We start from the raw sequence: 72,089 nt of genomic DNA, 5'->3' as shown, positions 1-72,089 counted from the left end.
TTTCTGCATTGCTGCTGTTTAAGTGCTTGGGACAAAGAGAGAAATGTTGAGCTCTCTCTTATTTTAAACTATGTTTTGCAAATTAAAGCTGCAGTAGAGAATCTTCAGGATGAGATCCTGTTTTGCTCCAGTTTCTTGAGTTTGACTTCACACCAAGTCAGAAGTCCAAGCATTTGAGTGGGAAAGCATCAGTAAAAAGTGACTCTGGCATAAAAAATAAAGTACAAATGGCCTCCCTATTTAGCATCACCAGAAAAATTTCTGCACAACGCCTGTGGCTACATGATTTCTCTGATTGAAAAGGTAGATGTTAAAATCTCTTCCTTGTCCAAACAAAACAATATCTCTCATTAAAACTTGCCTGCCTATTTCACTGTGATTGTAACTTAAATAAAATCTAAAATACAGCATAAATTACATCTTTGGGTTATTTTTACCTGTTCTTCTAAAATTCTAGAAACATTTCCTACAGTATTTCCATTTTGCATGGACATCTTTAAACTTTTTTTGTGCTTATATGCCAGACTATAGAGCCGGATTTTAGGAGAGCAGTTCACAGCTGTGGTTTGGACTTGGGATTTTCTTTTCTTCGGTTGACTTTGTAGCATCAGAGAACCTGGACCTGAGAGAGGTCAGCTTATCTCCATGTGCATCAGTGGATGAAGATGAATCACTACAGCAAGATCTTGAGGGCTGCAAGCAACAAGGGAGGGAGGCTGCTGGCAGAGGCGACCTGCTCACCCATCCTGTTTTACAGCTTTTCTCTCTGCTCACTACAAAAACTCATTAGTGACAGGCTCACTACACAAGTGTGATGGTCTTGTCAGCACAGCATCTACAGGAATGAGTGCCTGGTTAGGGGCTGCAGCCAGTGCATATGTTTCTTTGTATTTTAAGAGCAGGGAAAAGGGCAGTGTTTGTGAGCCTCACCATCCCTGGTATCAGCTTGACACTCCAAACTGCTGGGTTGGGAATCGGAATAAATGATGACAATTGCATAAGCAGAACAAGGGAAACTATTAGTGTACAAACCAAAAGTTCTTCTCCTGAATGTTCAGACATTTTTAGTTTCACTGTCCCAGAAATGTCAGTGAATTAAAGGAATGACTTCAGCCGTAGCTCAGCTCCATTGTCATTTACATGTCAGGTTCTCACACTTTGCTAACTGAAGGCGATGGAGGTGGGAGTGAAACAGATTCTTGGAAAAAGCTTTCAGAAAATGGGTGTCTAAAAAGTTAGACACTCCCCCCCTCCCCAACTCTGTGGAAGCTGCTGGATGTTCAAAACCTGGAAAAATCCAGTCATTCATTCATATCCCACTGTAGGCATGAGGGACCTTTCAAAAAGAAATCATCTTGTTCTCCAAGACCAATTCATCCAGTACCACTTTTAGGTCACTACAGTTGATGGTGCCCTGTTCTGCTGATTCTTCAAAAGCAAAGACAGGTTGCTCAGTGGCTGAATTTTTATCCAAAGACCAAAATGCTTTGCCTTGGCTCAAGAGCTAGTGAGAACAAGCACTACCTTTTTTGCCAGCTGTCTGGTCCATCTGCACTAAGGTAGCACCAATAATCTTAGAAGAGAGAACAACATTTAAGAAAGCTGGAAAATTGAGTTACTTCTGTCTGAGGCATTGTTACTTCAAGTCAGATCAAAGGCATGTTGAGAGGAGTCGATAAATAGATCCTGCAAAGCTAAAGCCAGCATTTAATTACTTCTGAGTTTTGTTCCAGGCTCTTTCAGTTCAACACTTTTTGTGAGAGTTATATTAATTTTAAAATAAAATTATAAATACAGGGCTTGAAAAGTGAGCAGAAGCTTATGCTCATTTCTGAGTTGATTGCCTCACCAAGGGTTGTTTCTGTGAGCACAGAAGTTGCATTGCTCCTGATTTACTTGGCTGAAGTGGAAAGTTCCTCTGCAATTTTAATGGCTTGCAAAACTTGAGATTAAGATTTAATGGATGGTTAGCAAAACATATTTTTGGCCTTGTAACATGATTTCATGCTATGATGACTACATTGACTGGTGAGTTGCAAACCTGCTCCAATTATCGTCTACCAATAGGTTTCTAATTTATGCAAGTATGGTTGAAATATTGAAAATCTCCTCCTTTATCAAAGAGATGCAGGACCTGTAATTATTCTTCCTGTTTTTTACCTTCCCCTTACACCCCCCACCTTCCCCCCCTGCATTTCCAGAGAGGGATTTTGTGCTCAGTCTCTCTGCAACCTGCAAACCTCCCTCCAGTTCCTGAGCACTGCACTCACCCTGTACGTGGGTGATTTATTGGAGTGCTGAGTCCACAGAATTGCTCACGCAGAGCACTAACGCAATCATTCATTTTTTATTTAAAATGCTTTCCAGGCTGTTTGTGGCAGGTTGACAACCAGGCACTGCTGCTTACAAGAGCTCAGGGATCAGCTCGATCCAACCCCCACTGTGACTGACAAACCACAGTGGCATTGGGGGAGGGACCCCCTTGGCTTCCCAGGGGCCAGGTGTGGACTTGGGCTTATGGATGAGAGGAGTGAGCAGCTCAGACTGCCAGACTCTGGAGTAAAGGAGAGAGGTAGCTTTGCATTGACAGAGAGATATGCTTAATTTCTCTGTGACCCTGAATAGCAAAACTACTTCAGGCAGCCCTGAGAAGTGGGACTGAACGGCTCTATGAAGCTTTGAACATTGACACCATGACAAGTTTCCAGAAAACAGCTGTAAAATCTTTTTGTCGTGGTGCATTCTGATCAGGGGATGAAGGAATGGCTTTGTGAAATGGTAAATTGCATGCTTCATGGACTCCATTTGTCCTGTGAACTCTTAGGCTGCTGAGGTGGGGAAATACTATTTATAAGGCAGTAGCATGACCTGAGCTTGAGTGTGCTGCCCTGAGAGACAGGAGGACTGGGTCCTTGTCCCAGCCACATTACTAAAGGGCTGACAGTATTTGTAATGGAGAAAGAAGCACTGAAGATTCAAATAGAAATGTACAGTGCTTGTGTTCTGTGATAAGGGGAAAACAACTGAGGGAGAGTCAGCACAGAGGACTTCAAAACATCCTAAATCCCAGTGAGGTTAGAGAGGAGGCAAAGAACAGAGAACAGCACTGTGCCATTGGCATAAGCCCATGATTCCCTTGTCTTTAGTGCTCTATGCTGTTCTGATCCCTCTGGCTCAGAGAGGTGCAGTGGGGACTGGAAGGTGTTGAGAGGAGGGTGATCTACACAGTCTCAGTGTGAAGAGCAGGTGAGTGAGCCAGGACTTCTCAGCCTGGGAGACAGCTGAAGGATAATTATGATAGAGGACTGTAAAAGTGCAAGAGATTAGTGGAGGATGTATGGATAGGTGTGGAGTGGTTGTTTTCTGTCCCTGTAGGGAATGAGAAAGCATCAAATGAAGCTGTAGGAGATAGCAACATGACATACTAATGAGTCAGTTCTCTGTTAATCAAGCAGTAGAAGAAATATTAGGAAATTATACTCAAAGTGAGACAAGATCCCAGAACAGATACACCAAATACAATTGGTCTGGAACTCCTGGAGCTTCAATCAATTGGAGGCTGGGCATGGCTGAGTTGACATCTTACATGTTTCTATTTTTCAGTACTCATATTCCAGACATTTGCTTTTACCCACTTCTTAGACAGAAGACACTGAATCTGGTGGGCTTTTTCTGACTAAATAAAGCTGTTCCTATAGTCTATGTTAATGAGAGAATCTTAGTGCTCATCAGAAATCTGATCCACAGACACAGAATTAAAATGCAGGGACTGTCACCATGTATTCAGCTGAAGCTTGTGTGTCCCCATTGGGATGGGCTGAAGCAGCACTGGTTGCTGATATACATGCAGGATTACTGAGTGGAAGCATCATTTCTGTGCTGTGTGTCACATATACTTCACTGTATGTGACAATGACTGTTGTTTGCTACCAGTCCTGTTTCTAACTTGACATTTTGAGTTCACTAGGAGATGATAAAGAAAAAAAACCCTTTGGCTATTGTTACTTTTTAATGTTAAGAATGTGCAGCTGTTGCATGGGATGTGTTTTGTCAAGTTTATAACTGTTAATAGAAAGCTAAAATAAACAGTGTGTGTAGGTCCAATATTTTTGAGCCAATGCTCAAACTAATTCACCTTTGCAAATGAGATATAAGAACAACAGGAATCTTGAACTTTGTTTTTCCATTCTGCTTCATGCAAAAGACCAGCATTTTTTGGCTTCTAGTGTGTATTCTGGCTTTGCACTATAGTGCTACAGTGCATGCAAACAGAACTGTCAACTTTACAATTAAATGAATATGGATTGGGGAATGTTTGGTGCCATTACTCAATAGGACCATTTTGCTGGGTGTTCAGGATTGTAAAAAACTTCCAGTGAATCAACACTCCATCATTCTGTTATCCATCTTTGTCACTCTACATCCTGGCAGAGGTAGCATTAGCTCTGCATTTAAATTACTGCACACAGATATGAATTGTGTAAAAAAAAATGGAAGGGTAAAAATCCTGCTGTTCTACTTACCAACCAAATAGAACTGATTCGGGGCTATGTATTCCTAATCTCTCGTTTTGACAGCCAGTGCTTTCATATTTTCATTTGTAAAACTTCAGTGGGAGTTACTTGACTTGTAAAGCAAAAATCACAGCTCCAGTAAAAGTTTCTTAAAAGACCTTCATTTGGACTAGCCTAATGATTTCCTGTTCAAGAAAATCACCACTCTCCTGAGTGTCTCAGATTCGAGCATCTTTTTCTTTTAAGGTATATTAGTTTTTAGCTGCCTGTCAGTTTAGATTTGAAAACTACTGATCTTTGAAAAGAAACAAGTTTTGAAAGAGTTGTGAGCATATGAATAAATGGCACTGAAACTTAAATCTCATGTATGAGTGATGTTGTGGTCCTCTGCATTTGGGTCTAGTGCAGTCACATTTACTTACTCATTGGCACTGAGGAGTAGTGGCAATGATCTTACACCTCCTGGCTGTACAAAACCTGACGTTCTGGTCACCACTCTTCTGTGGCCATTTTGGTCACTACAGCAAGTCTGAGAGACAGACAAAAACTGCAACATTGGTTGCAATATCTTGAGGGTGACCAGAATATGCAGAACAAGGTTGCAGCTCTAGTTCCTTAGATGTTTGTGTTGTGAAAGACAGTATTATTTCCAAGTGTTAAAAATCAGTGGGAATACTAATATTCCTTGGACTGTTTTCTTTGCCCCCTGCCATCAAATCTGTGTGTTTTTCTCACAATCCCACCTACCAATGAGCTCCTGTTCACTCTATTTCTGAGGCAGAGCTGCTGGCATGAGTGTCAATTCAGTGTTTTCCAGCCTGCCTACAAAATGTGTAAGTTCTGCTCCTACTGATTTGCAAAGCCCTTCTGATGATGGCAGGCCAGGACAAGAAGCTCTGCACACAGCCCTCACTTCATGGTGCAGGGCAGAGACTGACAAACCCATTCCCTGACAGGTATCTGAGCTGCAAATACATCAACAGGAAAAGGGAAGTGAATAATGGGATTGAAACAAAAGTACTCCATGGGAGATGTTGCATTTCTGGAAATGTTTCATAGGAATCAAGTGCTTGGGTTACCTGCTACTGGTGGAGAGTTCTTGCTCAAGAAAAAGACTGAAAAAAAGTAAAATGCTGCCAAAAAGTCCAAGAGATCTTGCAGAGGAATTTCAACACATCCCTTGCAAGGGGCTCTGTCATCATGGGAGACATGCATGAAGTCTTAAGCCTCAGAGGCAAGTCCCTCCCATTTGCAAACCTGCCATGGTAGCAGTGCTGATGCAATCACGGCTCTGTTCAGCCTGCTGTCAGAAAGCAGCCACACAGCAGTTTGCTTCCTTGAAATTCTCACCAAGGAGACAGAGAGGAAGAAAGACTATATCTTTACTAGTGTTTTCCTTTCCTTTGCAAAGGAAAGTTCAGTGTTACAGAATGTAGTTATCAGAAAGAAATGTTTCCCTGCACCTCCCTTCTCATATTCTGCTTAAAGTCATAGTCTTACAGGATGGCAGAAATGGCCTTAGGATAGCTCCTTGTTTTTCCTTTCTTTTGGTGTGTGCCTACTCTTTGTTCTACTCAAATTGACTAATCATGCAAATAATCTTGTGGCCTTTTGAAAGTGGAAACAAAGTAAAGATTAAAAAGGTTAAAATCTGCATCCACACAAATATCACCTGCACCTCGGGGAATGGAGCTGCTCAAGCGTCACAGCAGTAACTCACACCAAATTAGGAAATTGTGGCTGCTGTTTCCTATATCAAATGAGGCTCTGCTCCTCCCATGGGCTTCCCTGAAAACTCTCTAGGATATCTTCATTTTGGAGAATCGGTTCCATAGTGACAATTAGGACAGAGTATGAAAGAAGTAAACGTTCTTTACTTTCCCTTCTCTTTAGTCTATCTGCCCAAGGATGCTACTTAGGGGACTGACCATGAGTCTCCTGGTTTTGAGCCTCAGATGGAGTTATCCATGGCTGATTGTGAGAAAAACACACAATTATGGCATTGCACTCAGTGGGAATGATTGTCTCCAGCCTGCATAACTGTAGCAGAGCCTTGGTTATGCTGTTTAAGGTTCTGGTTCCATCATAAAGCAAGCTTTTCATCTTCTAGTAGCTTTGGAAAATTTTTATCCAGGCTGAAACTCCGCACACCGTATCTGTGGTCTTTAAGCTGAATACTCTCAGCAAATTGTGTCATTTTTTACTAATAATAAGCCAGGGGAATAAAGGAGAAGTACTATTATTAGTAAGAGTTACTGGAGCTGGTGGATTCACTTGGCATGCTTCATTTAAAATAAAGTTAACTAATTCACTAAGCTCATTTGTGAGAGCAAGTGGCTGAATCACCACAGACTCTAATGCACAAAAATGTGTCTGCAGGAGCAGTCTCTGTGCAGTTGTGGCCATCTCCTGTGGTAAGGGAACAGATGCTGTGCAAGCTGAGCAGCCAGTCACGATACAGCTTCTTCAGCTGCTCCTGAAAATCTGTGTTTGGTCATCTCTGCCCAGACAAAGGCAAATGGGAGACTGTAGGAATTTCTGACCGTCTGGAAGGAAAGCTCATTTTGAGACAGCAGTGCTGGAAGCTCGAGCAGCTTTGATTCTGCAAGCAAAGAACATCAAAGGTGGTGCCAAGGCTGATCCAAGATGGGTGCTGGCCCTGGGAGGAGTCCACAACGTCACAATCAATTAAAAAATATGGTTGAAAGTTTACAAAATCAGAGTGCACGAGGTATCCTGCACACTAAAACAGGCAGGGAAAAAGCTGGGTGGATAAAGCTGCAGTGATTGAAGAGCATGTGCTTAATAGAAGGAATCAATGTTACCCAGTTAAGAAACTGAATATTTGACTGCAGACTTGTCTTCCTTCTAGACCCTTTATCTGGAATGTTAATTGATATTATCCAAACTGCAGATAGTGTCCACTACCTCCTAGCTTCTTAGAAAGTGCCTCCAATATACTTAAGTAGAATAATCTTTATTTTCCCTGGGGTGTTTCTTCTTTCCCAGAAGAGGGGACAGAGGATATTATACGGGTGTTCCTGGAAGATGTTTGCCTCATTTTTCTGTTTTAAGAACTGTCCATCCTGTAGATCAGATTTTCTGTATTTTTTCTTTCTTATATTTAAACATGCCCTGTAGGCCACTCCTACAGGGCTGCTGCTTTGTCCCTTCATAGCTTTTTTTGGCCTTTGCAGAGGACTCTTGCCAAATCCCACCAGTAAAAGGATGCACTTCACAACATAAAGAAGAATATTATTCTCTACTTTGCCAGTTCTGCTGTGAGCCAGGCCTGGGGAATACCCTGGTGCCTGTCAGGCAGATATGCCACCAGCAAATTTCAGTGATTCCCTTTAAGCACAACAGAGAAGCCCTCCTAGTGCAGCAGGGCTCATATTGCCCTCTCCCATAAACTGCTCCTCCCCTGTCACAGGTAAAACTGCCATAGCTTATCATCAGGGACCAGGGAATGTGCTGCTTTCACTTGTATCCCATACCAACAGTTTTCTCTCCCATTCTGGTGCTGGATCACGTCTACAGGAAAATAAGACGCGACACACATTTTCAGTGTGTGTATCCTGCTTTCCCAGCAGCATTTGAGATTACCACTATTTTTTTCTCATCAGAAGTGACAGGGTGCAATAATGCTTGTAACTCTTCACCTCAGGTTTTTTCCCTACTTGTGTCAGAAGCTGTTATTCAATCACAGGAAGTGCCCATTGCTGTCCCAGCAAGGCTTAAAAACCCCAATCAGCATCACAAGGCTGAAGAAGCCCAGAGAGAGAAGTTTTTACATGCATTCTCTGCCTGCTTTGTATGACATATAATTTCCCAATTACCCTTCTGCTTGTAAATAGTTACAGATAAACAGAGAGCTTCAGAGACAGTCAGATCCTAGACTGAGAAAAGGACCCCAAATTGAATTGCAATGCCCTGGACACACACATGGAAGCTGAAACCTCATGTGTGGCTGAGATCACCCAGAAAGCTGGAGAGGGAAGGAGAATACTGTCTAATAGCATCAGAATATGATGATATCTGATCATATCTAATCATCTAATATCCCAAAATACTGTCTACTATCATCACTAGAGTCAGTGGGAAGAGGGAGATCAATGGGAGAGAATAACACCATGAAACACTGTGTGGGGGCCAGCCAGGTGGGGGGAGGCAGAACAAGGTGGAGGAGCCATATGTGCCTATGCAAGAACAGAAAAGATCAAGAGGCTGCTCAGGCCCTGGAATAAAGACAAGATGAGGCTGGAAACTCCAAGTGTTTTGTGAAGAGTGGTAAAAATAAAAAGCAGCTTGGAAGACATCCAGGCCGAAGCTGGAAATAATAATTGCAGACTAGGATAAATTCACTTGAAGGTTCAAGTGAATTTCATGATCCAGAGAAGAAATGCAGAAAAATGTGAAATATGTGTTCCAAGATCATGTTTTTTTTCCCAAGAATTGTTTTTTCTTGGGAAGAGAGGCAGAACTCAAATTATGTGAGAACAGGACTCAAAAAAAAATCATCATGGAGGATATAAAGAAAACAGTAAAGAGGCCAGATGAAGAATAAAGCATGTGATTTCAGCAAGGAGAAGGGAAGGGTGGGCTGTTTCCAGGTACTTGTGGTAAAGACGCCATTATGGGTTCTTTGAAATAATTTAACCTGCATGTAGGTTTAAGCAGTACCAGAATGTACCCAGCTTCAATTTAAATGGGGCACTGTGCAGTAGGGTAGCAGTGCACTGTGAGATGGCAGCATGCAAACTGGGTAATGAGGAGAAAATTGATCAGGAACCAGTGAAAGAAGGCTCTGAATGAGAATATTGGCAGAAAAGAAGAGGGAAATCTTGTAGCTCAAAAAGATGTGTAGAATATATCTGTAACTACAAGGAAAGGGAAAAGAGACAGCAGAAAAGCTAAGGGCTGGGGAAATCACTGTGGAAAAGAGGGCACGAAAACCTGCAGTGGGAAAGGCTGAGCAATGGAAAATTTGCTAGCAGTCTGTGAGAAGACAAGGGAAGATGAGGACACGCAGAGCAGCAGCAGCCAGATTTAAGACAAAGTTGTAATGGAAGTCGTGGCAAAGGCAGGTACCTACATGGCCTAAAATGCCCTGCTCGCATTGCAGACTTTCTGATGTGTATCTGGTCTCTCCTGCAAAAACAGAAAACCAAGCAATAATTTGTAGCTGGGTGACAAATAGAAAAAAGCTTACACTTCATAAAACTAAAAGCATCCTTCTTGTCCTTTTCCCCTCAGTCAAGTACTTCAGTGGCTGCTTTTTGAAAAAGTTACAGCTAGAGTTATGTGCAAGAGATTAACTATGGTCCTTCTTTTTCTTTGCTCTTCAGCTGTGCTTGTGGCTGTCAGACAAATCTAAACTCCAAAGCTGTTCTCCTCCATGGGAGGGTGCATTGCTCTCTCATGGATCGCATGCATTAAAACCTTTCATGCCATGAGAGGCACAGGCAAGTGGTGGATGATGGGCTTCTGTGGGGAGCGTGAGGGACTCCTGGCCTTTGTCGTGCCAGCCTCAGGCATGGCATAGTGTCTCCCTCTGGGAGGAGTTTCAGCTTCTTCTGTTCAGGCAGCAGTCATGCAAAAGATAGTAAATGGGATGGTATGGCATGAAGTAACAGTGCTCCCCTGCTGCAGTGCCCATTACTACACTCCCTGTGTCCCCACAGATGCAGTATTCCCAGAGTTTTTGTATAAACAATTTTAGAGGGGCAAATTCTAGTGATCAGCTCAGCCTGGATTGTCCTCTTCTGGTGAGGATCACTGATGCTGCAGCCATGGCCCAGCCAGAGGCTCAGTCCGAGCTGTGCTGCAGAAACTGCTGCTTGCCTGCATCAGGGTTTGGCTGTCTCTGGGGCCAGGTCACGTCTCTGTCTTCAGTGGGAGCTGGTAGGGACTGCAAGCTAATGATGTTTAATGGCTGTCCCTGAGCAAAAAATTTACAAGTCTCATTGAGACTAGGTACAATTCAACCCAGGGGATTGAACAGGTTCCAGTGGCATTAAAGCCGTGCCTACGTCTTCATTCTTTTAATAGCCTTGAGGTACAGGGGGTACCCATGCTCATCCGAATTGCAATGCTTGGGAGATAGAGCCCTCACATCTCAAGAAATGTTTGCTAAGCATGTCAGTTGTACATTGGAAATAAAATAATATAAGCCTGTTCACAGCTGCGTCAGCTGCTATTTCTTTTTCTAGATAAGAGCCACCCTGTGCTCCTTTTTTCTCTCTGTCTCTTGCTGGCTATCAGATGTCCTGGGATTCTCTCCTGCTCATCCTACATTCTCTCTCCTGTGGAGTAAAGAAGCATGGAGTCTAAAGGCTTTAACAGAATTGTATGGCTGGCTGTCTTCAGATCATGGCTAGTTTGCAAGCTGCTGTTTATTTTTAACTATAAAATGATAGTTTTTCTTACATTTAATAAAATAGTTGCTTAGGATACAGCAGCAGTTATGGAATTTATATTTTTATTTTATACTTTTTGTTAATATAGATAATATTCATTTGTACAGTCAATATTTATTTTTAAAAGTCTCAAATGCCATGCAAAGTGGTTGGGTGAAAAAAGCAGTATTTTGCGGAAAGGATTCAGCCTTTAGTCCTGTTTATCTGATCAGGATGACTGAGATATTACTGAAACTGTGGTTTTGAAACAGATGAGATTGAGAACTAAGTGGTTAAAAGAACAAGATAATTATATTTTATTCAAGTTCTTAGCACTGTGTTTATTAATGCCACTGTAACTTGAAAAATGTTACAGAATTTGCACACCTTTATTATAGTTTTATTATAGTTTTTAATATATGCTTTATTTTTCATATGAGAGTATCTCCTCCTTTCTCCAATTTTAATACTGCCATCCTTAATAATTCTTTTTTTAGTATTTGCTTTAAAGAAAAAAGAAAACAATAGCAAAAAAGCCTGTCATAACACATACTTTCCTTCAAACATTTATTTTCCCATCCTCCCTGTGGTTTCCCTGGCCTGTGATGTGTTTGGCCCGGCAGAGCCCACTCTGATGGATGGGGGCACAAACCCTGAGGAGCTGTGAATGGTCATCAACCCTATGGTGGTGGCTCTCTGCAGCATAGGGTGAACTTAAGATGCAAAAATTTCCAGGGCTTTTGTTGATGCTGCCTGACATTAACAGGGATTGACACATACACCTTCCCTGAGAGCTCTCCTGCTCTGGAGTCAATTGGTTTTGGTTTCATCATGGAAAAAAGATGACAGACTGCAGTATCCTGTAAAGAGAGCTGCATTGGGGATGGGAAGGCTCTGCTTGCTCCTGCCTGCCTGTCACTGCCTGCATGGAATCTCTTCAGTCTCTGCACTCCACTTGCCCTCTCACCTCTGTCCTGCATGTTTGGGCTGTGGCACAGCTGCACTGGGTTAGAGTTGGTGTCACTGCCAGCTCCAGGAGCAGTGTCAGGACTGCTGAGCCACCCTCAGGGCCTCGTACCAACACCATGGGCCTTACTTATGAGTGTGAGCAAGACACAAATCGTGCATCTGTCTGCAAGCATCCACGCCAGGGAATGTGGTTTGTTCCCTTTTGATGTCTGTTTATTTCCCTGTTCTCTTTCCCTGGCCTTGTTTGTTACTTCCCTCAGTTCTCTCCAAAAATCTAAATCTGCACACGCCCCTCCGTGATGTTCAAAGACGTTTTTGGCCCTGCTAAATGCCTGACTGCCTTCTCTATGTATCTCAGAAGAAGCCCTCAGGTGATGAGATCTAGTGTTGTGGTGAAACATCATCACTCCTGAGAAGTGCTGTGTGGAAACACTGGGATCCCACAGCAGGTCTGTCAGCAGGCAGTGTTTTCACATCCCTGCTGTGAAAATCATCAAATGATTGCTGAGCAATCATCTCTCCACACCCCAGACTTCTTGTGGGTGGGAAGACCAGATGAATGATGTGATCAGGTCCCTGGTTTGGACTTTTAGGGATGAGAACTGAATCTGAAATTCAGGATCTAAATTTAAAATTTAAATTAAATCTTAATCCATTCTGTAAGACTTAATGTATGAAAATGTCTGAGTAATTAGAATTATCTTGGGGCCACAATATAGAGAACAACTTACAGATAACTTTCTACAACAGTAGAAAGACTTTAGGCTAATGCTGGATTTGTTAAAGTTAAAAAGCTGGAACAAGTAGAAAGTCAGCTGACTGTAAAATAAGAAATCATTATGGCCTCACGTGGGCAAAGGTCCTAAAGTCAGCTTATTCACCAGCAGCAAATGAATATATGAATTTAACTTACATAGAATAAGATAATCTTGTTTGAATGCTATCTGGTTACCTTATATAAATTAATATTATTTTTATTAATGGAAAATTTTCTCTCAGATATATTCAGTGAATATTGAACCTACCAGACACAAATGCCTTGAGATCTTCTTTGAAGAAGATTCTCTGCTTTTAGATAAGCTGGGTCAGATTTCTTTCCTAACATCCTATCCAACTTACAAGTTTTGATAAAGAAAAAAGGAGAAGCAGCCAGAGTACCACATGGATTTGTCCCTTTTCTGTAGCCTATAGCAGTGCCATTTCTATACTGCAAAGAGTTGACTCACTGAAACCTTTCCTGTGACATCCATGAATGGAGGAAACTTTCTCCTGCCCACATCAGAGTAGTGAGGTGTAGGATTCCTGAACAACAGAAGAGATTTCAGTCAAATGCCATCTCCTGAATGGCTGAAGGTTAGCAGCTGCTCAAAACGTTGTACAGCCAAAACTACAGTATGAAGGAATGACTTTGAAGATTGAGAGCCACATACTGGCTGCTCTTCAGCAAACTGACAAGATCCACATAGGAAAACTATGAGAAAAGTAAAGAAGACATATTTTTATGTAACTCAAACGTCTCATTTTCACAGCCATGGGGCAACCCAGAAGAGGGCTGCACAAGGATGTACTTGTTGGCACTACCATGGAGCTGCAAGTGCATCTATAGCCTCTAAAACAGGAGCTTTTATCCCAGCCTTAGTGTGGAAACCAGATAGGTGAGAGCTGCAAAGTGGCTTTCTGCCTCCTCTCTGCTTGTGTGCCCTGGTTCTGGCATGATGAGAATTGTGTGTGGACATTGGTGCAAACCTGAATGGCACAAGCTGGGTGACTCTGCCAGTCCTGCTAACAGACTAACGAGGCATGGCAGTGCTTCTTTTGTGCATGGGGCCAGGACACAATCCATTCTAGTTATCCCTTCTTCATGAGGTTTTTTGGCTGTGGGAAGCCCTTGGGTAAGGAACCAAACAGTCCAAAATCCCTCTCTGTAAAAATGATGAAATGCAATTTGAATTCTAGAAACTTGGCCCGGAGTAACTTTTCATTAAACAGCCACAATGACTGTAATTATGGTTAGATAAAATTAATAAATAATATAAATGCTCTGTAGGATGTACAAAATTATTAATGGCTAAAGCATAAAGTGGAACTAAAGTCAGATGCTTTATTTGAGGATACAGTAGAAGACTAATAAATCCTGCAGGCAGATTAGTTGAAAAAAGCCAATAAAAATTATTTAACTAACCAGCTATCCCACTTGCTATTTGGTTTGACAGATTCAATTTATTTTCTCCTTTTAAACTCATTTTTTCTCTCTTTATTGCAACAGTTTCTTGGGTTTTGGAAACAACTGAGATAGAGTGTAAAGCTCTGCATGTATTTCTCACAGGGTCTATTAGAGGCTGGGGAGAGTGAGCCCAGACTTTAAGGCTAGATATGATATATTGAACAGCTGAACAGTTTATGTGTGATCTAGAGGCAGAGAAGTTGAAGTGACACAGGGCACAAGCCCAGATCCATGTTCTCAAAACATCATATTTCAATGTTCTTACATTTGTCTTTCCATTCACACAATAAGAATATTGAATGAGAAGGAGGGATTAAATAAATGTTTGTGAATATAATCTGAGAGTGCCAAACACTAAATTATTTTAACCCTCTAAGAAGCTATGGCATGGATGACAGGAGAAACTATTTACAGACTGTTGACCAATTTCAACACTGTCACAGAATGATCACTCCTCGTGGTTAAAGAAAGGCTATTTTCTGAATGTGAAATGCCATTTAAATATGAATTAGTTACTTTCACAAGGTCCCCACTGCTTCACAAATAACCAGCGTGTCTCCTTTTAGAGAAATTCACCTCCTTCACAGCTGACATTTCACTTCTACCTTCTCACCTTGGGAGGGAACAAATTTGCTGGCAAAACCCAAAGTTAACCCACAGTGCTTTTAGCCTAAGGGATGGAAGGAGTTAGGGTTGCAGGTGAGTAGGAATAACTGCCTGTCCTAGAAAAGCCATGCATGCTTTTAAATCCAAGGAGCCTTGGAGAGCAGTGTTGTGGAGCTGAAAAACACTGCCACTAGCCCTGAGGTCAGCAGCTGCAGCGTTAGGCTGGGGTTTGGCTGGTCTGCCAACCTCAGAAAATGGCACCCAACATCCACTCCTGGAGTGGAAAAATGCCCAAGCCCTCCACAATTGCAAATCTTCCCATAAATAAAGCCATCAGCATCAGAATGCCAGATGGGAAATAAGTGTTCCTGACAGAGTGGGTGAGACAGACCACTAAAATCATGATGATCCCTCTAAAATTAGTAACCAAGGATCTCTCTTTATCACCTTCCAATGGCTTTTAGAAGATGCATGGTTATGCACTTTGATAAAAAATTAAGGTGAGAAAAAATTACAGTTTATTCCATCTAAATTGACTGTTCATTAAGATGTCTGGTAAATGTAATTTCTGTGAGGCATGAAAGAACATGCATCAGATTTCTCTTTTTGCTGGCCAAGGAGCAGCCTGCATACCAAGGTGATCTTCTTTGATGCATTTCAGAGGGGCTGATGGGGGTAGATAGAGAGATTGTCCTGGAACACCACCACTGCTCTGTGTGGAAAAGGCTAAGATGTGTGACTCTGCAAAATGTGTCCCCACAAAAGGCAAGAGAGGCTTCAGGGGGCTTTATAATTGCTTTGGTGTGCTCACTTTAATATTTCTATGTGTGATTTGTGTAAGGAAGAAAGTGGTAAAGATAATATGGTAGGGAAAATGTGGGAACAGGGTCATAGCTACCTCAAGTTCTTCCATGTGTAAAATCAAAGATTATGATAATTGTATTGCAAAAGAGGTGAAATTGAGATTAATTAGTACAAGGTAAGTTATTAATATGAAAGAAGAGTTTAAATTAATAGCAGATATGTTTCTAGAAGAGACTGTGTGGATGAAAAGAACAGTGTCATACCATGCTGCATACATCCTACAGTAGTAGAAAGAGGGGGTCATTCTTCTGATTCATAGAACAAATGTAATGTATTATTTGCCTGTTAAAAATAAACAAAGACAACCTCTGGAGATTATATCTTCACGGTTACCAATAACATTCAAGCAGGCTGGTGACTGAAAGGACAGACCTTGCTCATTGCAGAGGTATTTCTGGAGTCCATTGATGGAGGTTTGATGGGGAAAGGAGCACACACCGGAACATTAAACAAATCTCTGTGGTTCCAGAAGACACAAAATTGTATTTACTTAGCACCAGGGGGGCCTCAGTCGCTGCTCTCTAATGGTGTTTGCACCTTAGGTAATATTAGCAAAACACTTCTCCAAGCATACGTCTGCCTGCTGCACCTCAGCCAGTGGTGGCCATACCTCTTTCATATGAGTATCAGATGTCTGCTCCATTTTAATGTTAAAATTGCAAGTGGACGAACCTCAGGTTTCAGACTGTGCCTTCTTAAATGTGACTGCATGTTGACAGCTTAGGCAGTGTCAATGCTCATTGGTGTTTCATGCTCACACTTTCACCTCTCTGCCACAATCCTGGTGTCCTGCTTTTATCACCTCTTACCATACAGTCCAGGAGTTCTCCAGACAGCTGTGTTACTCCTGCTGGTGGCTGCTTATCATGCAATAACCCTATGATTTGATGAACAATCAGTCAAAAAGGCAGGACAGAAACCCAGTTCTGTGCGGGATATATGACAGGTGAGAATTACACTACAACAATGAAATACACTGCTGTTGGCTCCATGTGCACTCTAAATTGTGGGGCAGTCCTGTCTTAGCAGGAGATTACACTCTTCACAACTACACTGTCTTGGGAGAGGGGAAAGTCCTATGGCATTTGATATTATACTGTACTCTGCCTTTAAAAATAAGAGAGTTAAAAATGTACACCACATATAAATTCAAATATTTTAATGCCTCTCCCACCTAGTCCTGCACATAGGTGCTAAAACAGAACTAGATCACATCAGGATATGATGCTCAATTCCTCACCCCAAAAGTCCCTGGAAAATTTAGCTCCCTACATATATGCGGAAGGACATCCTGGCTGCTATCACACACAGCTTGGGGGTACAAGAGACACAATAAGGTTTTGTTTCTGTTAGAAATGTCTTTACAAGTAAATCTATAGTAGGTCTATGCAATGTGGCAAATACCACTGTGTGAAACCATGGATCAAATTTTTAGTAGCTGTCTGGGTAATGGTGAGCTTTTGGAATAGAAAAACACTCCTGGTGTGCAGCCACTTGTGGTCTGTAATTTTATTGTGATCTTGCTCTAGCCTAAAGCACAGATATTAAAGAATAATGAACATGAAGTACTGTTTATTTTACCAGAGCCACTGACATAGTGAAGACCTTGAGACTGTTAATGATGTAAAATTAGATACTAGAGAAATTAGATGGAACCAATTAAATATAGCGTAGGTGAGATGAAGCTCAAGGATTTTGGATCCAAGCCAGTGACCAGCTGGACTCTTCCCCACCACGTCATCTCTGATGACTGCGGCAGTGTAATACTGGCTATCCACGTAAATTGGGCTAAAAAAGGGCCAAGCTCTATGGCAAGTGAAGCTATGCAGATGAGCAAGGATGAAGTCCAGGTTGTTGAAGAGAATAGATTAGAAAGAGATTCTAGAACAGCAGGTTTTGGAAAGCCTATGCTGGAAAGAAGCATCTGGGGTGCCAGGTGTGGCTAGGTCATGAAGAGGCCAGAGACACAGATACCAGAAGGAAAAATCCATGCCAAGAAGCCCCAGCATGTATTGCTGTACAGAGAAACAGTGAATTATTTACTGAAGGAAGAAACTCAAACAATGAAGCTGAAATAGCTATTCTCAGCAATCTGGTATTAACAGTATTATACAACAGACTGGGAAGGAAAGGTAATCCAGTTTTAGAGAGGTGGCCTTGGTCTGCTCTTGTTGCAGCAAACTTTGTGACCATTTGGGCTTTCATACCGTCAGAAGGAGTTCTGAACAAATTCAAGCTTATAAAAGCATCCCTGCTAATTGCACAGCCTTTCTCTAATGACAGCTACTTTTGATCTACTAATTAACCTGACCTTACTCTATCTAATATGACACTGCTATTACAGAATCATAGAATTGTTAGTAGTGGAAAACTCCTCTATGTTTATCAAGTCCAACTGTCAACCCAGCATCACTACTATGTTCACCATTAAGCCATGTCCTCCAGTGCTATATCCACACATTTTTTTAATGCTTCCAGGCACAGTGACTCTATCACTACCTGGGCAGTCTGTTCCATGAAAAGTTTTTTCCTCATATCCAGTCTAAACCTACTCTGGTGAAATTTGAGACCACTTTCTGAGGTTCTGTCACCTGGGGGACAGTACCACATGCTGTTGATTCTGTAAGAAATTTTTGTAATACCTTTTCTCAGAGAAATACAGGTGCAAAATATCTCTATGGTTGCTGCTATTACATTTTTAATCCTAGCAAAGTTTTCACTCTGTCTTGTGTCAGCTGCTATGAGCTGTCACCATGAGAGTAGCTTAGACATGGGTCACCGTGAGAGCTCTCTGAGTAGGGACACTCTCTGTGAACACTGACATGCGTTTTGGCTGAGAGCACTGCCCTGGCAGAGCTGTGCCTTTTCTGCCACCCAGGCAAGGCAGTGGAGGGGTCCTCTGGCTGTGCATGGCATTGTGTCCTGGCTGCTATGTGGGCTTTTCTACAATATTCAATGAAGAATGGAAATGTTCCCAATGCCAGTTTTCCCAGCCAGGCTCTGAATGGTCTCCGAGGTTATGTGCTCTCTAAGTAGTCAGTGTCAGTCCTTGGAAGCATGGACAAAGAAATTTGCACCAGCCCCACTGGACAGTGTTCAGCATCCCCTATTGGGAAACAACTTCAGGTGAGCTCAGATGATGTTCCATAGCTTTTGTCCTTGCATTTTGCCTCCATCCTTGAGGACAGAGAAAAGGACTAGAGAGAGAGAGAGGTAGCAGAAAGGAAAATTAGGCAAAAGAAATTTTGTTTTGACTCTGTTGACTGACTTTGCTGCACTTTGCAAGAGGAAAAATGCATTTTGCTACACATTTTGGATTTGCGATTGGAGAATATTTTCAATGTTTCTTTTCAATAAGAGGAAAAGAGGAATGTATTTCTCCGCACATTTTCAATCTGCTAATTTCCTGTCCTGAAAAATCATAAAATGAGAGAGGTGGCCTGAAGATTTATAGGCTTAAGTCAGGCAAAATCAACTTGGGCTTTGGTGAGGACTTCTGCATGAGGTGAAAGAGTTTCTTCAGAATTATCTTCCTGTTAAATGCAGAATCATTTGAAAAACAAACAAAAAAAATCTGACTCAATATTGGTCTGTCAAAAGAAAAAACCTCCTGCATCATTAATTGAAGATTTATTTACATGCAGTTGCTTTTCTGACAATGAGGGAACCAGATGGAGATATGAAAAATCTCAAACAGAGCTACTTTCAAAGTTACAGATGATCTGTGGATCAGCTTCTTTGATAATACTTTCTTTGAATATCATACTTTCTTTGCTCATACCTCTGACTGGATGCTGCTTTAAAAAAAATGGAAGAAAAAAAGAAGAAGAAGAAAAAAATCCAGTCAGCAAACGGTAATAGAAGTAATTACAGGGTTACTGTTGTCACTCAGCTCTTCAGTGGGTCAAGCTGGAAGAATTTGTTTCCCTAATGTTGTATTTAAACCTATGAAAAACTCAAGAATAGCAATTTAGGATACAGTCACTTGAACAATGAGATTTAAAAGGTCAGTATTCCTAAGAGCTGAAATCAGCAAATGCTATAGAAACCTTAATGCTTCATCATCCAACACATTAAAAAAATTTGATAATAATGGAGGCTTCATCGCTTACTACATTTCATTAGTCAAAACACTAATTTTTCTTGTGTCCTGAAGAATAATTACTTTAGCACTGTTTCCATTTCTCATGATAACAGTAGAGAGCCAAATAACCTAGCTAGCTGCTGCTGCTGAACTATCCCAGAGCCAGTGGACTATAATAGCCCAGGTGGAGCTCATTGAAGGGAATTGCTAATTGAGCTGCCAGGTAACTGCTAATTGAACTTCAGTTTTGCTGCCTCAGCTTTTTGCTTGCAGGAGTGTGAATGTAAAAGTTTCATTTTCAACCTAGATTGCTCAGGTAATGAATAGCATGTGAATGAATAGAAGTGATATTAAAATACCTCATACTTTCATTTACATGCATTGTGAGTATCTCCTTCCCTAAAGATATTCAAAGCCATTTGGACAGAATCATGAGTAGTATGCTCTAGGGGATCCTGCTTGAGCAGGGAGGTTGGACTAGGTGACCTCCAGTGATCCCTTCTAACCTTAACCATTCTGTGATTCTTGAAAATGGGATTTCTTTCAGCATTCATGTGGGGGGTTTTTGTTGTTTTTTTGTGTGTTGTTTTTTGTGTGTGTGTGTAATATTTTTTTGTCTTAAAGATACTGGTAGACTTTTCATGCTTTTCCAACAATCATAATTTTTAGAGCAGAAGTATAAAAAGTTTACATCATATTTGGCTACTTTTCACTTCCCAGTGCCTTTGTCCAGATACCTATTTTAAGCCAGGACAATAGGGAGCAGGTTTTAGGATGAATCTGGAGCAAGATGAATACATGTCTTAGGCATCACACTGCATCACCTTACTTACTTTGCTACTGGTCCTCATAGCAAAAGATGAGCAGTTACTTAAAAACTGCAGTTCAGGGAATTCAAGAGGAATGAAAAACCCCCCAGATTTAGCTGATTTCCTATTGTTGGAAAATGAACATAGGAACCATGTTGCTTTGAAGAGTCTGTCCACATGAAAGGTAATTTAACTGGCTTTTGGAGAAGTTAACAGTAGGGTGAGTAAACATGAGAACATTTTGTATGTGAGATCTCAGTGTATAATTCATGATGGGTTTTGATGCTGAATAGTTGTCAAGTGCAGTGGGAAAATATACCTATGATAGAAATGGCATGCTGAGAAATAAGGAGCTATTCTGGTCAGCAGTATGATTTGAAGACACTTCCTCCACTCCAGGTGGGAAGTTTTTGTGAGAGAAGAAATAAATCCTAATCAACCATTTGCTGAAATAAATGGTGTCAGTCTCTAAAACAAAGAGTCTATTATGGAAATATGGTGTTAAACCATCTTTGAAAATTGTTTCACCAGTCTTTAGAATTCTTTGATTAAATCCTTCTTTTCTTTTTATTTTCCTTTTTCTTTCAGTTTTTCTCCCACAGAAACCTTATGCAATCATCAGGAATGCAAAGGACTAATTACTCTGAGAAAGGAATATTTTCCTTAGGTCTGGGATCACATTGTGGTCATCAACATCATTAGTTTGTACTAATTAGTTTGCCAGTGGATGCAACTGGCATCCTTTCTCGGTATTCTCTCTCCAAATCCCTGAAACAGGTCCTCTTCTCCACTGTTGTTTCATTCCTGGGGAATTGTTTTGTGCTGAGGTTCATTCTGGCAAGTAATAAAATCTCCTTCTAATCCTGAACCCAAACTTCTGCCCAGGGTGGCCAAGGGATCTTCACCCCTGAAAGCCAAACCCTCTTGCAAAACCCACTCATATATTGTTGAAAAGTGTCACAGAACTATCCCAAAATCAGTCCCTTGTGACATGTGTTTGAAAAATACTTCTCTATGTATCCTAAAAAGTTTTCTGTATGCTATGCAACATAAAATGCAGACACCCCTTTAAAAACACTGTGCTTCAAATGTGAATATTTTTCACGTTACATTTTGTATCTTTAAGTCATCTGGGAAATTTCTATGCTTTCTAAAACAAACAACACTGTCTCTACAAAATAACAGGATCTAGATTTTAATTTTTTTCTTTCAGAATTACCATGGCCACTTGTTTTTGGGGGTTTTTTTATTAACCTCAGTGGGAAATTGGTCTGAAAATATATTTTCTTCTTTCACGAAAGCAGCAGTAACAAGGGAAAAAGCAGAACTCATTCTCATAACTGAAAGCCTGGCTGTTTCACTTCCAGTAATATTTCTTTTGCAGAAAAGCTTATGCATAAAAATATCTTTTCCCAAGGTTAGCATTCCGACAGTAATTTGAGCAGATAGGTGCTGTTTGCAATTAGCGCCGCATTCCACACTGACTGCTGTGCCAGTGGATTCTTGTGACACCAGCTACATCAGTTATGGATCTCTTTCCATGTATAGACAATCGAGGGCATGTATAATGTTGAGAGAAAAGTGCCTCCTGAGGACTTCGGAATGTTACTGTTGAACTACAGGTGTAAAGTGATGAAATAGCTAAAATCCTCACAGGACATCACCCTGACACATTAGGCAAACAGGAAAGGAGGCTGCTTGTGATGCAGGCAGACAAGAAAGAAAGGGGGGAGGAAGAAAAAACATTCATTTGGAAATTTCCAGCTTCAACCTTAGCTGTGTTTATGTTTTAAATATACCCTCAGTCATGCTACCAAGGAAAATGTTCATGGCTGAGTGTGCTGCAGTAACAAACAGTTGATCCTTTCAGGATCTTAAGAGGAATAGTTGATACTGAAAAAAAATTTGAATATTGTAATTAAAAGCAGTTCCTTTTGTCTTTTGCCATTCATGAGTATTCAACCTTTCCTCTAAGGGACCAGTTCAGTCAAAGGTGTGGATAACTTGTGCACTGTATTGCAGAAGCTTCCAATAGAAAGGACTTGAGGTTTCTTTCATCATTTTCTCATCAGACACACACAATGAATTCAATCTGCAGCTTTGCATTAAACAAAGGTGGAACAAGGTGCTTTCTTTCCCCTATATTCCCAGTCTTTCAAAGGACAGTGTCAGAATGGAGAGGGCACTGCCAGAAACCCAGTAATTTCTGCCTGGCTGTTCCTCTTGCTCGGATATGATCCTCTGGGTGCTTTTGTGAGGGGCAGCCTCCATTCCCTCTTCCTTGCTCCTCCTGCCTCCATTGTTGTCTGGGCTTCCCACTACTGCCAGCTGAAGTACCCACAAGGGTGGGACAAGCCAGGTCCAAAAGTGCTACTGATAGCACAGCTTAAGGGAAGTGAAGCAAGTACTGTAACCACCGCACTTGCTCATAACCCTTTTGGCACAAAGGTGTTTTATCATTCCATCTCAGTGGAAATAGGAGAGAATTGCCTGAGCCACCACAAAGTTATCAGCAGGGAGCCAGCATTTCCCCATGACAACTGCTTGTCTCCTGTGTTTCTATTAGGGAGGTAGTTCTGGTGATACTCAACCTGAAAATTGATCTGCTTTAATAAAATGGAAACCATGAGGTGAGGAGGGGAGAATGGAGGCAAGGAACTTTTCCACATCTCCTTGCAATGGTGGGAGGAGAGACTTGAGCTTGTGGTGACTAAGTGGTTGCTTTAGGAGAAAAGTTTTGCATGCTAGAGATAAACTCTGTTTTGTGTCCAGTCTCTTTTATGTGCTTGCATACATTTGAAAGGATTTTTATGCTTGCACGCAGCTGCCTTCGTACAGCTGTGTTAAAGCACATGCCACTGAGCCCAGAAGCTGTGCTTTACATCCCCTTGTCTGTGGTTCAGCCTAAAGCTGTCATACTGTGTCATGTTCTCTTTTTGCTGTAAGGACATCCACCTCTTCCCTTTTCAGAAGCTCTGCCTAATTTTAGTGAGAAAATTGCCCCTGTCAGTGGCAGACTTGCTGCACAGCCTTCCCGGATTACCCAGTCTGTAACAACTTAATTAGCTCAGCCAGATAGAAGATCGCCTTTACTGAGGTGCCTTGGGTAAGTTGGGCAAGTACAGCAGGAGAGGTGCTTGCTCTGAAATTTGAAATAACTTTAGGCTTTATTAGAGAGCACTGCATTGGGGAGAATTTTATGTGAATATATTTGATCAGCAGGATGGTAGTAGAACAGCATATGGTCCCACTGAGAAAGGGACCTCTCTGTTTTCAGTAAATAAATAATAGGAAATACCTCCTCTCCAAAGAGCTCCAAAGAGGATGTCTGAATACTGCAGATCAGCTTTAAAGGCAATAAAGAATGAAAGGGTTTTACTTAAGGCCTGTGGGAGCTCCAGGAAGTGCTCACTGCTTTTTTGACTCTCTGACCATCACTATCTGAGCATCTTCTGTGCCAGTAAGTAGGACACAGAGAATGGCAGTGATGAGGCTTTCAGTGCAATGACTGGCATTGCTCTCCAAGTTGCAGGTGGGTTTTACCTGGATCAGCTTCTGGGTAATGCTGACTGTGAAGTCTAACACAATGAACAAAGAACTGTGAACTAGTGAACTTTTTTGTGCATAGGCATTTCATAGAAGCATATGTATGACCATGGACATGTGTATGTATGCATAGTGTTCAAAAACCAGGTGAACAACCCTCTTTGGAGAACGTAGGCGTGCCATCATGAACCACCTTGTTCTACCACATCAAGGAAAGAGCCAGCACATCTAACTGCTCTCTGCAAAGAGCCCCTACAGCTCTCTGCAGAATAACCATTTGGACCATTTTGCAAGTGATCACTCATAATTACTTGAATTTTTTTTCCCTTTGAGAAAAAGTTCCAAAAGGTTATGAGTGTTGAAAACAATGGAGAATTGGCAACTTAATTAGGATCTACTTTGGAACAATTATTTTTTTAATAGTAAAATTTTACAACAGTAGAAAATGTGATCCCTGTTTGATTTCTTGAAAAATGAGGATTTAAAAACTGTTTTTCAAATACAGAAGGAGTAGTGCATTTTTACCACCATCTGTTGAACACATGTTTTGGGAACCAGACATTTCTTTTTCCATCCACAAATACCTGAAGGTTTTTACCATATTCAATTAATTATTTACATATTAAAAAGTAGAAGGAAAGATGAATCTGCTGGGACTTACCACTATCTTTCAAAAGCAGAAGTTAAAACCACAAAAGTTGCCAATCTGTGAAACCCCAGTTTCATACATACCTTATTTGGTGGAAAATAAAGGAGGAATGAGAATATTTACTGCAGAAATCCAAGAACTGAGTGAAGTGTGAAAAAACTGAGTCCATCACATGAAATCTCCAGGAGTAAAATTTAAGCTTGGATGACTGGAGCCTTGCAGGATTTTGCACCTGCAGATCATGCAGATAGATCCACACATCTCACTAAAGGACTGAACCAGTGTTGAGATGGGAAATCTAGATGGAGCATTCCCTCTTCATAGAAAGAATATTGTGTTCAAAACAGATTCTTAGGTACTGTAGAGAAATATGTGGAAACTATATTGCATAAGAAAATAGTCAAGGCCCAGAAGGTCATCCAAGAATGGAGTAGGAGAAAGGGCTCTACTGAAGAGAGAAATTAAATTAAAGTACAGTGTTGGGCTTGGATTTCTGAATCTCTTTGAACAAGGAGGAATAAACAAAGAGAAGTTTCATGGAAGGACAGAATAACAAGGGGCAATCAGAGTCCCTTTAACATGGGAAAGAAAAAGTGTGTCCAGCAGGACTTGGGGAGTGATCATTCCCCTTCACTTGGCACTGGTGAGGCCGCACTATGGATCCTGTGTCCAGTTCTGGGCCCCTCACTACAAGAAGGACATTGAGGTGCTGGAGCCAGTCCAGAGAAGGACAACAAAGCTGCTGAAAGGTCTGGAGCACAAGTTCCATGAGGAATGGGTGATGGGATCTGGGGTTGTTTAGCCTGGAGAAAAGGAGACCCAGGAGAGGCCCTACTGCTCCCTAGAGCTTCCTGAAAGGAGGCTGGAGCCAGGGGGGGGTCGGTTGTTTTCACCCAGTCACATAATGGCACTGCATTTAATGGTGCTGGCAACCCACATGCCAAGTAAGATTATAGCTACCTGTTCTGTAAGAGGACAGGATTAACTATCCTGAAAGTGCCTCAAGAGCCAGAGAAAGAGCCTGTAGAGCTGGAAAGACTAACACTAATAAAAAGGAATATTAACAATGAGAGAAAAGTAGGTGACTTTTTTCCTACTCCAGAAACCACACAGTGCTCAGGTGAAAATTGTTCTTCGCAGTTAAATGGCTTTTAGCTTTTGTTTTACATGTCCTTTGTGTCTATTTTTGCTACAGAGAACATTGCTCAAACAATACAGCAAATGAAGGGCATGCCTTTGGATCCTCTGGGAATGACTGAAGTTCCTGAACACGCGTGTCTAGCATTACTTGAGATGCCCTTGCTTTTCTGTCTGACTTCCAGTGGCTGATCCAGAAGGGCAATTTCTTTCCCAGAGGTCCAGTGTCAGCCCTGACAGCCCTGTAAGGAGGGCTCAGGTACCCTAATGAAATGTCATTAGAGGGGCATGTTTTGGCATACTAGTCACTCCTTACCAGCATCTCTGTTTCAGAGTTATTACTGGCATACTTCACTCTGTGTTAGCAGGAATTATGACACCTTCTTTCTGTTCTGCAGAATGAACAACTCTCAGCACCAGGAAGCAACCACTGTCTGCTCGTGCCTGCTGCTGGTCTCTGGTGGCAGTGCCAGACTGCCAGTGGATGTCAGAGAAGGGTACCCACCCTCCAGGTCTGCATGATGAGGGGATGTTTTTCTTATGCTGTTTCATTTTCCATGCAATACTGTTACCCAAGTTTTATTAAATTATTTGACCTATATTGTGTAATTCTCTCAGCTTCATAGTCTCCCCCAAAAATCCCGAAGCCATTGAAGCCCTCCCCAGTTTCACAATCCCTCAGAGAGGACATACAGGGCACTGCAGAAAGGTGGTCATGAGGAATACCTCCAAACTTTTTCTTCTTCCCACAAGAAAGCCTAGGGGATGCCAATGGATTTGGACGGGCATTTTAAATCATGTTTCTTTCACAAATTTTAAAGTGTTGGCAGAGAAGAAGCCACATAAGCAGGTGTGAGGACCCCAGCTCCCAGCACAGACGGCGCTGGAAGGCAGAGGAGGGTGGAAGGCATCGATGCTGTGCTGGCTGCAGCACCTGCAAGGAGCAACCAGGGGCTTTAAGGGGCCTGTTTCCTTTTTAGGAAAATTATTAATGACCATGAGATGAAAAAGTGATTCAATACCAATAACTTGCTGTGCAGCAGCTGTTGTTTGGAGATGGACTCAACTAAAAAGAGCAACACAAACTGTACAGTGCATTTACCTCGCTTGATCCAATGCCTGAGCCAAAATGCAGGGCTTTGGTTTTTCTTTTGCTATTGCTGTTTCCAACTGTTATTTTACATTGTTTCCATCAATGACATAGTCCTTTCATTTGAGAACTATTGTTTTCACTTGAATGTAACTAAACCAATCCAGAAAATGGGACTGAACCCCCAGAGCAACAGCACACATGACTTCAGAGGTGAAACTATTTAAGCCAGCTGGAAATACTACTCACAAACCTCTTTTTATATAAGGGTGATCAGAAAATGTAAATTGCATTGGTTGTCCTGCATATTGCTGCCTGATTTCCCTCTTCAGTGCCTGGCTAAGAAATTCACTTTGGATTGTAGGAGACAGGAAGTCTCACTGTATCAGGGAAATACCTGTAAAAAAGTAAAAATAGGGTGGGAAGCAGGACCTGGACTCTCCTGAAAGTCCACAGTGTGCCAGAGAAACCTGTCTTGGAAAAACGAAAAGGAGTCTGCACTGTGATTTCTGAACACTGGTTTGAAGATGTTTTCTGGACCTCAAATCAGAAAATGTCTCTAAATAAAAAAAAATAGGAGATAGTCTATAAAACTTTTTATTGGAGTTCATGGCTGGTGGCTAAAGAGTAGCTGTGGTCACCACTTGCCTAAAGATTGAGAACTGGTGCTGGGACAGTTTCTAAACTTTATGAGCATGAGCTGAGTGCTTTTCATTTTCTGATTTGCTGACACTTCCACAAAAAAAAATCTTTAAATTCACACTGCTTTTCTTCTTCTTATGGTTACAGCCTGACATGTTCAATTCTCCCATTTAAGAGTTACATTATTGAAGTGTCTTACATAACTCCCGCTGTCACTGTAGAGGGAAGATTTTTATTAGGGATATTGGTTTTGATTTGTTCCTTCTGTTTGGTTATGGAGCTCAAAATAACCTTAATGCATGAAAACTCACAAATGGAACAAAGGAAGGGAGGGAGTAGCTGTATCCTAGGCCAAATTTTTCTCCTTCCACTGGTAGCTGAGAGTCCCTGTGGAATTTGATAGCTTTACATAAGTTTATTAATTTTGCACACAAAAGCCTGTTTATGGCTTCCTTATTTAAAAAAAGTTTCAAAGTTTTTCTTTATAAAAGTTATTGTCTTAAAAGTTCTATATGCTAGCAAGGGTCTGTATTTTCTCTAGAACAACTTTTAATTCTTTTAATTAGCCACCTGATATAATTGAGTAAACAGTTTTTCAGGGTTTTTTGTAAGATAAAAGAACAACTGTCAGGGGGAAAAAAAAGTTTTAAACACAGGAAAAAGAATAATATCCTTTCTCTAACCTCCTCCACACAATATTCATATTTTACATTATGGAATAATCATGGGAGAGAGCTGGAAGATCTCCTTGAATAGTCCTCCCACCATATGGGAGCTGGTGGAAGCAAATCTACAGAGGAGATTTTAATGTTTTTTCTTCTTTGTTTCACAGATACCTTTAAAGCACTCACAGCTGCTGTGTAATAAACTTTACTTTTTTTGTGGCTTTAAGAGTAAAAAGTCAAGTGCTAAAAGTATCACCCTGTCCTTGACACCTGACTTCTTGCAGCCAGGTTCCCAGTTTGTGCTCCATGCTCGGGAGCACGTCCCAGTTTCTGCTGACGAGCTCGATCCTCCTCTCTGCCATTTCTGGGTGATCTCATTACAGGTGTAATTGTACTCAGAACCTTTTTCCTTCCTACCTCCTCCACTGCAGATGTCAGCCACCTTCCCTATGTGCAAGGTCTTGCTTATTGACAAATCACTGTCAAACGCTACTTTTATGATGGATTTCAAGATCTCATCACATTCCCATGTAAGTACAAGTCGTTTGGACCCTGCTTTGCTCTTTGGTCTAATAGTTTGAAAGCAGAAATAGAAGTAAGCTTCAGTTCTACCGCTGCCTCTGCTCCCCTCCTGCCCTTTTGGATCCCTGAATCACCCTTGTAAAACTTGAAATAGGTCTGCAGTCCCATGTGGCAGGAAAAGTTGACACTGTTGCTGCCGCTTGCAGTAACCAGAAAAACAAAACAAGTGGGTCATTGGCCTCTGTGGACTTTTAGCTCACCTGTCTGAGGGCATCACAAAATGAGTTCATAGCCAGGAGAGGCACTGCCCTCACTCAGGTCCTGCTGTTTGTCTGTTGTAACAAGGAACTTTCTATACCAGCCTGGGTTTTTTTAAAACACATAGAAAGCTCCTGATGGCACTGGATTTGATGCAAAGGTTTCTAGTAATTCTTATTTCTGTGTGCTGGGACCATCAAAGTGAATGATGGCAGGAATGAACAGCCCTGGGAATAAGGCACAGTAGCTACTGAGGACCCATTTGAGGGCTTTGTTGCAGCAGAGATTAAAACACAGTGGTAAGGGAAATCTGTGTATAAACCTTGCCTGCTCAGCTGCTGGGGGGAGCAAAATCCTTTGATTCCCAAGCTGGTAATGGGGTGGCTAGGGAGAATGAGCTCTTTGAGCAGCTGTGCCATGTCAAACAGCTCCTTTGCTGCTGTGGGCTGCTCTGGCTGTATCACAGCATTGGAACAAGCAGGGCTTTAGTGCCTGGAGCCTGGCTGCTGGTTTGCAGCAGAAGAAAGCAGGAGTCCCAGGAGCCATGGCTCTGCCTGCTCCTCCTGTGATGGAATGGTTGCTGTCAACACAGCACAAACATTTTCTGCACCTGTGGCTGATGCACCACCATCACTGTTGAGGGGGTGTCTGTAGGAGAGAGCAAGGACCTGCTTTGCTGGCCACCCTCATCACCTTTCTGCTCCTGCCCACGACATGCAAACCACTTGTAAAGCAGCCTGGCTGTCCATATGGTTCCTTCAGCCATAGACAGTCAGCATGTGAAGTTTCCTCCAGAGCTAACAGCAGACATGCCAACTAATTCCAACACTCTGTAGCTCAGTTTTATCACTCATAACTACTGTGTTTAAACTACTATGTGTTAAGAGTAGGCTGATTTTGGTTATATTATGAAAAGATGCATTTAATTAATTAAATTTGTAGTTAACTTGGTTTACAAGAACTTAACTCAGAAATTGGTTTAATTCAAATACGCAACAAGATGTGTATTAAAATAATTTAAGAGTGAGATGCCCAGCCTTAGCACCACATAATGCTGCAGAGCACTGTCACAAGGGAGGATTGGCACACCTGCAGGAAGGCAAAGCTGGGGGGGTTGTTTCCCTGTACACAAGGAAGAGGCAACTTGCCCAGAGCACCTGCTCTGTATCTGCTATTCATCTTAACATGAGAAAAAAAAATGTTGCTGCTCTAAAAGCCTTTCTCAGAAGTGTTTGCCTGGAGTGAGCCATAAAAAACAGTTAGTGAACTACCCACCACAGCTAAGGTACTGAAAGAACTGAGGAATGCTGTTACTTTTTTGTAAATGTCTTTAATTTTGGCAAAATGTCTCCTTTTTATTTTTATTTTTTGTAGCCTTTTGTAGTTCTCCTGTGTCCTTACATGAATATACTGTTTTATCTTTACATCCTGCCTAGGAATAAAGCTACCCCCAGGGGAGCTGATGTGCAGTGTGGCTCTGTGCAAAGGCCAGGCAGTCCTGTAGGGCTCAGCATGGCACTCCTCAGAGTTCTGCTCCAGGGCATGCACAGGTTACCAGGGTGTACCACTAGGGTACACTGCCCAATTTACTAACTGCTCAAATGGGGAGACTGAGTGGAAGAAGCCTCTTCCAGGGGTTGATACTAGTGGAGAAAGAGAACACCAGCTCTCATCCCCCCATGTGGTGAATACTCCAGGCTCACAGGAAGCTCTCTTCTCTCATGGAGCCCCAATTACCCAGCCTGGCCATTTGGTCCTTGTCCTGGCTGTCAGTGAAGCTGCTGAAGACTCAGGTGGGAGACAGTACTGTCAAACAAGAGATGGAGGCAGGAGACATGCTGAGCAGACTCTGCTGATGAGAGGACCTGTTATTGGTATGTCCCTGCTGTACCTATTTCTAGTCTTTAGAGAGTGATGGGAGATTCAAGAAACTCCTGCTTATTCAGGTTCCACTCTGGAAACTAGAGCAGATATTTGAGTATGACTTCTTCTCTGACATTTGCTAAAGACCCATTTCATGTGATATGATGCCATACAAGATATCCAGAAGAGAGGCCACCACGACTTTAATGTAACACTTTTAACCACTCAGCCACCAGTCAGCCTGGTCTGGGACCACCTGCAGTTCCTCTTGGCTGAAATTCAATACAGAAATCACTTAAGTGATGCATCTTGCACCTCTGAGTCTGCTCGGTTGTGAGCAAACAGCAGGGGGCAGAGGGCTTAAAGAGCCCAGAGAGAGAAATGAGCAGAAGGGTTTGTTTGGGTTAGGCTGCCTGTGGCTGTCCCAGGGTCTGGTCCTTGCTCTATGGGAACACGATCGATCCTTGCTACCCTGGAGAGTGTGTAGAAGCACATTCACACATCAGTCCCCTCAAGCCCCAAATGACAGCTAGTTACTGGCTTTGCAAGAGCTCTTCAGCATGGATACAAGTTCCTGAGCAGCTTCCCTTCCCTTCCCTTCCCTTCCCTTCCCTTCCCTTCCCTTCCCTTCCCTTCCCTTCCCTTCCCTTCCCTTCCCTTCCCTTCCCTTCCCTTCCCTTCCCTTCCCTTCCCTTCCCTTCCCTTCCCTTCCCTTCCCTTCCCTTCCCTTCCCTTCCCTTCCCTTCCCTTCCCTTCCCTTCCCTTCCCTTCCCTTCCCTTCCCTTCCCTTTCTCCCCTCCCCTTCCCTGTTAAATATGTTTCTCAGCCAGATTTCAGCTCAGCTGGCTGACACCTTGATTATATTTTTTTTTTCCATTTGCAAAATCATGTCAGTTGTTGATTAGTCCTTCACTTGTCTAGGGGTTGCAGGCAGAAGATCATCAAAATATCTGATGCAGTGCTAGAAATGGGAGAGCAGATTTGCAGACTTGATACCCATGAAAGTGGGCAGGGGGATGCCAGTAGGAATTTGGTGCTCTGAGGCATGGAGGAGCTTGTGCTCTGAGGCTTGTGAGGGATGCTGAGGGCTGGGGCAGAGCCAGCTGCAGCCAGTTGTGTGTGTTCAGTCTTAAGGGAGGGCTGAAACCCAAGCCAGCGTGGAGACTGTGAGGGCAAATGGTGACTCCAGACTTGCACTGGCTGGGGGCTGAGCCTAAATAAGCAGATGTATGATGTGCTTATAATGTACACCAAGCAGGAGCTTCTGTGACAGCAAAGGTGTAATTTGTGTCACACGGGATAGATGTTGTGCTTTCCCCATTGCTGTGTGCCAGTGTTGTGTCAAGAGACATGAAGAGGAAAGGCAGCTTCAAAGTACCTCAGCAGCTGAGTCTTTTTATTGATTCAAGCCTTTATATCACATATAAAGAAGTAGAAAAGCGCTATCAGAGAGACAGATGGTGGCAAGTCAGCTTTAGATGGACATGAATTATTTCATAAAAAAGATCTGAAAGTGCTGCCATGGTTCTTTGCAGTTTACCTGTCTCTTTGCTATTGGTACCTAAGGCACTTTCTCAGAAATTGTTCAAAGGACACATTCCATATCCTTGGATGCTGTGATGGAGAAGAGTGATTTCTTCTCAGCAGAAAAAGAAAGTCTTTCAGGTGAGAAACTCCTAAGTTATCACTCAGTACCTCTTGATAATCTGCAGTGACTATAAAAAAGAAAAAAATGTGCTCAGAGAAAGAAAGTAAGTTGTAGATTTTCCTTGATATGACTCAATGGTGAAAGGTCTGGGAGGACATGAGAAAGGGAGGAAGAAATTAGGACCTCAGGGCTAGACCCCTATGGAAATGTCACCCCTCCTAGAGGGTGTCACCCCTCCTGGAGTCTCCTGCTGGAGACTGCAACTAGATTTAACGAGGTCAAAATATTTAGACAAAGTTTGAAGAAATTTATGGAGATATATTTATAGATTGAATGATTGCAATCAGTTGTGCTCTGTTTCACCAACTTCAATTACACTGTAAAGCTTTTTTTTTTTTTAATGAATAACAAAGAAGAACAGAATTTGGCTTTCAATTCCTTCATGCAAAAATAGCTCTTGCATTACATTATACAGTTGAGAAGTTAAACATTAAAATTTTTTTGCAATATACACCACCTATGAGCATAAACACATTTATTGTATATACAACCTGGCTTGTTAACAGAAGCTGCAATAGTCTACACCCTGTTGACACAATTTTTCAGTCAGTGGGGTTTCTTGTGATAATGAGCAAAAATGCAAAGCGAAACAAAAAAACAAAGCAGAGGCCAAAAGTCACAGAAAGAACAAGGAGAAGCTGCCATTTTTCTACAGACCTCAGGGGCTGACCACAGTGTGGCTTTACTAGCATAAAGTATAAAAAGGTCTTCACTATCTGCCAGGAGTTTTTTGATATGCTGCAAAAGATCTGCTGGGTTGTGCTCTTTTGTAGAGTAGAACCAGCAAAGTCAGTTCTACAGGGACAAGAGACATTGGAGGACACATCTTGTTTCTCTCATAGATGTTTTTTAAAACAAAACAAACAACAACCAAGCAATCAAACAAAAACAGAAATAACTAATCCTCCCAGCTGAGGTTACAATATCATTCTGAAATGATAAAAATGCTGGCAGAGATTAACCTCTGATTTTAATTGTAACTTTAATTCTGTATGATTTTAGTCTGGCAGTTCAGTCTGAAGGATGAGAACAAAAATTATTCTACTAATTGTGAAGCCTCTAATAATTCAATAAAACTTTTTTCTTCTGGAAAATGCCAAGAATTCCACATAATCATTCATAACCCCTCCCTTCCTGATATAAAGCAGCACTGTGCATGATCAGAGCTGAAGTGCTGCAGGAAGAAAAGACAAATACGTTTTTTTTCTTCAAAGAACATTTTAAAGGAGATATTTACCTAATGTTTTTGTATGATAACCCCATTTTTTTTGAGACTTTGCCAAAGATTATTCTCTGTCTGATTTTTGTCTAGGAAAACCCTTCAGAAAAGTTATCTTTCAACAGTTCCCACTGCTAAAAAACTTAAAAATAATCTCCCTATCGACCTGAGGAGATTCTAATATTGGAAAACCATTTTTCCCTCCTAAACTTTTTTTTTCTGCTCACAATCTCTCTGACTGCTTCCCTTTTGTTTGGAGGGTGAAGTAGATTTGAGAAGCTTGTGTTGATCTGGCAAAATTTTTCAGTGTTAACTAACTTGTCAGCATAAGAATTTTTTTAACTGAAAGTTTGAAGATGTGACTTTATTTTTAAGTTTAAAGCCTATAAATATCAAGTTCTTAATTTAAAAAGGCAAGATGTTGACATTTTCTCTCTCTTTATAACAGTGTCAGTATCTCAGCAAAGTAAGTTTTAAATGTATTGGAAAATTTCTTCTCAGTTTTCTTTTCTGTGCACTCATATGATATGTATTCAATCCTGAATAATTACCTAGGACCTCAAAATAGAAGATGTGTTTATGCATATTTGCACAACACTGTTTTATTTCAAAATATATTTTTAGAGACAGAGAAACAAATTTTTAAATATGCTGTATAGTATACTACATCTATTTCCCTCATGAAATGTTTGTATTTTCAGTTGATATTGGTTAATTTTTTAACAGTGGGAAAGGCTTTAGTGGTGGTGATGCTGGGTGTCCTGGAAATCAAATTCATCCAGCCTTTATCACATAAGATTAACTTACAACAAAGAAAGAAACATGATGATAGAATCAGAGCTGGGAAAACTCCTTAAAAATAACGCAATTCAGGGAGAATTCTGGCTGCCCCATCCTTTTCCCCATGACCACAAACCCAACATGTTTTGCATTTAAAAATAACATAGATTCCTTGGAAAAAACTTGATCAGGGATTTCAGGTGAGAGTGTGGCCACTGGGTCTACCCTGATGTTCCCCACACACTGCTCCAGCTGTAGGCACACAGGGAGCATTGGGAACCCGTGCAGTGACTGCTCTTGTGAAATCACAACTCTTGTGTTGCTCTGGGCTGGTCACACGTGCCTGCCAGGCTGACACCAAGCAGGTTTTTCTGAGCCACATCAGCTTTTCAGACCATCCCATCACAGGAGAAATGAGGATGCAGAACCACTGAGCACTGAGAGGAGCCTTTGACACAGGACCACAAGAAGGAAGAAACCCAGCTGCTTTGCTCCTTTGGGCTCAGCTGGGCAAGGAAGGTTGTTTTGTGGTTTGGGATGAAGAGGTGGATGATGCTGCTAGCTCCCTGGATGGGAGTTCCTGCTGCCTGCTCAGTTCACCCAGCTGAATGCCTTCCTCCAGAAATAACCATTTGTTTCACTTTTCTCTGCCCTCTACTTCAGTGAGCACTTCTACTTCCATAACCATGAAAAATATGTTACCAGTCAAATTTGGTTTTCCATAAACCAGAGAGAAATATGTCCTAAAATGAATCCTACTTTCCCAATGGAGACTGGAATCTTTTTATTTCTGATTTTGTGGTTTCCTCATCGACATCATTATATGGATGTTAAAGTCAGGGATTTTCAGAGAGATTAGAGTAAGGGGATGGAACATAAATCCAGACAGAAGAAAAGAAATTCCCACTCCCATGACAACATAAAAGGTAGTGGCTGTTTCTTGTGTGAGACTGGAAGAAGCTACCTCATGGCATTTAACAATTCCCTAAGAATGTCGATGTGCCATAACCCACAACCCTAGGAAATGGAAGGACAGGATATCACTGCTACATTTCATTATCAGAAATGTCTCAGCTGATTCAAAAGAAACTCCTCTTTGTCACAAAATCATTGTATCATCACCAGGGATTACAATGAAACCCTTACACATACCCATCCATGGATTACGGAACATGGTAACATGTAGGAAAAAGTTCCAAATAAGGTACTGTATGAATAGCACAGTTAAACACAGATCATGCTTCACTGAAAAAAGTGGAGGTGGAAAATATATAAATTGAGGTCAGTGCTGCATTATGTGTCCACCAGGTTTCTGCAGCAAAGTCCATGGAACAGATCTTGCTGTTCAACAGGGGACAAAATGTAATGAAAATCATGCTGATTTTCATCTTTACAGTAGAGATTGCCAGCAAGATGATTTCCAGATGAATGTGTGTTCTTACAGTCTCACTAAGTTTAAACAAATGAGAATGAAGTACCCTAAAAAGACGTACCCTTTTTTTTTTTTTCATTTTTATTTTTTAAATGGGAGCTGCCCGAGTCTTTGTGTACATGCAGACTTTTTCCAGTCCATGAAAGGCTGTGAACTGTTTTCCATATGAAGAGCTCCACCAGATTCAGGTTTCTGCATGTAAAGTCAAGTATGGACTCCTTGTATGTATGTGCACACAAGGAATGGTTTTTATTCAGAGGTGAAAATTATTAATCTAGAGCACCACAAAACAGGCAAAGCATTCATTATCATTTTTAATAAGTGAACATGGTCAGACACTGTTGTAACTCAGAGAAAGACTCTTGCCAGATAATTTTCTATCAAACAGAATTGTTGGAAAGTAGTCAATGACTTCAACATTTAAAAATGAAAGTATATTATAGACTAAGGTCTTACTTTGGGTTTGTTTGTCTGTTTCGGTTTTTTTCCCTACATGCTGCTTTTCCATGCAATTTGCAAATCTACCAGGACAGTAATTGATTTCAATATATAGTCTTGTATGTGTTTGTGTATGTGTTGGATAAGAAAATAACTGTTTACTGTTAGAAAAGTCTCTGTATTAGTTACACTAGAATATGAGTAACTACTAAGAGTTCAAAAATGTGCAGTGCAGATGTCTGATTGAGAGAAAAAGGATAAATCCAAGGAAAATCTTCTGTAGAGGACAGGACAGACAGAAAACTTTGTTTTGAAGAGAACTGTTTGTGATCTTTGATTCAAGTGCTTTTCCCTATTTGTATGCAAATAATAGAAACTAACAAATGACTCAGGATAAACCTGGTCAAGGGCTAAGATCATTATCACTATAATCAGAAATGGATTACTTACTAAAACAGGGGAAGACTGGAAGCATTGCAGCTGTTGTACATATTCTCAGCAGGGCAACTAAAGGAGCAGCCATTTACTCTGGGTAAGTTCTTGTTTAAAAGTACTCCAGGAGAAAGTTAATGCATTCTTTTGTTTTCTGTGGTGGTCTCTGTGCTGTTTGGTGGTGCTCTCTGTATGGCTGTTTTGTTGTGTGCTGATCTCCTGCTTGTCTGTCAAATACATCCAGCTCTCCTGGGGGCACAGGTGAAGGTGGAGGAATAAAAGACAAGACAGATGTGTAGTAAGGATGATTGACACTGTGTAATGATTGCCAAAAAATGTACATAGGAAGAACTTTTTGCAGACCATACTGGGAAAGAACAGTAAAGGAGGAGCAGTTTGCACAATATGCTCTTCAACAGATATTTATATCCAAGCGTCTTGAAAATTAGAGGAGATAATGCAATGATATTATTTCATCCACAAAAGAAACCATACAGAACTGTACAACATGGCTATATTTTGATGGTTTGAGAGACTTCCTATGCACTCCAAGGCAGAGAAGTGGGTCCAGGGTAAGAACAGGATGGCTCACCCTGGCCATGGGACCAGATACCATGGGACTATCCCTGCTGCAAGATCACATCCAAGACCAGGCTATGACACTGCATTCCCATTAAACCTCTGAGCTGGTGACCTCCAGCTGTGAGTATCAGTGCCACAGATTTGTACAAAACAGCAGCCTTGGCAAGCCCCAAAGCCACCTGATGGCTTTCATGGAGTAAAATGGATCATGTAAAGCCCTTACATTGTGCCAGACAGACAGCTTGGCACAGAGCTGGCCACACAGTGACCACTTGATTTGCAGCCAGTTGCTTTCCTTCAAAGCATGAAGTTTGCTTAAATGTGTTTGGATTGAGGATTTAGAAAATGTGAGAGGGAGAAGGAAGGAGAAGTACTCCAGGAAAACAGCCAAGTTTATAACTGAAAGAAAGGCAGAGATGATTGAATATAATTCTTGGGAGAATCATAGGCTGGTGTGCCTCAGTTCTTGAGGAGGCACTTGAGCAAATCCCCCCTTGATAATGAGGCTCAAAGCCTCAAAGGTTGGAAGGTCCTGGTTTTTTGACAGTCTCTACTGTAACAGACACTTCTCTTGGAAAAAAATTGTTAACAATTAGTCACTGTAAAGGATGTGCTTTCATCCACAGATCAGACATATTGCAAGTTGCAACTCATTAAAAAGATTCTCTCCGGGCTTCTGTCCAAAATTCGTGCCAGCTTTCTCCAAGCATTTGAGCAAACACAACTGCTACCATCAGTGCTGCCTTCCTTTGGAAAAATCCTTTGATGCTCAGTGGCTGTGGGAGTCAGCCAGCCACTGACAATGTGTCTGCAGTTTCCTCCTGCTGCTTACAAGGTACCAGCAGGCTGAACAAAGCTACACGGCTGCGCGCTGAGCTCCTGCAGCACGAGGTCTGCTAAGCCAGCTCACCTCCGAGGCATTGTGGGGCTCCAGAGGTGAGTTATCCAACTGGGCTGTGGGTGTGATACAGGCTAGCTGTGTAAGTGCCAGAACAGAAGCAGAAAATGTTCCAGCTCAGTCACAAGCATGTCTCACAGAAGCACAGTGTCATTTCACTTTTTCACGATGCAGGTGTGCAGGGTTTTGATGAAATTCACTGGGAGAACAAGGCTGCTCATACTGGGATGGAGAGAGGCCAGCCTGCTCAGAGCAGAGAGCCAAAGGCAGCAAGCAGGAAATGTGTAAGGAGGAGGCATGTCTGAAGTCATGCTGCTTTTTGGGGTGGAACTCCCTCACAGCAGGCTGCAGTGCTGTAGCCAGCCCTATAAATATATAGCCTTCCAAGCACCATGGATGGAATGCTGACACCAATGACAAAGAATGGAGCTAGAGAGGGGCTTCTCATCTCTTTGCCAGAGACAAGCAGTCTGAAGTAATTCTAGTATCAACTCCACAAGTGCTTGGGGAAACAGGTAAACATCAATAAAAATCGATATTGCATTTGCAGATGTTGGATGCCTACAGGATTAGATAGCTGCTGTGCAGGGAGCTGAAGTCAGGTACCTGCAGAAACAGGCATCAGGTAAATGAAGTTGTTGTGAGTTGGCTCTAAGATGAGGAACACAAGATTTCTCTGCTGTTACTGTAAGGATTGCAGGGGAATGCAGTTTGGCAGGTCTCCTTGGGCAGCTTGTGCTGTGAGGTACAGCCCAGGCAGGCCTCTGCTCCATCCTTGGTGTGTTTCACACACAGAACTTGCTCCAGGCAGGAGTTTCAGGCCCAGCTCCTTGGATGCTGAGTCCACTGTGCCACCACACAACATGGGGACGGGCTTGAGAATCACTTGCTTCCCTACCAACTTGCTGTGAGGAGAAGGATAAAGAGGATTTTCATTGCCAGCTGCTTTTCTCCTAGGCAAAACAGGAGTTTTAAGAGGACACTTTGGTTCACTAGACAAAAGAGAGACTTAATGTTTCATATCTGGACAAGATCTAACAGATGTTTACCTTGTGCCTCACCGGGGCTGGAATCCTGACTTTTTGATAGTACTCGTCACTTTCAGTGTGCTAGTTAAGGACAAAGAACTGTGCAAATATTAATTAACCTTCAAAGAATAGGAGGGAATCCTTTCTCAGAGGGGAAAATCCAGAGGGCAGAGATCTTAAACGAGGTCATGCACACAGCATCACTGTTGTTTCAATATCCTTTGCTTTGAGGGAAGATCCTCAGGACGAGGGGAATAGCCTGAGGAACAGGGACCTAGTGAGGACTGCTGAAATGGCTGATGGGAGAAGAAGGGGTCAAGCCTTTTGCTGAGCCAAGCAAAGAAGAAATGCATGAAGGATATTGGAGAACGAGGTGGGCTGCAGAATATATTCAAGGATGGAAATAGCAGGTGTGCTGATGAAATGAAAGCACAACAAGCTGCTTCCAAAGGAGCCCTGACAAACAGGGATTAAAATAATTGAAAAGATCCTGAACTATAGCACTAAGTACAAAGTGTTAGGTTTCACCTCTGTTAGTCAAATAATGTTCCAGCAGAGGCACTTCAAATGTCAGCACTTGCCAATATGTGCTGCTGAGTGACTAGCCCAGCTGAGGGTCTGCCCCTGAGAAGCAAAGGGTTCCTTTGTGATCAAAAAAGGAAATATGATGGCAAACATGCTGGCAAATATAAGTAGGAAATAATTTTAAATGGTGGCAAATGCATATCATATTCACTTTCAAAGCAGATACAGCAGAATCTAGTTTTAATTTCACTGGCACTCATTGTGTGGAATTATCATGCAGAGACTTGCAGTGCATCACACAGTAATATTGAACCCACAGGCTTCTAGAAGAGACATGAAAATGCATTTTAAAAGAATGGTAGAATGCATTCCACAAAATAAACTTTTGGGGTTTGTTTCTTTTTTTTTTTTTTGCCAGGAAAAATATTCTCTCCTGAGATGCTGCTTACCTTTGCACATCTGGCAAGAGACTTGAAAAGAATTTAGTGCAGGTGCCAGTTGAAAAAGTCACCTGCAGCTCTGGGATTACTTCTGACTTCCTACTTTCCTTTTAAAGCAAAAGAACAATGCATCTTGACAGTATTACCAAGCTGACCAGAAAGGCAGTTTTAAAAGGTTCAGTACCTAAATACGATTTTCAAATAGTTTTTACTGCTTTTCTTATTCAACAGCCCTGCAAGTTAGTGTTCAGGTAGAAGGCTTATTCAACAACATTTTTGCTGGATAACAGCAGTATTAAAAGTATCCAGCTAGGGGTTAATCCTGGTTTTATGGATCTGCCATTTATATTTAAATAATTTTGCCATTCTGCAGCAATTTTCTTGTTTCTTTCTAATGTCTTGGAATAGCCAACAATTATGCATGCATAGATGACTATATTCATGGAATAAGTGTGGCAGCCTTTTTTTGAAGATGGAGGAAAGGTGACTGCTTACAAAGAGTATTCATGAGAAGCAAAATGAGTTTTCCTGTCAAGGACAATTGTGGAGTTACCAACACAACTTGGGTCTTCTGAGACCAGCTCAAAATTAACAAAACAGAATTTCCTTGGAGAGCAATATTACAAAAGACAATGCTTTCAAATAAGTGGTGTATTTCTGCCGTATTTTGTTATCTTTCCAAAGAGCCTCTTTAAATACACCAGAAAACTGTACAGGATTTAGCAGACTATTTTTTTTATGTTGTGGATTATATTAATGTATCACCCCAATGTATTCATATTGTGGTTTATCAGTATACTAGATTCAGTAGTCAGTTTTGCCTCTTCTGGAGCATGATTTCTTTGGCTTACTGTATTTTAGTTACTTACAAGTTCAGTACAGCAAGCTGCCTCCTGAAATTAGGGTTCTTTGGTAAATCTTTCTGTAAATGGAAATGTAAATTTCAATGTCTGTGCTCAATAAGGTATTGTTAACTCCACCAAAACAAAATATCTATCTATCATAATACCATTTGGGAAAATTAAGCCTCTTACCAGAAAATTCAGCTCTTTTCAATTTTTAGTTTTGTGTTTGAAAAGTAGGCCACCAAAATGACAGGTGAATGCTGCAGAGCACAGATTCTAAGTAACTCCTACCTATAGATACATGGGATAACTTAAAAACTGGAATTAAATCCTTCACAAAGAAATGGCTAAAATGACTAAAAGGTTTTGCCAAAATGCTGTTGGTGAAGAATTTCTCAGACTGAGGGAATTTTAAATTCCCCTTTGATAGCTATAAATAACTTTTTAGTAAAGGTGAAAATCAGATTTTCAGATTTTCTTGTACCCTGCTCTTGTCCACTGAAGTCACTGAAGTGCTACAGAGAACATAATTTGGCACATTATATCTTTGTTACTTGACACTTGCCTGTATTTCTTGCATGACAGTAAGTAAAATGATTGCAGCTGTACACCCAAAAATTTTTGTTTCTTTTCCACTGGTGGCAATCTGGGGTGATTACACTGATATGTGCTGGGGGATCCTAATTCCGCAATAATATCAGGGCCAAGTTTGCCACACCACCCCTTAGTTCTTAACCTTACCCTTAAACTGCTCAGTGCACTGGAAAAAGTTATCAGGCAACTGCTGGGTTACTGTAAGTTTGGCACACAGCATTTGACAAACAGCAGGGCTGTAAAAGAGGCTTTAAAGGACCTTACAAGAACAGGTATCCCCAGTCAAATGGCATTGCTAATACCCATTATAAGCTTTGGAGTCTGTCCAGAATCCTAAGGACAACCATGTTGATTCTGGACTGTAGAACTCCCTCCAGCTCCCAGTGCACATCTGTACCACAAGTGACAACATCTGATGGGTCAGGAATGGAGACTGAGTACACTGCTGATGTCTAAAGTGCTTGCAGTTTGCAACAAACTTTTAATGTCCAGGCATTTCTTTGGGATTGGACTGTACTTGTTCTTTCACCTAGACAGCCCTCCTGCCTCCTTGATGTTTACAACCAAGTATTTATACGCAGCAGATTATACACAGCCTGTTCTCTTAGCCTTCATTCTTCTAGTATAAGCAAGGTAAGCAGTTTTAGGTCTTCTCCTATGAAGACTTTCCACAATTCCTTAGCCTGCTATGTGCCTTTTACAGGCTGAGATTATCTTTCTGGTGCAAAAAAATACTCTTTGCTGCATTTCTTGTCAGTCATCATTTGTTCTTTTCAAGTGCATTAATATTTCATGTTTGTTTGATGCATCAATATATCTGTTTCACATTGCAGATGTGCTGTGAATCTGGCTGTACCAAACTGGGAGCTTTCAGCCATCCTTTGCTCAACTATTGTGTCCTCACACCTTTTGTATACTTTGGTTTAATGTGAAGCAATGTTGATTACTACACCTAATTCCATGACCCCTGGGGGATCACTGGGGAATCAAAAGGAACAAGAAGAAAGATAAGAGCAGAGGACCTCGCATGTTCCCTGCTAAAGGAAGCCATGTTGGGGATCAGTATTGCAGTAGGTAATGCTCTTCAAGCAGGGGTAGAAGGGTACATGCACTCAGGTGTCCTGTTTCATCTGGTACCCCAGCTGAAACATCTAAAGCAGTGGTCCCTTCTAAACTACGAGGCTGTAAGCTCTGGTGACTGAACTCTGGATGTCTATCCTGCCCCCAGCTGCAGTGGAGCAGGAAGGTGTGACAGAGAGAGGGGAGAACATCTGCCTGCAGTGTCAGCTTCAATTGCCCCAGCTAGAATCAACACCGAATTTCTGATAGAGCCTTTAATGTGCCTGCTGTCATCATCATTGATAAGTGAAGAAGTTAGTCCTTCAGCTCAAGTGATAGAGGTGTCCTTTATGGGACTGAGAGTTCAGTACCCACTCCTGGCCAAAAGCCCTGCCAGAGGGAATGTCAGCCTTGGCTGCAGAAAGCAAGAAGCTCAGTTGCCTTTGAAAATTCAATGTAACACTCTCTTGGTGTTATACAGACAGCAGTGTGTGAGTGAGTGATGTGTGTGAGTTATTGATTTATCCTTCAACTTCTGTCCTTCATTTTATTCACATAACTTTATATCACAGGTTTTATGACTGATAGAAAAATATGATTCTATTTCCATGCGCAGGAAATTTTTCTTGTGCCAATTTCCCTAAAGGAGATGAGTGATTAGTGACACAATCTCTGTGTCCTCACAGTCATCTCTGATCGCCTGTATCATCTTGCTTTTGCCCTCCTCAGAGAATCAGAGCAGTCTTAACAGAAGTGCAGATGCTGAGTAAAAAATAAACATCAGTGTTGTTCATGGGTAAAGAAGAGTATTTGTATGAAGACCAGCCATACTCCAAGAACCTGTTCAGAGAGACATTAACTTTTGTGAGTGGTTGTAAGTAAGAATGCTGGTCAAACTGGACAACAGCTGCTTCAAATATCAACAAATACCATATTAGGTCAGTTCAGTTACTCACATGAGTTTCTATCACATTTGGTCTGAAACACTGAGAATATATTCCCTAGCTCCTACTTCCAATCTCCTGTTTGCTGATGGGTTCCTCTTCTGCATGATGGTTTGCTACAGTATATCACTGAAATATACCAACACATTTCTTAAGCATATTGCATTCTCATAAGAAAACAAAGTAGAAAAAAGTTGGTACCTATATCCTACGCCTTCTGTCAGTCACTAAAATTGATTGACTCTCTTCTGTTTCTTCCTTTTCATTCACAATTGAGTTTTTGTTCAAATAATTGATTTATCATGTATCTAATGATTTTTTCCTGGTTTTCAACTTGAAAAATATCCATGCCCTGGCTCATTGCTGTAGTATTTGTCATCAGAATAACACCATAAATAATTTTGAGCCTGAGATCAGACTGGGAAGGTGGAGAAAAGTCTGCATGATTTAAAGACACGTGCAGAAGAGATCTGAAAAATGTTTTGCTTTAGAGAAATATTTTAATTACACAATAATAATGAAGTTTTATTGGACTTAGGGTTTCTGTGGAAGGTGGATGCTGCAAACTGTGATGTAGTTGGAACAACAGTTTGCATGGGTTTGTGCATGGAGAATTTTAGAAGTATCTTTTGATGGATTTGAGTTCTGTATTGCCAAGAAAATCTTATGTCAGCGTTAGCTTTGGTAAAAAGCTTAATGTAAAAGCTCAATGGCTACAAGTGTTAAGTGTTCAGCCAAAGACCTCCTGGAAAGATGACTTTGGTGATGTGGAATTAAAACCATGGCTTATCTCAGCACAGAGAGAGGGGAGGAGAGTCACAGGGAACTGTCACAAGAAAAAACTTGGACATGGGTTGGGCCAGATAAAGTCAGGTGAACATCTGGTCTCCTTCATATCTGTCCTACCATCAAATGTCCTTGTTGATAAAGGTATCACTGTAATCAGAATATTATCCAGTCTTGGAATGTGCTACTTAGTAGGTCCTCAACATGCCAGCAAATGCAATTTACTTGGATTGCTATCTGTATACTCAGATAAAATTTGAGAATTTCTTCAAATACATTTTAAAATATATTTTACTGACACTATCATAAGAAGAAAAAACATTAACATTGCCTTTTTAAATTAAGAACTTGAATATAATATACTTTAAAAAATATAGTTCCATTTAACTTCAAAGTTACAGTTAAAGATGCTCAAGTTTCCAAGTTAGTTAATGGTGCCAAATTTTGCTACATCAACACAGGCTTTTCAAATCTGAGCTTAAAAAAAACAACCTGAGGGAAGAATGTTGTTGATGGAGTGAAATCTAGAAATGTATGCTGACACACAGTGAGGAACTGGTGATAACTGCTGTGTGCAGTCTTCATGCCTGCAATATGCCCACAATTCACTTAATAGGAGAGAAAATGGCCAGCTGGTCCTGTTGAACTGAAGGCAGCAAGTTGTGCTCCCTTGCCATTAAACTCAGGAAAAAACATACTTGAAAATATAACTTTTCAAAATGACTTGAACTATTTCACAGATATTTCCATACATGATTGGCTTTTCTAACCCTGACTGAGACTTTTGAAAGAAGAAGTTTCAAGTTGTAATCAAAAAATGTACCTATTCTCAGAATTTATTTTGCAAAGAAGAAAATATGACTGATCTAATCTCCTGTAAGGTGAAAATAAGACAGAAGTTTAATAAATATAATATCAAGTTTTTCTTGGAGGATCAGCTGTACATTCTTGCTTCATGTCGGTTGAGTAGAGCTCCATCATTTTACTTACCAAGTTCTCATACTTGGCTACAATAATGTAATTTATCATTATCTTCAAGTAGGGATGGTACCTAAAGACAAAGCCATAATTAAGATTGCTGTATCTAAACAGGTGAAGCAGTTAGGTAGAAAAAGTGGTGTAAAATTATGTTTTGATTTTTCAAGACTCCAAATTGTTTCTATCTCATCTTCCTACTTAATTTGATTTATCAAACATAAAATCACAGTTCTCATTTGGGAAAATGTTATACAAACAACACCAAAAAGTTTCATCAGGCCTCACAGTTTAGATGTACTTCCTATAATGCTTATTCTCTAAAACAGAAAAGAAACACAGATATTGTGAGCAGCATGTGGATTAAAACAAGCTGCCCTTTCAGAGGCATTTGTCCTTTATACAACTGTTATTTTCTTCCAGCAGTGAATCTGTACAAAGGTTTCCTGTACAGGGAATAAATTAATGGATCTATTTAAAAAGGACAAATACTGCAAGCCATACTCCTGCTATCATGGCCAAACAGACGCTAGAGAAGTAGCATTTAAACATTGTTTTTGCAGAAACAAAGGGTTTATCACTGGAGAGGTATAACATTAGCAGGAGAGCTGACCTACTTACACACCATAACACTCTGAGGAGCCTCTGGGGAGATTGGAGACCCTGGAGCAGGGCATGTTTTACAAGCCAAGTCATGAAACTATGACCAAAAGCACAACTTTTTTTTGTAGCAGCTGTTTATGTTTGACAGAACAATATTAGGCAAATTTATTCCTATCTTAGTAGAGATATTTAAAGTTTACTTGTCTAATTCTCTACTGATTGCTCTAGGCTTCCTCTACATTCATTGAAGAGCAACCCACACATGCAATCTCTCTGACCTACTTTAACTAACTACCTCCAGATGAGATGAATTTCTCCCTGGATGTGTTTGCTTCTCCCAGCTGCCTATAATGGGAAGCAGTGAAAATAGCTGAGAGTTTAGAAACTAACTTTCTGAGATGTGAGTGAGATAGGTCCCACCCTGGTCTAAAGAAGAGTTCCTCCATGACTCACAAATACCTGAGCTAAATTTTGTGGGAAAAAGGAGTGTGTTCTCATGAGCTTCTTACAGGTGTTGGTAATGGAGCTACCATTGGCTGAGTTCATATGGGTTATGTTCATCGTGCAAGAGACTCTTCCTGGTGAGTAAGTAGATAAACTATCTAGCTTGCCCCTTAGATAGTCTCATTGTTTACTTCATGGTGAAACCTTGAAATGGCTGAAGTGGAAAAGCTGCATAACATCACATCTACTGGCCCTGGTGACAAAGTGATTAGAAAGATGCACCCAGCACAGGGAAAGTAAAATAGCTGAACCAATTTTACTGGGAAAGATGTATGTCTGTTATGCAAATACATCAAACGGGAGAACTTATTGAGGCCTTTCAATATTTAAAGAGTCCTGTAAGAAAGATGGAGACAGATTTTTTTAGCAGGGCCTGTTGTGATGTGACAGAGGAGCATGGTTTTTTATTAAAATAGAGTAGATTCTGATTAGATATAAGAATTTTTTCACAACCTAGATGGCAAAATGCTGGAACACATGACCAAGACAGGTGGTGGATCCGTATCCCTGGAACTATTCAAGGATGGATGGGGGGGTCTGAGAAACCTGATCTAGCTGAATATATCCCTGCAGGGGAGTTGGACCATATGACCTCTAAAGGTCAGGGGCTGTGGAATAGATGACCTGTAAAGATCCCTTCCAACATAAACTATTCTATGATTCTACGCTTGTCTCTGGGGCATTAATACCTAATTGCTATTTAAAGTGTTATTTTCTCTAAGCTCCAGAATTTACGACCAGTAAATGTCACTTTGCACTAGTGTAAGGAGGTTATGATAAACTGGTTGTATGTAATTGTAATTATACAAGAATACAGACAAATTTACTATCAGGCAGAGTTGCTTTAGCTCAGGCAGCTCTGCTGGTGGTGAGCAGCAAGGTATGACAGTAATGCAGAGGTACCCAGTTAGCAGCACATTATCTCAGGGCAGTAGCACAGCAGGGTATGTCACTTGAACAATATTGATGGCACATGCAAAAAAAGCTGGTTTAAGTGACTCTGCAGATGAAATAGGTAAATATCAAGGAATAAAATTGTTTTAACTAAATTTTGTATTTAAAAAGATTAAAAGACTAATCCTCCCAGACTTGTGGGTGAGCTTCAGTCAGCTTTAAGCCCTATCAAAACTTTCATCAACAAATTCTCTATGGACTTTTAACTTAATTTGAGAGATGCCTGCTATGGCTTGCCAGGAAACCATAAGGGAAAAAATAGTTCCTGGGTACCATTACTCATGTGTTTCCCATGTATCTGCTTCTTGGGGTTGGCTCCCTTCAACAGGTCAGTATGCTGATGAATTGATGTTTGATGGCATTTCTGCTGGTTCTGATGGTATTTTTCATAATTTTCCTTCTTAAAAAAAGTTATTTAAACTCTTAATGTCTTCATGGCAGATTGTCTCATTGAAAGGATACATTAAATTCAGTTTAGCTAAGGACAGAGAAGAGGATTTAAGGAGAGGTAGATGCCCAGCATGGTTCAGAGATGCTTTGTTTATCTGTGTCTCTAAATCTGCATTAAATCTTCACCTGGAAAATGCTGAACAGAAAATGGGTACAGCCCTGTATCTTATGAAGTTGATCTTGTTCCTGGCTTGGTACTCTGGATCCAAAGCTTGTCTTTCCAGCAGGCTCTGGCTGTGGTATATATGTGGTAAATCCAGTCAATTTCTAACATACACATGGGATTCTAGTACACTGACTTATCCTGCCTGATGCACTTCCACTTCAGGGTAACAGGTGCCATATCCCATCTCCAGAGATATTGTTGTTCTGTTTTAAACTGTTTGGAGATTAGCTCTTCCGAGATTCTACCTGTTTGACACACTTTGCCCATTATAAGACACCTGTTATTTCTGCAACACTATAGAAATATTTATGATAGCTCTTGATATGTCTTAGTTGCTCAAACCTCTCCTGTAAGGTGACACATGACCATGTGACTTTGCATTCACACTTTTTCCTGAATTTTCATTCTGGGTGGGATTCTGTTCACCTGGTGAAACAATGAATCCCCAAAGAATATCCAGTAAGTTGTCTGATTTTTATAGTTCAACGTACTACACAGCATACATAAATGGCATGTGCTTTTTTTATAGCAAAGCATCAAGCCCAACTACCCAGTGAAGAAACCAGAGCTGTTAGCACAGCTTTTGAGTGATAGGCACATCTACCACTTGCCAAATATTTGTTCTACAGCAGTACAGAACTGCTCAGCCAAGACCGAGTTCTCCAGTATGGTGCTTCACTGGTGCCCAAGCAAACTCTAATCCTTTCCCAGCCCCAGAGGCGGTGGAGAGGTGGGAAAAGAAGGGAGATCATGTGAGGTGCACATATTTTGCTTTTTAGAGACAGTGCTGGCACATCAGCTCTGACTGGAAAGCAGAGGTGCTTTGTCAGTGCTGAGGGAGCAGTGCCATGGCTCCTAGCTGAGGTGCAGCCTCACAGGTCAGAGCCAAGGAAGAGCAGCATGTGTCGGGGCCAAGGCACTGCGAGACCATCCAAGAAGGCATTGCAGAGGCACTGAATACATGGCATTGCTGTTCACACTTTGCAGACCAGGAAGAGGGAAAAAAAAAAAAAAAGAAAAACATCAGCTAGGACACTTTTAGTTCCAAATTTCTCCCAACAGCATGGAATCCTGATGTTCTAATTGCCTTGGTGTTTGCATTACTTTGTAGGCAAGAAGTCATTAATTCAGCCAGAATAAAGGCAAAAAAGAGGTGGTACACAGGTATGCATACTGAAGAAATCTGATGTCATGATTTTGCTGGAGAAATTTTGGGCTTTTATGCATGTTTTTGTTTGGTTTTTTATTGCATGCATAAACCTACACTATTTCTGTATTAAGTATACAGGCTCATATCTTTGACAGACAGAATTATTTCTGTTTCATGCTCTGAGTTTTAGTCTATTAGTCAGCCATAATATATCCTAATATACAAGATTAACAACCCCAAAGAAAACACACACGTATAAATACTCCTCTCTCTCCATGCGTGTATGCATTTTCCTCTTTTGTAAAGTTTGTTTTACTTAAAAGATTCATAAAGCTGTTTATTTTGTGATTGAAAAAGGATATTTTGGTGAGAATAGTAGGAAGCTAAAATAATGCTTCTCTGCAGAGCTTTTTATTCCTCCCAGTGCAGAGACCACTGAAAGCAGCTAGCAGAGGTGAGATTTGCTGCTGAAAAACAGGCTCTGAGCAGCACAACCTGAGAACGTTGCCCATAGCCGATAATAGATTGTCAGCGTTTGGACACGTTAGATATTGCAAAATATACTTGAAACCACACTGCAGAGAGCCTTCTTGTCAGCTTATAATTTTGGGGACTTTTTTTCCTCTTTTTGCTGGTAAACAGAACTTTCCCTTCACTCTTCTTATCCTAGCTTTGTTTAAATGCTGAGACTCAGGTGTGGTGTGTTCAGCGCAGCCTGTGCAGGACGATCGTTGTGTGAAATGGCTTGTAAGGTTTCCTTGTCTTTCTTTTCCTTCTGTCCTTCATACAGCTGCAACACACAGAGGTCTTCAGGCTTTTCCACTTCTCAGGGCTCTGCTGAATGAATGTGCCTGGGGGACCAGTCCTTGCTCCTTGTGTCAGCTGTCACAACGTGCACACCATTATGCAGTGCCGCCCCAGCGCAGCGGTATTCAGCTTCTTTGTGGTACCTGGCTCCAAAACTGTTTGACTGATCTTATTCCAGTGAATTGCAGGGAGATTCCTACTGGTGTGTTGTCCAGTTACTCCCAAGTACATGTTTAATCTAGCAAGGACAAGGGAGGTTAAAAACGGACTTGGATTATGCCTGTGGAGACTCCTTATTCAAGAGTCACTTGTCTCTTCATAATTTAAAGCACTGATCTTCCAGGGTTTCACTGTGTATTTCTTCCAGCCTCCCTTCCCTTTCCCATCATTTAAACTGATTTCCCTTTTGACTGTACACCCCTTCTGATGAAGCATACAATCTTCTTCCAAATACAGCCTGTTAATTTTCTATTTTTATTTTGCTTTCTTCATGCTCCTAAACTTTGCTGTTTCTACTTTAGAGTGAAACCCAAAGTATTTCACAATAAAAATTTTAGTCAGCAGATTCAGGGAACCTTGGAGAAGAGAAGGGAAAAAACACGTTGCTATTTCTACCACCCACCTGGTTCTGACTGAGCTCAATATTAAAAAGCTGCTCAAAACAGAAGGAATAAATTAGCACAGGAAACTTATGGAGGCTTCACATTAATCAGGAAGTCTCAGGCTAGCTTCTGCCTTGGCTGGAAGTTAATCTTATGGGGGAAGATCTTCATGTTTACAGTCCTGCTTGAAAAAGTTTATCTCTGAAGTTTTTTCTGGGGACAGAGCAGGAAAGTGTTCCAAAACATGGAACTGCCAAATCCTAGCATGTTTCCACTGTTAAGCACAAATTTGTAACAAATTCAAACTAAACAGGAAAACTTTTATGATCTTAGAGAAGGCAGAGGCATGAACAAGCACTTTGGTGCTTCTCATTCTGCTCTATTTTGGGATCTGCTGTTAGGGGGTTAATTGTGAGGACAGTGCACTGTCTCTGGCCTTTTTCTCTTCAGTGTGCATGAATCATCCGAACTCAGAACATCCTGTATCTGGCTGCCTGTCTCATAGCACTGGGCAGCAAAATGCTGTCACTCTCTTGCTTAATCTATTTCCAAAAGAGAATGAAAAGTAAAGAGCGATAAAGGGTTTCGCAGGCAGACACTGAGCATGGAAACACCAGTGATCTTCAGCTCTCACCAAAATGAAATCTTCCTGTCCTGTAGAAGGACAGCAAAACTAATAACTTGGACCTATAGTCAAATCAACAGTGTTATACAGGGCTTCAGGCCACACTTATTTAGGGATTTCCATGTGAATCTAGGTACTTAACCTCAGGCATCAAGGCAAAGCTCAAATCACAAGCAAGAATCAACTCATTTTTTTATTAAGGTAGCAGCCTTATGATAAAGGCAGTGCTTGGTTCTATATTTATAAATGAAACCTCAATACAACAGTAATTCGGATGCTACCAAACAGTTCAATAGAGCAGGCTAAAAATATTCCCAAATCAATCTAGGGTAGGAAGGTTTATGAAGATACCAAACTTTCTACTTTATTTTTTTCAAAGGTTTATATGCTATTCTCATTCAGAAACCCAGTGTGTATCAGAAAGCAAGATATTTATTAAAATAATCAGATATGGGGGAAAGCAAAAAATAGGAAAAGACAGTTTATGTAGGATGGGTTGTACTGCAGCTGTATAACATAAATTTTTTAAACAAAAAAATGCAATATTGTATTTTGGATTTGAAAATATATACTATAAAGTTCTGAGTATTTACTGGTTTCATCAATGAATTAAATAAGAAAAGAAAATCATGTGGCAAGGAAAACTGCTGCTAATGAAAAAGTTAGCAGTGCCAGCACTGCAAACGAGAATTTGAATATCAAATAAAGAACTTGGCTGAGCCTTTAAATTGGAATTGCAGAGATGGGAGAAAATTTAATACGAACTTAGAGCAATAACTACCATTACAAACCTGAGATTTGCCATTAGAGTGGAAAGAAGAAACATACATGTGATGGTGAATCATACTCAATGAGATGCTCTAAAGAAGAAGGGAAAAACAAGGCTAAAGCCTGCCATACGTGCAGAGGAAGGTCACTCAGAGGGGCAGAAGCTTTTTCTCATGCTGGGGGAGATCGGAAAGAGCTTGGCTTGCTCCCTCTGGCAAAGCAAAGTTTGCATGAGGCTGGAAAGGCTGTTTTGATGCTGTCTGGAGTGGTGGGTTAGTGCTGTACAGAGTGAAGAGCTAAGAAAATGGTTCCCTGCCACAAAACCAAAGGGTAAAGCTCTCTGTGAATAAAGGTTAAATGCAAGTTTGAAGAAAGTTTCCATCCTTCAGGTAGAACTTAAAAAGTCTTACAAATTGGGCAACAATCCACAAAATTCTTAATATGGAACAAGATAGATTTATGAAGTGGTTTATGTGGCGTGATTGCTGGAGATAGCAGGGGTCTGGGTCTGATGACTCAAAGGTGCAGTGTACTAAAAATTCCATCTATATGCTGGGCTCAAGAGTTACCTCTTTATTTAGCAAATAATTTATATCATTATTTGCTACAAAAATACATATTTCAAGCTATGCAGCAGACTGCCTCAGAGGAACAGGAAAAAAATTATACACTCCCCATGGTTTTTTCCCTCGGGTGACTTAGACCAAATGGTGTGGGATTCAAGGGAATAGACTGAAGCTTTACAGTGGGTGATGTCCTTCAAGCACTGCTCAAAGTCACCTTCCACCTCAGAAGCAGGTTTGAATACCTAGATTTATTTTAAAGCTTCAATTTGAGATACTTCAAGTATCTCAAATTCTCTCCTGTATTTTTAAACTGTATTTTGGGTTCAGAAAGCACATTTTATTGATCTGCCTTTATTAGTCTTCTGCTACTGATAGATTTCAAGAATTTGGGGCTCTTCATCATCCCTTTTTGCCTCCACTAAAGCCAGTGGTTTCCTCTGTACTTTTTTCATTAATAAAACTAGATGACAGAAAGTGCCTAAACTGGATCTCTCTATGAATATGGAAAGGGGCAGGGACAAGAAATTCACAGCAGGAAAATATGCACTTTACATAAGATTTCCTCATTTTGATGGGCTGGCAAATGCCACTTAGCATTTTGCTCCTTTTCTCACAGCAAGATGAAGATTTTTTTGCTCATTATTAGTGGACAAATTCATAACATTATTTTCCACTTTCTAGGCCACCCAGTGACTACATATTCTCATTCTTTTAACTGCATCCCCAAAAAAATACGATGCCAAGATGTAGTGGGAGAAATGAAGTAGGACTTCAGTGTGTGAGGGAAAAGTGGTGACAGTGAGGAATATATCCCAATAAAACTTTGACTTCATTCTGAAATATTTCCCAGTGTATGTATAAAAGGTGTTTCTTGATGCTGAGCCTTCAGAAACAGAGCCCTCTAGGAATTAAAGGGATTGTCTCCTGTGGCTCAGCTGGCCAATGGAGGTGCCTCTTTTGACTGTCATTTCTACACTGGAGTTGCAGTAGAGACCTATCTGAGCCAGGATTATGTTAAGTTCCCCCAAAACAGCAGGAATCCAGCTAGGGCAACAATGTGCTTATGCAGATGGAGCCCACACTGAGCTCCTTGCTATGGCCGCTAAGCTGCCATCAATCACAGCACAGCTGGAGCAGTGGCTGTGGTATAGACATTGTCTTTGTTTGTGAAGCGTGATAAAGTTGGGCCCACCGCTGGTGCTGGGAGGCTGGTTTTTTAGAGCTGTGTTGCAGTGTGGAGCCTCTACCCCCTCTGAATTCCAAAATGATGAAAGGGCAATATCCTTGCATCATTTGCTCCTGTGTGATGCCATATAACAATAAATCTAGTTCCGCATCTCCTGGTTGATAAAAGTTATTTATCTCCAGCTGAGCTGCTGGACTTGATTTACATTAGACTGATTTTTCTTTTGCATGAAGGTCAGCCTCATAATATCTTTATAAGGATTCTGGAAAATGGATCTAATTGGGACTGTAGTTTCTGTAGTTTTGCAACAAAGGTCAATAATAAGTAAACAGAACTACAGTCATATAGGACCAGATAAGATATTACAAGATATCCTAACCCCTCCTGGGCAGAGGTGGGTTTGCCTTCCTACAGACTTCTGCTGGTTGACTGCAGTACTAAAACATTAAATGTACCTGCCACAGTTCTCTGGCCCTGAGACCAAAAGGCCCAGGGAAATATAGTTTGAAGCTCCTATCTTGCTATCAAGAATGCTTCCATGAAGCCTGTCTGTTTGGAATAGTCCATGGCCCATGGGAACACCAGGCCTGTACAGGAGGTGCTTACGGACCCAGAACAAGTGATGGTTTCTCAGGGAGGGTGACTGAGAGCCCAGGTCTATGTTCTACTATTTCTAATTGCTGATATTGGACATAACCTGTGCATCCTGCACTGCTGCAGAGTTCATAGTCTTCTGTGGTCGCCATGCTACCCTCTCTCTACTCTACTAAGAAGTCCTCCCTAGTATCTGCCCTGAATAAAGTTAGCAAGAAGAACTTTATAATGATGCAAGATTTCCATTTCCTTCTCTGTCCTCACTCTCCAAACTGAACTACCACAGCTTTTTTTTTTTTCCTCTGCAGATTTTCTCTTTCAGACCTCTTGCTGCTCTTATTGTCTTATTTCCTTGCATTTTCTCTGTCTTATGTTCAAAAATCCAGGCCAGGATGCAGTGCTTGAGGACACCTTTCACTGCCACTCTGTGTGACAGAAGAAATGTCTTGTTGCACACCCCATTTCTGTAATGCTTTCCAAAATGAGTATTGTCTTTCTTCTGCAGAGCTAGATTGCTGCATCCATACCAGTTTTGTGACTCCTATACACCCAGCTCTTTCACCAGCACACAGCTGTCTAGCTGATTGTTATCCCCATTGATTTGCTCTGTAATAGCTTGCCAGGAATAAACCCTTCACAATCCATTTGAAGCAAAGACAAGCTAAATTAATCTTGTTGATTCTGGACAGCCACATCACCAGTTCATTTCAAAATTTGTCCTGATCTTCCACAACTTTTGTCACCTCTATAACTTCTCATTAACCACTTAGCCCTATATAAATGAAAATATTGAATAGAGTGAGCAGAGGAGACAACTATAAGACAACTCACTTGAAATACCTTCCCATTCTGTTTCTCTTGGGGTATTTTAATGACTATTTGTGGACTGCTTTTTTGATACTTGTAGCTAACCTTGATGCCCTTAGGTAACCATGGGAATGGTGTGCAAGACAGTGCTGAGATCCTCCACTGAGCTCAGACATATTTTCAAGACAAAGTTTGTCCTTCCTTTCTCACTAGGCATGTATCCAGTCCTGGCAGGGAAATACTTTTCCTACACAAGAGTCAGAGAGAGTTGACCTGGGCATGTAGTACTGGTTCAAAGGGGGGAAATTCTAGAAAAGGGGGGAAACTCCAGAAAATGTGTTCTTGGGAGTTTCAGTTATTGCATGTTGAGCTGATCTGCCACAGTGTACAGCTTCTTATTGCAGAAAATAGCTGGGTTGTGTTTCTCTGTGTGTAGTAGTGTTGCAGTGGGAGCTGTGAGCCCCTGGAAATCAATCATTTCTGAATTACACATCTTGCTTGCCCAATATAGGTAACATTTTTAAACAGGGGTAATATCTTATATGAAATTGGCTGATGAAACTCCTATTTTATATAAATTATTATCATAACAGTAAAATGAAAGGAAGAAAATGAATTGTTTCATTGTTATTATGGTAATGAATGCATTAGAAATGCATACAAAATCATCTCAGTGACTTAAGCCATTGCTCATATAAACTCTTGGCTCTTAGGTTTTTGTGATGACTTTTTTGTTTTCTCCACTGTTCTTGAACAGCTGTAGCCACCATTTATTGAAATGACAGAACCTCAGGCCTGTGAACAGCACTGCATTCAGCCTCTCAGAACAGAAAAGACAGGGTGCTCCTTCCAGGCAGAAATCCATTACCTGAGCAATGACTCACAGGGGAGTATACTTCCAGTTTTGCCATCTGTCCTGTAGCTGTCTGACTGCATTTGGGAAGTCCACAAAGCAAAAACCAAGAAAGAGGCTGATTTTTAGCTTGGTGCTAGCTGGGTTGCGTGTCATTTAAGACATGTAGGATGATAGGGTTTTCTGATGATCTGGATACATAACTCAGAAGGAAAATCAGAGCCAGCCAAGGATCTGAGACAGTGGACATGGAAGCATTAGTCCATCATGCTGCAGAAGTTTGTGCTGCATTATCTAATCTAATTTCCATTTGCTTATTGCTTGTGGGATCTGCCTAGAACACTAATTTTTAAATGCATGAGTACTCCTGGGATCTGTTTACTGCACAATTTAGACCAAGAGGGAATATTTTTATTCAGCTGCTCCTCAGTGTGTAAATCCCCTTGACTGAAATATCTGTCAGCTTAGCAGAAGTGAAAGAGCTTGATTCTGAAAAGCACTGGTGGCCGAGTTGACCTTCTTCAAACAAGGTTTTAATCCATTTTTCCATGACAAGACTGAATGACAGTAAATGTTTCTTTGCCTGTTTCTATTCTTTTGCCACTATGCAGAGCTCACTATGCAGCATATGCTATTTTTATTCATGAAATTGGTACAAACTTAACATTACTACTTATAACTAGTTTGTAAAATTAATTTCCATGCCATCACATAGAAGGTGATATATTATGCCTCTTTTTAATTAAACCAGAAATACAGATTTAAGAGCTGCTACAAAGCAGCCTTTAAAAAAACTCCAAAAAACAAAAAAGAAGGCAAATTAGAAGCAAAACTTGCATTTAAACTCATTTGTTGTTTAAGTCCCACACCTGCAACATCTGAGATGCAATTATGAGATACTATGATGTAAGTTAATGACCTTTATTGTTCAGCCACTATGCCATAACAAAAAATTACACCTTACAGTGTCTTTATAATTAATTTTTTTTCCCTATGTCTGTTTTCTTTTTCAAGGGGAAGAACCATCTCTCTTGTTGGAGATTCAGGCTTGTTTAGAGTTCTTTGTGTGACTACACATGAAAATATAAAACACTTTTCAGTTTGGAACTGTGTGCAAGTAGGAGTCTTCTGACAGGGGCAATCTTCCATTCCTATCCAAGTAAGGTCTCTTCATCCTGGTGAGAATTCTGTGTATGTTGTCTCTTTTACAGATACATATCAAAAATTTGCATGCACGGATGCTCACACCAGTGGCCTTGAACTTGTTCTTGTTTTGCAACCCAAACATGAGAAATTTATATATTTGGAAGAATACTGTTTGCAATCACTGAATATTTAGCCAGAAGAGGCTGCTATTGAGGTCTTTGCTAATCAAATATAATTTCTATTACCTTGTTCCTCATTCTTGGAAATTAAACTGGGTTCCTCAATAAGTTGGGAAAGCAGATGATGGACATTTAAGTCCCACCATGTGCACTGCCTTGAAAGCATATGTACAGCTACTCACTGTGCTGTGCATAATGGTATGACATTAATCATGCTGGTTTTTATGGTCCTGCATTGTGCTGGAGTAGAATGCACATTTTCCTGTTTGTGGAATTTCCCAGCCTTTCAGAAACATGCCCATTAATGGTGTGACTTGATCAGAAGCCTTCCACTCCGCTCTTTGTCTTCCACGAGTAATGAACCTCTAGCCTTACACGACTGGGGCTTTAGAGCTTGGAAAACAACAACAACAACAATAACCAAAACAAAACAAAATGAAACAAACAGCCAGGAGGTCATGCTGAAGCATGCAATGGCATGGAAAAGGCTGGAAACTGTTTATAGTTCCTTCTAATACAAGAGTGAGGGGCACTAGGTACAGACAGAAAATTGCAGGTTGAAATGAATTAGAAAGGAGCCACATACACAGCACAGAAGGACATGGAAATCCCCATCAGCGTATGTTGGAGGTGCTAAAAGGTTACATGGGTCTATAAAGTATGGCAAACATTTGTGTTAGAAAATTCCAGCCAGGATTCCTAATTGCAAGCATTTAACTTGAGAATTTCTGGGTCAGGAAAGTTCCAAAATCACAAGTTACTTGGTCTAGGAAGGAATTCTGGGGAGTCATTGCTATGGAGTTAGCTGTTGTAACACTCTTCTCTTGACATTCACCTATGTCTGCCATGAAAGACAGATAGTGGGAGGAATAGCTGCACAGAGGATGCTGAGGCTGGTACATCTGCAAAATGATTGATTAGGAGCATCTGAAGCTGATGGAATATGTTGCTTTTAAAAGTACAAATCAAGACTTGGAAAAATATGAAAAAGAAAAAAAAACAGAAGAGAGAAAGGAAAGGAACAGAAAAAAAAATCTCCCCAGTAGCCAGCCAGGGAGAAGAGTGATAAGGTCTCAGTTGATCATCCCCTACTGGGGCTGTCTCCAACGCAGTCAGTATCAGGACTGAAGATGACAAGAAGGAGCAGGACTTGTGCTATGCTATTCCCCTAGAACTACATGTCTTTCATCAGAACCTGCCCAAGATCCCTGCTGGTTGTTGCTGTGAGTGTTGTTAGTGCTGAATGGAGTGTGTTTATCAGATTCCAATGTCAGTCGTCAGCTGACCACTGGTCAGTTGATAAGCTTCTGCACATTTGCTGTTGCCTCTGCACAGCCCCAGCATTACTCGAGCTAAGGCTCAAGGGCACTTTGGGCACTGGGCAGCAACAGGGGATGGAGCAGTAGTGGAGATGACCACCTAGAGGAGAGCTGCCAAGAGAGCTGCCAGCAGGCAAGGAGATGTCACTTTGAAATCACCTAATGTTCAAGTTTTTCAGATACTAAATTATATCTCAAGGAGAGAGAGAAAAAGCCCCATGCTTTTAAAAATAATTAAAAAATACTAAAGAAAGGAGAACTGCACAGTCCAAACCAGTATATAGCACAGGATGCATTTAAGCTACAGCACAATGATTATTAAATATTTTAAAATATAATAATAAATTTTAAGAACTAGTTTTCCTGTCATAATGAAAGAAATTAAATGTCCCCATTCTTCTTTTATAGAAAGATGACTGCTTTTGGAGCAACTCAGAATGGAAAATACCAAAACAAACCAAAAAAACAACTAGCCAGTCATGTCATTTTGACACTATGTACACTGTGTGAGCTCCTAGATCTTATCAAGTGTTTATAATTTCATGTTGAAAAGGCTGACAGACTTTCTACTACACAAGTGCTACCAGGTGCTTAAAAATAGTTCAAAATAAAATCTTATTTCAAGCCTGATGAATTTGTAGCTTTTTCAGCTATCAGCAAGGATGAAATTGCACCTTCCCACATCTCATGTGTACCATTACTCTCACTGAGAGTTCTTCTGAAGTACATTTACTTATGTGTGCTGAAGTCAGTGAGATAATTCATGTAAGTGCCCCTGGAATGAGCAGGTGCCTGCCTGTGTTTACCACCTGTGTTTGCCTGAGCCCAGAGTGGACGTGAACAGAGTTACATCCACCTGGTATCCAGTCACAAGAGGTGCTCCCCAGAGCTCAGTGCTGGGCCTAGCCCAGTTTAATATCTCTACCAATGATCTGGATGAGGTGATCGAGGGCATCCTCAGTCAGTTTGCAGCTGAAACCAAAGTGGGCATGAGTATTGATTTGCTGGAGGGCAGGAGTCTCTACAGAAGGGTCTGGACAGGCTGGATTGATGGGCCCAATTACATGAGGTTGAACAAGGCCAAGTGCTGGGTCCTGCCCTTAGGTCACAACAACTCCCTGGAGTACTACAGGCTCTGGGGGAAGGGTGCCTGGAAAGCTGCCCAGGGGAAAAGGACCTGGAGGTGGTGGCTGATGGCGGCTGAACATGAGCAGTGTGTGCCCAGGTGGCCAAGAAGGTCAGTGGCACCTGGCCTGTGTCAGCAGGGCCAGGCAGGGACTGTCCCCCTGTGCTTGGCACTGGTGAGGCCACACCTGGAGTGCTGTGTCCAGTTCTGGGCCCCTCACTACAAGAAAGACACTGCAGGGCTGGAGTGAGGCCAGAGAAGGGCAGTGAAGTTGGTGAGGGGTCTGGAGCACAAGTCCTGCGAGGAGAGGTTGTGGAGGCTGGGGTTGTTTAGCCTGGAGAAAAAGAGATGCAGGGAAGACCTTAATGCTCTCAAAAAATGCTTGAAAGGAGGATGAGGCCAGGTGAGGACTGGTGTCTCATGCCAGGTAACAAGTGATAGGACAAGAGGAAATTACCCAAATTGTGCCAGGGCAGGTTTAGATTGGACATTAAGAAAAATTTCTCCTCTGAAAGGGTGGTCAGGCATTGCAAGAGACTGACCAGGGAAGTGGTGTCACCATTTCTGGAGCTATTCAATAGATGTGTATATGTGACCCTTAAGGACATGGTTTAGTGTTGGACTTGTCAGTTTTGGGTTAACAGTTGGTCCTGATGATCTTGAAGGTCTTTTCTAGTCTAAATGATTCTCTGATTCTATAGTTCTGTGGTAAAAAGAACTAATGGCTGTAAGCTCAAGCTTTTTAAATACAAATGAAAAATGAACAACATTCATTATTTGTAATCAATGAGAAACAAATTACCAATGTTGGTAGCAGATTTCTAATTTTTAGATAACCTCAAATTATGCCTGGATGGAAGATATACTTTAATGGAACACAAGCTATTTGGCTTCATATACTCAATCACTCTTTATTTACTGTTTTTAATAGGAGTATTAAATCTTTCCATTCACTGAGGTTCCAGAATGATATACTATCTACAGACCTTATTCCCATTTCTTTTTCTATATAATACTAAATGTAATCTTATTGTTTGTACGGTTTTTTTGTTAGTTTTGGTTTTGTGCTGTTTTTTTTTAACAGTAACTATGAGAGAAAATACTGAGAAACTACAATATAATAAATAAATAAATAGAACATATTAAATACATTTTATAACATGGCTCTACTTCCCCTCAAGAGGCTTGAATCTAATATTGACTCCAATCTCAGCATTTTAAGCCCTTCAAGTCCTTCAGCAAAATTCATGCTAATAGATCCAATATTGAATTTTGCATTCTGCCTCTATTGCAGTGAAACGCTCAAGAATGTCATATTAAAACAGCAAATATAAAAGTAATTTCCATTATTATTCCAAGCAAACAAATTGCAAAGTATTTCATTGGAACCAATGAAACTAACACAAACGCTATCACAGAGATTTGTTTTCTCCATTGCCTCACTTGCTCCCAACAGCAACCCAGCACCTTCCATACCCCTTGCCATGATAAGCCACCAGCTGTCCCCCTGTATCATTGCCCAGCTTCCCCTGCATGATCTCCATTTTGCCTCTTCCTTTGGGCTTGAATGGCCCATCATCCCATGTCCATGATCTCCCTAAGTCTTGGTTGTGTTCCTCTTTCTCCCTGGCTGGGCCAGGGGCCGTGTGTGGGTCACAGTAGCCCGTGTGCCATGAGCCAGCCATGTGAGGAATCTGTTCTGACCAGGTTGGGGTCCCTCTGCAACCTTCCTGTGCTGTGTCTCAGCACAGGACATTATTTAAATCTCTCTCATCTGCCTGGCCACAGACTTTCCTGGAATTTGCAGGAAATTATTTGTCATTGATATCTTGCCTTTCTGTCAGATGGGCTTGTAGTTGTCATGTGATAGATGGATGGACAGAGAGCAAGATCATGTAAGCTGCATTCCCCTGGGAAACCAGACTGAAAACTCATAAGGTGTCTTACAGAACACACTGGATTAATTTTCTGGCTCACAAATGTGTTTAAACCATAATATTTTGATCAGAGACATGCAAGTTAGTGAGAAGCAGAACAAAGTGAACTGCAGATGAGGATGACCCACCAAGTGTTTGAATTTCCAGGAAAAAATTCTATTTCTTTCCACAGACAATTACTTTCTTGATGTTTGGTTGGGGTTTTTTTGGTTTGTTTTTGTTTTTTGGGATTTTTTTTGTTTGTTTTTTGTTTTATGGGGGGTTTTTTTGCTTTTTTTTTGTTTGTTTTGTTTTGTTTTGGGTTTTTTTGAGTAATTGATTACTATTAGAATTTTCTAAAAATATTCAAATGGATTTTGGAACTTCATTTTTCTACCATTTATAAACTGGAAATTATTAGCAAGTTTTCCTTCAAAAATCTGAAAAGTCTAAGCTAAGTGTAGTGTTACATGAAATCTATTTTTTTCTTTACATGCATATTTCCTGCAAATCCATGTCTGTGCTAATGTCACCAGCAGGTCCTAAGGTAACATTATGGAACAATTTATAAGACCAAATGTTAAATATGTAGTGCTGCTAGCTTCTACTTTAAAAAAAAGTGAGGCAACAGGAGTCTCTGATTCCCTTTATAAACTCATTTAAATCAACTCTAAATTAATTGCTACAATTGCACGCCGTTAAGAAGTGCTTCTATATTATTCAATGTATTAAGAATGCAAACAATGACAAAAAAAGTCAAAGATAGAAATGTCTGAGGTTACATGAAGAATAATTTTTCATGGTGGACATCTTTCTGGTAGGTTAGTGGTTGCAGATCTCCATGTAAAAGGAATGCTGAAGGTATTAAAGTAAACATAATGAACATCACTCTGAAGTCCAGTTCTAAAGCACTCTTAATTAGGCCCCCTATTCCGTGAGGCTTTTGGAGGAAGCTGTTATGAGGTAGATCCTAGAAAATCCATATTTAAACATAAATTGGATTTGAACACATAAGAAATAATTATCACTGTGTATAAATATACCAGCTTTCCAGTTTCCTACACAGGATAATGGGCATATAAAACTACATAGAGCCAACTAATTTTTAGTACTTCATATTCACTTCCACATTTTTACATGGTTGTATTTTTAAAGAACTATTGACATGGAAATTACAATTTATTCCCCCTTTTTATTTGACTTTTTTTTCACAGGCAATATTTTAAACTAGAATTGGTTTCTGTCTGCTCATTAACCACTTTTCTCTGCCAGACTCAATGTCAGGTAGGAGGACAAAAGTATTGCATACTAGTGATGATAGGTAGTATGTCTAAAGAAGCTGGCATGTTGGATGATGCTTTCCTGAGAAAATTACATCCTCTGAGGACAAAATCAGGTATTTTTTTAATTGGAGAGATGTGTTCTGTCTGGCACACACTGAGGAGTTTTGGCTGTTTCAATGCTTATCTGATTCTGTTTATTTAAAGCATTTAAGGAAAAAAAACCTAATTTGATTGCAGCTGCTTCTGGTGGCTGAGTTTGGGGCTGAAATAAGGCATAAAGAGCAGATACAGCTGAAATTTGAGATATTCTACTCCCGAGTGAATAGAAACTCATTAGTCCTCTCTCATTTCCACATAGATGCAAAACACAAATGTTGGAAGAATCACCTGGCAAGAATCTTCTACAAAGTTGGACTGAATTTAAAGGGTGTAAATGGACGTGCTTATGGCTCTTCTGAGAAGAACAATGAGAGTTTAAAAGATCTTGAAACAACTGTGGAAGAATTAGTGAAAACAGAATGATGGATTTGTTCATCTGGGACACAGCAAACCTGCACAGCAGATCTGTGACAATAGCCTGCATGAACACACACAGCTCCAACAGGAGCTTAAAGCCATTCCTTATGACTGAAGCAGAGGAAGCGCTTGGGCTAGAAGTTCTTGGCTCACATCTCAGCAGTATCTTCAAGAGACTGAGATGGTTTTCCCTCTTTGTCAGCCTGTTTGGGAAGAAGCATTTCCAACAGTGAGACACATCTGGAGAGCTGGGTCTGGTTCTGGGCTCCACAGAACATGGACATACTGGAGAGAGGCCAAAGAAGGGCCATGAAGACAGTGAAGGGCCTGAAGCATCTGACACACAAAGAGAAGCTAAGAGAGCTGAGCCTGTTCAGCATGGAGAAGAAAAGGCTCAAGGGGATCTTAACACTGTGCATAAATACCTCATGGGAGGCATTAAGAATGATGTTTTTTTTTCAGTGGTGCCCAGGGATAGCACAGACAATGAGCACAAACTGAAATATGGGAAGTGTAAGAAAAAAGGGGTTTTTTTTACTGTGAGGATGGTAAGATTTTGAAATTGTTTGTCTAGATGGATTGTGGAGTCTCTGTCCTTGGAGGTACCCAAAACCTGAATGCACGTGGCCCTATGCAAACCTGTTCTAGCTCACCCTGCTTGAGCAGGGGGGTTGGATGACCCTCTGATTCCTCCTCTGGAGGCTTCTGTATGGACTGGCAACAATGAACGCTGTTTTGCCTCCTGGCACATTTTTAATATTCCATAATAAATAATGTGAAATATAGTTTTAAAAATATCCTGTTTGTTTTTAACATAATTTCTCTCTAACTTTTTTACCAGAGATTTTTATGTAAAACTTTCAAGTCAACACCAATTACTCATGTTTCAGGAAGGGAAGATGCATTAGGCCTAATGCAACACTTTTAATGTAAAAAGTGTCAATGAGTAGGAGCTGACAGCTCACCCTTGGGAAAATATGGAAATTTGGCTTAGAGCTGCAGTTTTGGAGTTTGCCAGTTAAATTCCCAGCAGGTCAGTTATTCAGTGTATGAATTCAGCTAACCAGAGATAAGATATGCTAGAAATGACACCTTATTACAGAATGGGAAACATGGGATGAGCTATTACCTTTCCTTCCACTTCTTCTTAGCTTATCTACCCCATTTTTAACTCCTGTATCTATCAAGGAAAAAAAAAAAAGAAACAACCATTAGACATATGCTTTCCATTATCATGGCTGTGACGTTACAAGCACATGCACAGACTGGATCATCTCATTAAATTCTGATGGCAGGATGTGCTCAGATGCCTCCTGCTTCTTCACAATGCAGAAATGACCTTTTCCAGCCACTCACTGGAAATGAATACAAACTGGTATGAAACCAATACCAAACAATTTTGAAAGGATTAGCAAGCCTACATAGTTCAGTGTGTCCTGGTCTATGGGAGAGGCAAATAAAACTTCCTTTCATGTCAGAAGGCTACTTTTTAGTAGCAACCCTGGGAGCACTCTCCATCATTCCCTTCCACTGCAAACTTCATACTTATTCACAAAGAAGCTCGTGTGTTTCCCCTTCTGGGTTCTACCTTCCAGATATTAAAACTTAAAATTGTGGGAATTTTTTCTTTACTTCCATATTATGTCAGTTACATCACCACCCTCTACCTACTGCTTAAACACTTGTTTTTAAAGAACTGTGCTTATGAAAAAGAAAATGAAAGCAAAAGTTTAATGAATAATGAAATTAACCTAATTGCAAATATTTTATTTAAACTTTTGGGGAAAATTCTCCTTCTATAAGATGTGAAAGTAATGAAAAATGAATAATGTATGGAAAAAATATCATTAAATGCATTGAATGAGGTATTTGAGGAATATTATTCAATAATCCTTTGGGAAACTAATTGTCCCACAAGTTTTGCTTCTAACTTGACATACGCTGATTTTCCACATACCAATCAAATCTTTAGATAGCATTGGAGATTGTTATTGCAGAATATCTCAAAGAACAAAAAGATAGGTTGGTAGCAGCTATTACAGGGGGTGATTTTAGGAAAAAAAAAGGCCCATTCTCCTTGAAGGAGATTATTTCTTTTCTTTGCATTTTGCAGACTGACAGAGCATTATTCTGAGTGGTTACTCTTACCTCTGTTCACAGGATACTTGTGAAATGACCTTGGTCTCAAACCTGGAAAATACTGATTCCTTTTATTTCAGTATATGGGCTATTGGCAGACTGAGGACATATTTTCTGGAATGAGAAAGAGCAGGAATACTTCTTTTAAGTGCACTTGCAGGTTCTGTATCTTGAAGTATTATCTCCCTATAGCTCAGCTTTTCACCTGTAAAACATGCTCAACAGCCCTTCTTTTCTGCAGTCCTTTTCTCTTTGTCTATTCAAACTGCAACAATTCAAGGTCAAGGATCATTTCTTTTTGATGTATTTGTGTATCACCTAGTGCAATGAAGTACTAGCAACCAGCAGTTCCACAAGCAGAGTGGGCAAACAGGGAATGACACACCAGTTTGAGCAGCAGTTCTTGTGGAGGATCATGCAGGAAGGGTGCTGAAGCCCTGCTGGTGTGACCAGGAAGCTATGGCATCCACCCAGCAGAAGCCATGGCTTGTCTAAGATCCACACCCATGACTGACACAGCTGCCCAGACAGAGCTCTGGGGTGAATTGCTGCCCCTCAAGTGTCAGCTGCCAGGTCCGCCCTGCTCTCAGCACTCTTACAGCACTTAGGGAAGGGTTCAGTGCTGGACTTGGCAGTGCTGGGTTAACTGTTGGACTTGATGATCCTAAGGCCATTTCCAAACTAAATGTTTCAATGATGCTATGAAACCAGTTGATCCCCCAATATTCTCTTTGCTTTCTCATGCTTCTTTCCATATTCAGCCTGCCGACTTAGAGTCTGAAAACACCTTTCTGACATCAGAGTGCTCTCCAGAGCATCAGCACATAGGGTCTACAATTAAAGCAAAAGAAACCAAAGGGGTGAACAGTAAGAATTTAATTTGTGCCTTAGGATAGAAATATAGATACCTCACTATTTCTGATGTCACATTTCCTTCTCTGTCACTCTTTTTTTTTTTTTTTTAAGTTTTCTTGCTTGAAACAAGACAGATATTTTCTTGATGTACCCTTAGAGACCCTGAAGGAGGCAAAGAAGGTTGTGGTCACTGCTGTCAGCTATAATCCAATCTTCAATTCAAACCTACTTCTGAAGAAGGAGTCCCATTTTTTGGAGAAAATACAAAATCTTCAAGGGTGATATTGTACACCATCAAGTAAAAAAATAGTGCCAAACATTTTAATAGTTTGAGTTTTTTCTAAAACTGATGCTGAAAGCTATTGTGACACTGTCTTGCTGCTGCAGTGTGGTGTGATGTGTGCTGCTCCACAGGCAGGTCACTGTAGCTAATTTTCTCTAATGTTTTTCTTTGGCACTGACAGCATCCTTCATTACTTTCTTTATTGGTACATTTAAATACCCTTGTAGCATCATTAAGTTTGAAACGGCTTTATTCTTTGTTCAGCAATATTTGTGTTTAACATATTTTCTCAGCCCACCCCACAAGATTCCTTTCAACAGATGTTATAGTGCAGTTGAAGGAATGTGAACCAAATTGTAGGTAATGGTCCAAGCTTATTTGTTTTGTGTAAGCTGTGGTTTCTATAGCTACTGTACATCTGCTTCATGCCATTTGCTGATCACTTTCTGAAGTTGCCTCAGTCTAGATATTTAAAGCACGCTGCACTGATTCTGCTCAGCACAGCAACCTGACAATGGCTCGATGTGTGAACCAAGCTACAAATTTGGAAAAGTTTGAAAACAGCTGTTAAGTCTACATATTCATTCTCTCTCTATTACTGTCACAATGGCCACTTAACCAAAAATTGAAACAGACAGTGGTCCAGTCTCAGCAAAAGACTTGAAAGCACAACTGGCATTGGGCATTGCTTTAAAGTGGTGGACAAATTTGGCTCCAGAATGGAAACCCAGAGGCAGAGACAGCAAATCCCTCTGTATTCTACATTTTCACCAAAACTGGAAAACATTCCTGGGTGATAGATATCACTCTGTTAAGGCTGATGAAACTACCTGAGAACTGCACCAAAGATAAGTGCAACATACTGTTTTTCTACTGAAGTCTTTCCTTCTGACATAGAAGCAGAGTAGCAGCATCTTGGCTTTTCAAACTTTGCCTTCATTGAGGGATTTTGTCTTTTGTCCTAAAAACTCTGTTTCTGTTATTGAAAATAATGCCATTTGGTTAAAGAGTAACGTAAGGGAGAATTTTTTGCAAATTTTACATCATTTGTGTATGTTTTTGTTTCCTGGCACCCTCTATCAGATATACCAGCTGGTTTTTGTGGATTTATTTGTTAGTGTGAGTTTGTTTTTCTCAGTGTACAAGAGATGCAGAGAACTGCATTGGTCCATTCTGCCTCCATAGCCTACTTTCCAAAATGAGTTGGGCTTATGTGATCTGTTTTTCAGACTTTGCTTTACAGTTGTTCATTTGTCAGCTAATTTCAGCTATATTTGATCAAAAGGGTAGAGATCTCAAAGGTTTAACAGGCCTGTAAACTAATTCTCCCTGCCTCCATTTCCCCCTGTGAAACACCCAGATTAGCTCCTTCAGTGATGAAAAGGCTGCAATGCTCAGCTGCATTGTTAGACAGCAGAGTCCACCTGGGAGACAGCCTCTGGAAACAGGACCTCTGAAGCGCTGCACCACATGGATATGCCACTTTATAGAACTAGATAGAACTAACTGCTGCTTCAGCTTCCTGGTAAAAACTTAGAATTTATATCAAATATCAGCAATTTTTCACTGAATTTTAAGGTATTTTTGGTCTTGATGGCAAAACAATGACAAATCAGTTAAAGTGCTTAAAAATGGCTCTATATTTAATTGATAAGCTCACTGGTTTAAAATATAAGAAGGCATCCAGCACACTAATTGCCTTCATCAACACTCATGTGGTAATGGGTTTTATTAGTTCATAATACTGGGCATTCTGTCATAATCTAATGTTATGGACTTTCTACAAAAAATTGATAAGAACAAATGTTCCATTTATCTCTTTTCAAATTTTCTCAAATATTAGATATTACCATGTTTTCTTTCAGATTCTATATTTTAGAAAAGGATAAAATGAAAGTTTATTGTATATGAGAAGTTGTGGCTCTAAGATAAGTGTAAATAATATCTATTGGAAAAAGAAAAATCATCTTCTTTAACTGGGAAGAGTGTGAAAATTGGCAAGAAAAACATACTGAGATCTTACTTCCAGGGCAGAAGGGATTTTCTGGGTTAAAGTAGGAACATTTTAATAATTAAATGGATGAGTTTAAGCTAAGTATGACCTAAGCAAGAAAATCTGAGCCTCTTTGAGACTGGGCTAGAAGCATTCAGGCTTGTTTTACTCACACAGTGCATCACTGTGGGTCACAGTTAGCTCCATAGACATTGCTGCAACAAACTACATACCTAGTTTTTCCCAGTGTGCTCAAAAAAAAAAAAAGTTAATTTTCCATTTAGAAGAAGTTTCCATGGCTCTGTTCCAGCAGTTCATGATATTGATGTGGCAATAAAATGTTTTTTGTGCTTGTGGCAGGAATTTCTTCCCCTCCGGAAGCAGGGAATCAGTGGCTGCAAAGGGAAGATAAAGCCATGCTGTGGCAGAGGTGGCTGGGAGGTGGCTCTGCAGGGCACAGCAGGGCAGCACCAGCTGGGAAGGAGATGAGTGACAGTGTCCTCCTCCTCCTGGGCATGGACAGCTTGGGCACTGGGTCAGGAATGATGCTGCTGCTGCCGCCAAGCTGTTTGCTCCCCTCAGGAGCATGGGCAGCTGGAAGGAGTCATTGGCCAAGCATGGACAGAATGGAGCTCCTCTCCAAAACAGCCCAACCCAATTATTGTCCTGTTCACTGTTCCAGGAGAAGGAATGCTAAATGAGGCTAATGTACACTTGCCAAGCAGTGTGTGGTTCTATATGGCAGATCAGAGAAAGGGGTGGGCACTGCCAATAAAGAGTGTTTGCTACATGAGGCAGCAGCATTGACCTGGACATGTGGATCAGATTTAATATTCAGTCTTTCATTTTTCTCCTCCTTTAGCATCATTGCTTCTAATCAGAATATATAACCAGTTAGCCCAATATGACAAGGTGTTAAGTTAGGGAAAAAACAATATTAGTGAGTTGGGTTTTTTATTTCCTTGGATGCACAGGAAATCAGGGACCTCATAGCTATTACAAGAATAAAATGCATCCTGATACTACAGCAGCACGACCTGATTTTATGGCACTCTAAACCAGAAAACAAGTGGAGCGTTTTTGTATAAGCAAATATGATTCAAGATTCTGAAGGCAAAGTTTTTTTCTTTCTTGCACATAACTAAAGGATTGAAAGTAATTGCTGAGAGGTGTCTGCTTACTGAATTCCTAACCTCACTGAACAATTCAACCAGTCAGATTTTTCTTTTTTACTTCTGGTTTTTACAATATTTTACAGAGTATATAATTAGTTTTATAGACAAATGATACAGACTGTATCTGTTATATGACGTATTAAAAAAAAAGGTCTATTACATTTATATAAAATTCTTTTTCCAGTGCTGAGCTAACCCTTATACTTTCCCTGCAGGCAGAGAGGCAATGATCCAAAGCATGAACAGACTTAAATGTATTTACTTCAAGCAAAGGGTTATGACCTGGTTTAACTATGTCCTGGAGACTAGTCTGACTGGCAAGCATGTCAGAGTTTTCAGGGTTGGTGCATTAATCCTCCAGGCCTTTCAGTGATATCTGACACTCTATTCACTCTGTCAGGGCTAATAAATGGCCCAGTGGGTGATTATCTTTAAATACTATAGCCATTGAAAGTGAATTTTTGATGGACATTACTTCATGTGTTTGAAAGTAGCTTTTACTTCTATCACATTAAAAAAATAAACTAAATAACAGATGGATATAATTTTTTTTGTCAAATAAAAAAAGGTAATTGAATATTGCTAATGCAATATGTTGCAAATGTGTCTGCATTAGGACACTGTTTTTTGTCATTTTTTTATTCTTGTATTTGATTTTGCAGTTAAATCAATGCACTTTTTTTTCTAAAAAAAAGGAAAAGAAAGACTACACACTTTTTGCTTTTGTGAATCATTTGATGAATTAAACCTAAGAACATGTTGCATATCTTAATGTTAAAATATTGCCATTCTGGTGCAAAGTGGGAAATCTCTTTAAGAGCATGATTTTTCTTCCTCTTGTGTGTTTGGAAGAGTGTAACCTGGGACTTAAGTGGCCACAAACACAGAAGAACATTAGAGAAGAGAAAAGAAGTCTCTATCTTACTGGCTCTGAGAAAGAAGAAAATGGTTTGAAGCAGTCAAAATTTCTACCTTTATCTAATTTAGGAATACAGAGAAGGATCCAAAACCTCTTGTCCTAGAAGCAGAACTAAATAATTGCCTCCTTGCTTGACTGCAGGAGGAAAGTGGAGAACTTCACAGTTATTTTTGAAAACAGCTTACCTACTGAGCACCAAACCTGCCTGATAAGAAACAGGGAAGGAGAGCCCCTCCGCTTCTTGGAGCTCACATGCCTGACTCAGAAAAATGCCTGTGGAGAAAAATATAGCTTCACACCACACACCTTCCTTCCTAGCATGTGGCTGCAGGCACAGAACTCAGCCCCAGCCTGGGTTAACCCCACCTCTCCTGCAGCAGGCTGGAGCATGGTGAGGTGCTGAGCTCTGCATGGAAATGCTGAACACCCAGCATGGTGGGGTTTGCACACAGTTACCGGGAAAGCCTGGGGAGAGCACCCAGCTCTCTATCAGCCATGGCACCAGGCCAGCTCATGTCTCTGCTTCCCTGGCCCTAGGGACTTTGTACCCCTTCCCAAGCCTCTCTGAACCTCTCGAGCAGTTCATGCTCTCTACTGTACACTGGAACCAGCCACAGAATGTCCCGGTCTGCTGCTCTGGGACAGTGCACTTCATGATTTTGTACCAGAAGTACTGCTCCTTAGCAAAGTACAGAGAATTGAGAATAATGCTTCTGTATTTTGAATTCCTACTCAGGAGGAATTGTCCTACAAGAAACAGCAGGAGTATCATTAAATAGAGAAATTTCCCCTTCCTTCCTGTCAGAAGAGCAAAGCTGTGCTGCTTTTATCCATGGAAGAACTCAAGGCTTGCTTTTCTGGCTTCCATGCCTCCCTGAGACCATTGATCAGCTTCAGAGTATGTCACATGTATGTAATTTGTGAAGCACTGAAACAAACTCTGGCATTCAGATTGGGGAGCTGCTCCAACAGGGGTTTCTGCTCCCCAAACCTACCCTCCTCAATTACTCTGAGGGACCTCTGCTTCAAAGTGGGCTGAAGATGGAGAAGCATGTGAGGAATGCTGAGCTGTCAAATCAC

At 40.8% G+C, this 72,089-nt stretch overlaps 2 long non-coding RNA genes across 3 annotated transcripts; both read left to right on the top strand.

Moving 5' to 3' along the window:
• The first annotated feature begins 19,876 nt into the window (after positions 1-19,876).
• LOC135298007 (uncharacterized) lies at positions 19,877-26,248 on the top strand. Its single transcript, XR_010359966.1, has 3 exons — positions 19,877-19,975; positions 25,859-26,059; positions 26,199-26,248. It is a non-coding gene; the product is annotated as an uncharacterized LOC135298007 (long non-coding RNA).
• Positions 26,249-46,422: 20,174 nt separating this feature from the next.
• Positions 46,423-64,442, top strand: LOC135296329 (uncharacterized). Of its 2 annotated transcripts, XR_010358399.1 has the most exons (4): positions 46,423-46,709; positions 49,314-49,366; positions 57,175-57,319; positions 63,488-64,442. It is a non-coding gene; the product is annotated as an uncharacterized LOC135296329 (long non-coding RNA). The 2 variants fall into 2 exon arrangements; XR_010358400.1 differs by lacking the exon at positions 49,314-49,366.
• Positions 64,443-72,089: the final 7,647 nt, after the last annotated feature.

Source organism: Passer domesticus, chromosome 3, assembly GCF_036417665.1.
Source record: "Passer domesticus isolate bPasDom1 chromosome 3, bPasDom1.hap1, whole genome shotgun sequence".
Taxonomy (NCBI): domain Eukaryota; kingdom Metazoa; phylum Chordata; class Aves; order Passeriformes; family Passeridae; genus Passer; species Passer domesticus.
The sequence above is the reverse complement of the archived record's forward strand: the minus strand, read 5'-3'. Positions and strand labels throughout refer to the sequence as shown.